Here is a 72,089-nt window from a genome sequence, read left to right on the forward strand (position 1 = left end):
AAGTTCGCCTAACTGGCCTCAGCTCAGGTACCCTGACTGAGATAGAAAACAGAAAATAATTGTAAACCATCCAATGCCCTTACTTATGGTCATAAGTCCAATCATTGTCCTTTCTTCTCCAAACTGAGAAAACATGTTATGAAGTGACTAAATCACTTTTCGTATCTCCAGATATGACAGACCAACCTCAGGCCAGTTCGCCAGGAAATAGCATTAACTGGGGAAAGATCAAGGTGAGGACACTAACTTTTTTTGGAAACCTATCATGTATCAGTCATTCATTAGGTGTCTTCTTTCGGTTATCTCTCTTAATCTCCACAGGCACCTAGTGAGCAAGGGTTAAAAGCTGCACTTTATAGATGACGAAGAGGGGTTGGAGAAGTTAACTAAAAAGTCCACAGTTACCCAGTCTGGAAATTTCCTGAGAGAGATTTCAAGTGTTCTCACGACACACACATAAAATGGTAACTATGTGAGGAGATGGGTATGTTAATTAGCTTGATTGTAGTAATCATTTCATTACAAGTTCGTATATAAACACATCATTTTGTACACCTTAAATATATACAATTTTTATTTAAAAAATAATAGAGGCCAGCAGGATGGTTAAGTTCCTGCGTTCTGCTTTAGTGGCTGGGGGTTCATGGGTTTGGATCCAGAGAGCGGACCTAGAGCTGCTCGTCAAGCCACGCTGTGGTGGCATCCCACATAAAGTGGAGGAGGATTGGCACAGACGTTACCTCAGCAACAATCTTCCTCAGCAAAAGAGGAAAATGGCAAAAGATGTTAGCTCAGGGCCAATCTTTCTCACAAAAAAATAAATAAATAAAAAATAATAAACTGAAAAAAAGTTACCCAGCCAAAGAGTTAGAAATCATGCCCAGCTTGGCCTGAAGTGCACAGTCATTCCATTCCAACACACATATGGGGCACACACACACATACACACACACACACTAGCATTGTAGTCTTTTCAGAGTGAGAGTTCATGAATTCATTCAACACATATTAAGCACTTATATGTGCCAAGCACTCTACAAGCCCTGGGGCATATAACTCTAACAGAATCGCTCTTTTCATGGAGCCTCCATTCCAGTGGGGGAGGCCAACATTGAAACAAATATCATAGAATCAAAGTCTTCTCGTTTCTGGTCTGACATGTAAGGAACTTGGAAGTCTTAACTCCTGTCCTCATAACAACAGAAAAGTCCAACCCAACTGAAAATCAACAACTTTTCTTTGATCCATCAGACAATCGAGCTAGCCAGGCAAACCAGCACCTCAGAAATGGTAGCAACAGGCGAGTACAGAGAATTCCAGCTCCCCAGGAGCAGAAGCTGCTGCTATAGCCTGGTAAGAGCCCTTTAAACTCCAATTGAGGAATTGCTGGAGATAGAGCATGCACCAGCTTGAGAGACAACATCCTTAGGAGGTCAGACAGTGCCGGGTCAGGTCCAGGGGCTGCAAATTACACACTGTGGATGAGGACAATTTACTTAACCTTCCATGATCATTACTTTTTTGTGCCTAAAATGCAGATAATAATGGTATTAACCACACGTGATTCTTGTGAGAATTAAATGAGATACTGTATATAAAGTGCTTAGGATAGTTCCTGGGTGTGTGTGGAGCACTGAGTAGGTTGATTATTACTTCTGGGGCTCTGAGTCAGGAGGAACCACTAGCTAGAATGGCAGGGGAGAACTGGTAAGGCCTGCCTGCGTGATGAACAGTAGCCAGTGCCGTCAGAGCCTCACTGATTCCTTTGACACTCACTTTTCCTACATGCTGATGGCTTCCTACTGCAAATGCCTGTGATGCCTTTTCTCTGGCCATGGGAAAGCACTCAGCCCACGCATCAGCTGGGTGGAGGTACCAGTGAGTTGGTGCCTCTGGAAGTACCCTATACCAACTACTGACAGGAGTTCGTGGACAAGCACCCCAGCTGCCTCGTCCATCCAGTAGAGTAATGCTGAGGAATGTTCCCTGCTCTTGCTCAGAGGCCCTCGGTGGGATGGAGCCCAGTCCCACAGGGTGTCCTACTCATTGATGCACTTGGACTCATTTCCTTTCTCTCACCACCTCACTTCCCAGCTCCCCTACTGGGCTTCCTGGATCACCTTCCAAAGGAATTACTTGAACTCAAGTCTTTGTCTCAGGATGAGCTTCAGAGCAACTCAACCCAAAATATGAGTGTTCAACAATGGCAAAATTTTTAAAATACTGAGAAGGACACCCTAGCTGGGAAAAATTTGAGGCAGAGAAACATAAAAGTGAGTGACGGGGACGATACATTATTCAGTTATCAATTTGTGTTTTGCTCTCCTGTTATGAACTAAATGTTTGTTTCCCCTCCCAAACTTCATATGTTGAAATCCTAACCCCCAATGTGATGGTATTAGTGGGTGGGTGGGGCCTTTGGAGGTGATCAGGTTATGAGGGTAGAGCCCTCATGACAGGGCTTGGTATGTTGACAATAGAGACCTGAGAGAGCCCCCTTGTCCCTTCTGCTGTGTGAGGACACTGACAAAATGGGCATCTAGGAACCAGGAAGTAGGCTCTCATCAGACACTCAATCAGCCCTTGCCTTGATCTTGGACTTCTCAGCTTCCAGAACTATGAGAAATAAATGTTTGCTGTTTAACAACACCTGGTACTTTCATTATAGCTGCCAGACCAAATTAAGACATCTCCCTATGCTTGCCTACTCTGGCATTCTGAGGAGACAGTCAGATCTTGTTCCCGTTAACTTACAAAAGGATGTGTAGCAAGACACAGGCAGAAGTTGATTCAAACAACCTCTCATCTTGTTGCATCTTTTCCAGAGGGCTGGTTAAGTTCTTGAGAGGGGAAAAAAGTTGACTGAAGTTTCCTTTAAGGCTGAGAAGGTGGCAGTTATTGGCAGATGGTAGATATGCCAGATCTGTGAAGTCAGAGGGTCTCAGGAAATGACGAGACTTTCAAGAGGAAATGGCTGTGGGATGCACCAGGGGCATCTGGACCTGAAACCAACAAGGATTTCTATGCCCCACTGGGCCAGACACCCTTTGGTCTCCTTGCTTTAAGGATCGTGTAGGCTAGGCCCCCCAGAAAGTCAGCAGCCATCACAATTAGAACATTTTCTGGCCACCAAGTAAACCTCCAGAATTCTTTTGAAACTTTGAAAAGAGAACGACTACTACTCCTAAAAAAAAAAAATGCCACCAGTCTAATAAATGAATAGAGGCTTAGAATCAAGATTTAGTATGATTTAAAGGAAAAATAAGTAAACATGATATTATTGTAGACCTGAAATTGTGTGGTAAGATACTTATCAGTCACATGTGCAAACGCTGTTCAAGTTGGACCAATGTGTAGATTGTTTTGGCTGAAGCAGAAGTTGCAAAGAGGGATGGGGAAAAGAAGGGAGGGAATACATCTCAATAGATAGATTGGAATGCTGGTGTGTCAAAGCCCATTGTCAGCATTTAATCAGCCCCAGGGAGATGTTCTGTAATCAGCTCCACTTTATAGCTGCTTTCTTGGCTCTCTCCCCAGACCTGATGTGCACAATCTGGACTTCACATTTAATACTCGGTCCAGCCTGGAGGGGACATGGAGGAAGCCATTCTACAGACTGGATGGGGCATCTGGATTAAATCCAGTTTCTGCTGATGGGCATGGTTCTCCTTCTGAAGACTGGTGCAGGGTCTGCAGACTCTCAAGGAGCAAGGCTGAGATGGGGGAGGGAAAGGAAGCCGCATCCCCCTGGGACATGAGAAACACCAAGTGCAGCTCGTGTATGTTGAATAATAAGCCAGCAGTATTTGACTTTGACAATCAGAAATCAAACTGTCAAAATGTGGTACATGAAGCAGCTCATAATATGGAGCTGCCTTCTTTATAAGCACTCCCATAATCCTCAAATCCAGGGTGTGTCAGGTTGACGACTGCTCCGATATTTTTCCATTTATTCAAGAATAGTGTCAGAGGTAGGGTGGGATTAGTGGTGGGAAAAAGCTCAGAAGCTAGAGCTACAGCCCTGAGTTTGAGTTCTGCCCTAGTCTCTTCGTTGCCTTAGTAGTTAACAATATGCATAGCCGGGAAGGTGGTTATGAGAATTGAATGACATATGGCAGGTGCAGACAATTTGTCAAGTGTAAAGGATAGATATCGGATGATGTACCTTTCATAAAAGGCATTATTGATGATCATTTAACTTCTTAAAACAATGTAAATAAAATAATAGCCATATTCACACAGCACTTACCATATGTTTTACACATTTTAATTTATCTTATCTCCACATGAACTCTATAGGGTAGGTGCTGTTATCCTCATTTTTCAGAAGAGGAAACTGAGGCACAAGGGAGGTAGATAACTCACCCAAGGTCACATAGCTCCTAAGTGGTGGAACTAGAATTTAAATCGGTTTGTCTGATTCTAGAGTTCTTAGTTTTACCACTGGGCTATGCTGCTTGTCTGAGTTCTCGTCTGTAAGTGTTCTCCCATCTGACTGTGCTTTTCATTCCTCATTCATGTGTGAAGTTCGTTTGCCCAGGCATTCTTCTGAAAACCGTTTATTTCAAGTCTTACGGATGACAGCACAGGCCTAGGCCCAGTGTGCTCAGCGTGGTAGTGATGATGAGGCATGCACGTTTTCTTGAATATTTTCCAAATCCCTCAGAGGTGTGAAAGGATTTGATGTAAGTGAACACAATTTTACACATGTGTGATGGTTAATTTTATGTGTCAACTTTCCTGGGCCTTGACGCCCAGATGTTTGGTCAAATATTATTTCAGATATGTCTGTGAAGGTGTTTTTTAGATGACATTAACATTTAAATCTGTAGAGTCTGAGTAAAGCAAATTACCCTCCATAATGTGAATGGACCTCATCCAATCAGCTGAAGGCCTTAAGAAACCAAAGGATTGACCTTGCCTGAACATGAAGGAATCCTGTCAGCAGATGACCTTTGGACTCAAGCCATACCTCTTCCCTGGGTCTGCATCCTGCTCACCTGCTCTGCAGGTTTTAGACTTACCAAGCCTCCACAAGCAGGTGAACCAATTCCTTCAGATCTCTCTCAATAGACAGATGGATGGATAGATGGGTGGATGGATGGATGGATAGATAGATAGATAGATAGATAGATAGATAGGTAGATCTCTCTCTCTCTGTCTGCATCCTATTGTTTCTATTTCTCTGGAGAGCACTGACTAATACAATATGGCATTCCTGTTATTAAAGGCCAACAGAGAGTTTTCTTTGATTCTGGTGCAGTAAACAAAATGAGCAGAGACATGACATTTCCAGATTTTTGCTCTCTCAGAACATTCATCCAAATGGTTCCCCATCTCAGGCACAGTTACAAAATGCGGGTGCTCATTAAGCTGCCCCCTTATCTGCTGCTGCAGTACAGAGAATGGCAGAATGGGAGGTGGGGATGACTTGACTTGGAGGAGATGCCAGAACTTTAACATGTACAGTATCAGTATCAGTGACGGGAAAGGTAGTGGCCCTCCCTCCTGCCAGCGTCAGCATCCTGAAGATGCCTAGAAGCTCAGTCTCCATGTCTGTCAATTCTGCCTCCTGTTGGACTTCTGGTATGAGCTAAGGAGGCCATGTGAAGGATGCTGCAGCCAGTCATGTGCCAACCGTGAAACGGGTCATTTCCAGTAAGCCAAGAAACATGCACTGAGCACTCTCCTTCTTCCTGTCTGTGCTCCTCAAGTTCTGCTCAGCCCTGAGGTTCATCCTGGACACAGAGCAGAATGATGACAGAACAGGGGAATGTGGTGTCAGGGAAACAAGGCACAGGATAACTTCATGAAGAGGGAAGAGACAGTAAACACATGTCATCTGCGGCAGTTCACAGGCAACTTCTCAAATTTAGCAATAGGTGACCTTAAAACAGGCAAAGCAAGTCACCAAGAGGTTGGAACAACCTTGATTGTAGGATGTTGGAAAAGAAACAGAAGGTGAGAAAGCACAGAAACTATGGATTGGTCTCTTCATAAACTCAGCAAGAGAAGAATGTAGAGTTAAAGGTTTCTGTCTCTGTCTCTGCCCTTCTTCCTTCCCTCCCTCCCTACTTCCTTTCCTCCTTTCTTTCTTTTCTTTAGTTTTAGACATGTAGGGCCTCCTTGAGTATATTTATATTCTGAGAAGACAAAAGCGGCAGAGATGGGAAAGTTATAGTAAAGGGATAATTAATGGAATAGTCTTTGGGAAGGTTGGAGGTGATAACACGTAGAGAGGAAGTGGAAAAATCATGCACTAAGTCCTCTGCTTGGCACTGGGGGTCCTGACCAGTGGCATGGCACCTGGCTCCTCTTGCCAGTCAGTTGTCAAATGTCAGGAATGAACACAGGAGCCTGTAGCAGACAGTGTTGATGCTCCACCGAGATCCTCTCGAATTCTTTTTATATTTATATATTTGTTTGTTTGTTAATCGGCTTGTTTGCTTATTTATTTAGTGCACCCAACAAGTCCCTCAAGTCTTCTTTGGCTTCTCACACAGTACCTGTGGCTTTTCTTGGGAGGACTGCCCTCAAGCTGCCTGCAGTCACAGGTAACAGGAAGTGCCTGTTACCTGTAACAGGATGTAACAGGGATGTTCCTCTCTCGTGACCTTTGACCAATAACAGACAGATGCAGGGTGCATGTGGGCCCAATTCCCTTGCTTTGGTTAGAACAACTCAGAGGCACACATTACAATGAAGAGTTCCCCTCAGGGACAGGGTTGAAGCCAATCCTCTGGGAGGTTCGACCTGACTTCTTGCTGTTGTTTGACTTCTTCTTCCTTTTCCTGCTTCCTCCACTCCCTACAGTTCTCTGCCTGGAGACCCTCACTAATAAATCATTTGAAAAAACTCCTCACTTCAGGGTCAGCTTCTGGAGACCATGACCTAAAACAGATGTTTCTGAGCAGAGTCAAACTGCATGACCAACTCAATAAGAGGAGTTGGGAAAGAAGATTCTGGGCAGAGTAATCAGCAGGATCAAGGGTCTAGAGATGGGAAAGTGCCTGGAAAGAAATAAGGGTCTAGAGATGGGACCTCTGCGGCCAGGCGTGAGGGTGGAGATGCTGTGAGCATCCTTGAGAGGTGTCCACCCTGTTGGAGAAGACAGACCCGGCAGTGGGAGAATCAAAGTTCCCAAATTTCTCTTGTCTTTTCCTTTTGAGATCAGAATGTGGGAAGTAGGATTGAATTTGGGTCAGCAGCTTGCAGAAGTTCTTCTGTCTATCTGTGTACTCCAGCACCACCGGGTTAGTCTGGGTCTGTTATCACAGAGCTGTTTACTGAGCACCTGCTTGGTGCCCACAGCATGCTGTGGTCTGTGTCTAGAGCAGATATATGGCTTGTGTTCTCCAGGTGCTCACACACTAGTGAAGGGCAAGTTACAGTAGAAGATGGTAAGACATCTATTGGCCATAGGACCCCAGGGCTGTGGGTTTCAGAGGGGGAGTGGCCACTGCCTAAGGACTTGAAGAAACTTCTCCCTTCCCTGGGGAGGTGGCATGAGTGCTGAAGCTCCAGTGGACGTTTGAGATGCAGAATAAAGGAGTTGGGGAGGGGCAGGTGAGACGGCTTCCAGGCTACAGCAAACAGCTCAAGACTAGGCAAGAGCATGTCCCTTCAGAGAAAAAATAGTGAGTCCAGAAGTGAATTTCAAATACTCTGAGCGTGGGCCAATGGCGGTCAAAGACGCACCGAGTTGTAAATTTGTCTGTGTGAATAGTTTAAATTTTAATTATTAGGCTACAGTGAGTCAACGGATCTTCATAACAGGAATGTTGGGATCAGTTCTTCACTTTAAGCAGGTGATTGACAACAATGGTGACAAAGAGAGTAGCTGTCAGCCCTGCTGCCACCAGCACAAGATGAGCTTCCTCCTTGCCTTCTGTTAACTGGGCTGGGAACCCATAGAAGTTGCCTATTTCTAATCAAAGAAACTCTGTATTTCTGTATGCTTGCATTTCTAGGCAATGGTGCCAACTATGTCCCCGGAAGGTATTCAAGCACAGTTTGTTTTTACATCTTTTAATTTGGTAAATTGCCCTATGAGACTGACACATAGCCTCGTGCGGTGTCTTTCTTTCTTGCTGTTGCTTTGCTATTTCTTTGGGTGATGGTCCTGTAGAGCTAATAATTAGCGTACAATTAAATACAAAAGCAATCAACCCAGGGAGATGCCCCCTATAATTTACTGCAATCTTGCCTGGGCCCCACGTCCCTTTTACTGTCTGATAACTCAAGCCTGGGTAGACAAACATGCAAGTATGAGCAGTCTCAATATTGACGGAATATCTGGATGCAATGCAAAATCAAACAAATTAGGGCCGTCTCGTTGCTTTTGAAAGCCTACAGAGATGGGGCCTCAGCAGGTGGCAAAATACGCACATTGACCTGAGGTCCGATGGAGTCACTAATGAAGGCAACGTGGCCAAGCCACCTTGGAAATAATAGATGGAAGCTTTTTGTCAGGGCTCTCTTTGCTTTGCTGTTAAAACATTTGCTTAGGAGAGAAATGCCATAGTTCTAGACCAGGTTAGTGCACCAAATAGAGTTCCAAAGGCAACACTAATGATCTGGTGAAAGAGGCAGCCAGGAGCCGTTGGTTGAAGCTCGTTCTGTGCCAAGCGCTTTATGAACAGTGCTAATTCTCACAATAGTCCTGCCGGTGAGTCTATTATTCTTATTATAGACTTGAAAACAAAGACTCAGGAAGTTTAGTAGATACTTATTGTGGTGGATGGGTCAGGAAGGAAAGCCATATTTTAGAATTTCAGGGGAAGGATATATAGAGTAGGGGAAGACACATTCATTAGTACAACGTGATATGATGCTTCTCAAACTAAAAAAGAAAATATTGTTTCAACATAAACAGAAGAAAGTAAAACTGGGCCCAATCTGCCCGTCCCATGGGGCTAGCAAAAGATAGCTCCTGTATTTGTCGGTCAGAGTTTCTTGAGGTGTGAAGGGCAACTCTGCATGACTCCAGTCTCAGGAGGGGTTTAAGCAGAATCTCTTGAGGTCCCCGTGATGTTCTAGTTTATCAAAAGAGTTCATGGCTTAACTAACTGGGAAAAAATATTTGCAAGTCATATATCTGACAAAGGCTTAATATCCATAATATATAAAGAACTCTCACAACTCAACAACAAAACATCAAACAACCCAATCAAAAAATGGGCTGGAGACATGAACAGACATTTCTCCAAAGAAGATATACTGATGGCCAATAGGCACATGAAAAGATGCTCATCATCGCTGATCATCAGGGAAATGCAAATCAAAACTACACTAAGATATCACCTTACACCCGTTAGAATGACAAAAATATCTAAAACTAATAGCAACAAATGTTGGAGAGGTTGCGGAGAAAAAGGAACCCTCATACACTGCTGGTGGGAATGCAAACTGGTGCAGCCACTATGGAAAACAGTATGGAGATTCCTCAAAAAATTAAAAATAGAACTACCATACGATCCAGCCATCCCACTACTGGGTATTTATCCCAAGAGCTTGAAGTCAGCATCCCAAAAGTCCTATGCACCCCAATGTTTATTGCAGCACTGTTTACAATAGCCAAGACGTGGAAGCAACCTAAGTGTCCAGCAACAGACGAATGGATAAAGAAGATGTGGTACATATATACAATGGAATACTACTCAGCTGCAAAACAGAACAAAATCATTCCATTTGCAATAACATGGATGGACCTTGAGAGAATTATGTTAAGTGAAATAAGCCAGCGAGAGAAGGATAATCTGTGTATGACTCCACTCATATGAAGAATTTAAAATTATGGACTAAGAACAGTTTAGTGGATACCAGGGGAAAGGTGGGGTGGGGGGTGGGCACAAAGGGTGAAGGGGTGCACCTACAACATGACTGACAAACATTAACGTACAACTGAAATTTCACAAGATTGTAACCTATCAATAACTCAATAAAAAAAATTTAAAAAATTTAAAAAAAAGAGTTCATGGCTTAGAACAGACTGAGAAACACTGCGTTATATCACATATTTTTGCACAAGTTTATAATGGCAGGAATATACGTTGATTAATTTAATAATTATCAATTAAACATAAATCACTTCATCTTTATTGAGCAACTACTGTGTGCTTGGTATTGTGCTAGATGCTGAGGCATAATAGCACACGAAACAGAGGCCTTGGCTCATTTACATTCTATTGTGAAAGAGATATAAGTAATAAACAATAGTGTCGGGAAATAAATGCTATGAAGAAAAATATAAAGCAGGGAAGGAAGATAAAAATGAGCGTGGAGATGAAGGCAGGGGGTTCCATAGGTTAAGACAGGGTAGATTGACATTGGATGAGCATGGTGGATGCTTAAAGAAGTCATATTTGAGCCATGACCCACAAGAAGCAATAGACAATCTCTGCAGAGAAAGGCTTTGCGAGGGAGATGGGCCAGCATGGTCCAGGAACAGCAAGGAGGCTGGTGTTGCAGCTAGTTACTAAGGAAGGCAGCAGGAACCAGATAAGGTCCTGTAGCTCTCGGGAAGGACTTTGAAAATAAACATATGGATGAATAATAGTAATAACAAACACTTAATGTGCCACACAATGTTCTAAGCACTTTCTGAGGAAAGCCTCATTGAATTCTTCCAACAGCCCTGTGTCACAGATGAGAAATCAGAATTGGCGCAAGGTCTTATAGGTGGTGAACAAAGAACTTGAACTTGAATGTAGGCAGTGGAGCTCCCCTGCCTGTCCGTAATCACTGCACTACAATGTCATTGTGACAATTCTTATGACTATAAAACAGGATCCCAGGAAAGCGAGTGACTGAGAAGCTACTTTATTTTGCAAGGAGTAAGGCTTTGTAGTTTGGCTGTATGTGTACCTTGTCCACCTGCATGCTCCTCAGGCTACTAAGAGATTAATTTACTAATTACCGCACTGGTGCAAATCAATAATGGCATTTTACAGAAGTGCAATGTTTAAAGTCTAGGCTATTGAGTCATATAAATTCAACAAGTCCTTAACAGATGGAGCGGGGATCAATCGTGAATCAGACATAATTTCCCAGCAGGGCTTGGTACTGATCACGATGAGACCCAATCACTGTTATTAGAAATAGTGACACAGTATTGGCACGAATATCCTTGCCAACCACTTCCTCTACGGCCAGAAAGAAATAAGCACCGCAAATACGGTAGAGAAAAAAGCACATCCAGAATCATTGCTTAAAGTGACCTGGGTTTTAGTCCTGCCTCCATCACCAACTTGCTGTGACTGGCCCAGGAGCTGAAAAGTGATGTTCTCACCATTCCCAGGGGCTGGATGAGGTAAGACTGACCCATGACTGGGGACTGATTCTAAGGACCTGGAACTGAGAATTATCCATTACGACAGGAAGGGCAAGAGACCCACAAAAGATCAAGAATGGGGTCAGGAACCAGCATGGGAGCATCCAGGAGAACCAAGAGTATGGATGAGAGCAGGGCAGAAACAGAGACCAGAACACAAGGGGATTCACAAAATCCCCGGTTCGTTTGATCACTGGAGGGCATGAACGGGGAGTGAGCTGGGCTGTCTTATAGCTTTTGGGTGTCTGTGAGCAATGCACTGTCGTTCATTTGTTCATTTGTTTTCTACTTTCTCATTTTCTCTTTCTCATTTATTCAGCAAAAGTTGTTGAGTGTTTATGATGAGCCAGTGTTTCACCTAGAGCAAAGTACAGAGAGGAACAGTCCTGGCCCCTACTCTCACTCACCTTGCATGATCTCAAAGGAAGAGACAAATAAGCATACACATACGGAAATAAAGAAATGTTGCTGCAATACGTACCATGAAAATAAAATGGGAAAAGTATTCAGCGACCGACTGGGAGTTACTTTAGATAGTGTGGTCAGAGAAGGCCTCCTTTCTTCCCAGACATTACTTTGAAAATTTCAAAACTGCAGAGAGATTGAAAGAATGGAACACATGTATACCATTCATATAGATTCACAAACTGGTCACATTTTTGTCACACTTGCTTTTTATTTGCTGAACCATTTAAAATTAAATTGCAGACGTCATGACACTTTATCCCTAAATACTTTAGCATTTAGCCTGTAAGAGCAAAGTGTTCTTCTGTATACTACAATATCATGATCACAAGCAGGAAATTTAACATTTATTCAATAATATCAGATAATAATAGATTTTAGTCTTTGCAGGTCTTAGGCTTTGTGAGTCAAGAATTTTCAATCAATGTTATTATTAGGTTCTGATACAACAAAAGGAAAAACAAATTACCAAAAATTTTGTGTTGATGAAATTCAAAATACAATCATAATTGAGTACAAGTTTTTTTATACTTCAAGGCTACTGATAAGAATAATAAAATTTGGGGGGGAGGTGGGGTAACATTCCTTTCAGTTGGGATTCAAAGTTTGTGTTCCCTGTCATCAACTCAATTGCAAATGTTCATCTGTTAATGCTGATCTGTAATAAGGCTTTACATACATCATCTTTTAAAATGTTTTGTACAGTTGGGTACTGCCAAATATTGATATCAATCTACAAGCGTATGATTGAGCATATTCATCATTTGGAAGGCACTTACGGAATTTTATTAGTTTCTTTTCTACACTCGCCTTTTAACATGTCATTACAGATGAATCACTTTCAATTGAAGGTTAGAAGGAAGCTCCTCAATTGCACATTTAAGTAGGTTTTTAAATACAGAAATTTCCTTTACACGTGCATCGAGGTCTGAAAAACACCACTGGAACTATAGTTAGAGCTCAGAAAATCTGTTGCAAATTTGTGTGGGAACAGAGATCTTGCTTCTTGCTTCAATTTCCCATAACAGTGGAAGCTATAAGGCAGGTTAGCATTACTTGTGATCCAGACAACATTAGTTGTCATTGAAATGACTTTACGACAGTGTAAGTTTTGCAAATCTCTCTTTCACCTAGTAATTTTGTGTTGAATTCATTACAAAATGTTATCAAGGCTTCTGCAAAATCTAATTTCTAAATCCATTCAATGTTCTATAATAGTGGTTGAGGGTGGATTTTCTCGTTCAGAAAAAATTCAATCTTGGCCGTGAGCTCAAACAGTTGTGGTACAACTTTAAGTCATTGAACTGCTGTGTGGTAGGGAAATTCAAGATATTCAGCCTCCAAAGAATGGCACAACTGACAATGGTTAAGTCCATCAGAGCCAATGAAGTACACTGTTGACATTATTAGTTCAATAACACACAATAGGTTCAAATATTTTCCACAAAGTATCTCTTGCTGAATAATACAGTGAATAACCCTAGGCTTCTAACAGCTTACATTTTCACAAGCTTTGTAAATTTGTTCAAGTAAAAGTTTTTCTGTCTCACACATACTTTTCCCACCATCAAGCATAACAAATCTTAGCAGATTCCACTTCAGGTTGTATTGAATTAGTGTTTTCTCTACTTCTTTGAAAATATTCTCATCTATAGGTTTTCCATACAGACTAATGATAGAGGCCAATTCTTCAGCACTTAGAACTCAGCGTTGACTCCTCAAATAAACAACTAATGAGTAGTATTAGTAACATCTGTAGACTCATCAAGCTCCAAGGAAACAACCTGAAAGCATTTAACTGACTACTGATGTTGCTCCCAACATTCTCAATTCTTCCACCAGCTATTGTCACGAAAAACCAATAGCCTGAAGTCTATTTTCTCTGGATCCATGTCTTCAGCAGCTGTATTCAAACACAGTTTCATTAATTCATGATTGGTAAATGTTTTTTGTTGCCTGGATAACAAATAAGCCACTCCAAAATTTACCTTTTGTTGAAAACTCTTTTTCATTTATTACATTTGTGAAAAAATTTTGCTTTGATGAGATAATCAGATTCAAATGTTCTAATTTTTCTGACCGTTGCTTTCCTGTGAGTTGGGAATATTATAATGAGTACTTGGCCAGATAATGTCAATGTATAAGGAATTCTTTTAGCACAAGTATAGTGTCGTTACATAAGAAACACAATGTTTTAGAATCTAATTTGAAAACAAAATAATCTACACTCCATTATGCTTTAAAATGGCAATATTTAGAGTCTACCTTTCTCTTTTTTTCTTATTTTGACAAGATATATGCACTGAGAATTAGTAACATAAAATAATTTGGTGATACATATGGAACTCAAAACCCTGCTGAGGTATAACTGTATCATTGCAATTAATTGTGTGCTGAGCTGGAGTGTGAAACAATGAGAGCGCCACACACAGTGTCTGTCACAACTGCTCAACTCTGTCCTGGAGCATGAAAGCAGTCAAAGATATTATGTAAATAAGTGAACATGGCTGTGTTCAAAAACTGTTTATTTATGGACACTGGAATTTGAATTTCATGTAATTTACATGCATCACAAAATAGTACTATTCTTTTGATTTTTTCCAACTATTTGAAAACGTGAAAATCATTCTTAGCTCATGGGCCATTTAACAAAAAAGGTGGCAGTCTGGATTTGGCTCATGGATTTGCCAAACCCTAATCCAGAGCTGTCCTCTGCCTGTTTTGACTTGCTTCCTTCCTCTCTCCTTCCTTCCCTCTCTCCTTTCCCTTTTTCTTTCCTTCCTCATTCCTTCCTTCTGTCCTTCCCTCCTTCTTTTCTCCTTTCTCTCTTTTGCCTTGTTTGGAGGAAGTATCTTTATTTTTTTTTTCCTTCGGAAACAAGCACAAAGTAACACAAAATTTGTAAGTACAGTCTAAATAATGTTTTTCCCTAGAACTATTTGATAGAGAGTTGTTGGCATGGTGCTCCATCACCACTGAATATTTTATCCTATCAAGAAGGACATTCTCCAAACAGCCACAACACAAACATTCAAATCAAGAAATTAACATTGGGGGCCAGCCCCGAGGCGCAGCGGTGAAGTTCCCACGTTCTGCTTCAGCGGCCTGGGGTTCGCCAGTTCGGATCCTGGGAGCAGACAAGGCACCACTTGACAGGCCATGCTGTGGTAGGCGTCCCACATATAAAGTAAAGGAAGATGGGCATGGATGTTAGCTCAGGGCCAGTCTTCCTCTGCAAAAGGAGGAGGACTGGTGGCAGATGTTAGCTAAGTGCTGGTCTTCCTCAAAAAAACAAACAAAACAAAAAACAAAAACAAGAAATTAACATTGATACACAACCACCATCTAATGGCCATACACTATTCAAATATTCCCAATTGTCCTTTATAAGCAAAAAGATCCAGTTCTTAATCAGGAGTCACATACAGTTGTCACTTCTCATTAGTTTCTGTCAATCCATAAGAGTTTCTTGGTCTTTGCTAGACTTTCATAACTTTGACATTTTTGAAGGTTACAGGCCAACCATTTTGTAGAATGTCCTTCAGTTTGGCTTTGTTGATGTTTATTCATGATTTAGATTATGCATTATTTGGCAGAATATCATAGAATAGATATTATGTTCTTCTCATTGCATCCTATCAGTTTACATACAGTTTTAATTTTTCTCGTAACTCGTAATGTTCATTTTGATTTCTTGATTAAGTCAGACTCTGCCATGCTTCTCCACTGTAAAACCACTCTTTTCCTTTGAAATTAATAAATAATATTGTTGGGAGTTATCTTGAGACTGTTCCATTTTTCATTCAACTTTTGTTTTTTTCATTTATGTATCATGTATAGATATTTTTCAGTAGATACTCATGATTTCCCAGTTTATCCAATGAGTTATAATCCTTTACCATCATTGTTATTTTGATGCTCAAGTTTTTCCATATCTGGCCAATGGGATCCCCATCAACCTGGTCTCTATGTCCTTTCACATGACCCTATCATTCTCTGAGCACATTCTTACTTTCTCATATAAAAGAATGTTTCAGATTTGTATTGTACTTTCTTTGGTCCAGCCTTGGACTCAAATATTTTCCAGCAAGCACTGGTTCATTCTTTGGATAATGGTATTTAGAAGCCAAGATCTGGGTGCTAGATATGCTCTGTTGTAGATCTTCCCAGGGACAGAGCTAAGAATCCCATGCCCTCTCAGCAGATGGAGCTGAGGAATATGTATACGTATACTCACACACACCTTGACATCTGTTTTTTCTGTATATCTATCTATATTTAAAACCGTGCGTTCAATACAAAATCTCTAATCCCAATACAACATCACAGGGTTCAATTTAGTTTTCTTCCTCTCCTTGTTTACAGTTCCCTTCTCCCCTGGGAGGAAATTGTCTCCTATTTTCCTTAAGTTATTTAGTCACTCAATCAATCCTCCTGTATCTGGCTGATACAGTAGCCACTACCTTTACCTGGCACAGGGCTCGCCCCATTGTCAATGCTGTATAGAGTATCTATTATGTCCCATTGAATGTGCCAGGCATTTGGGAAGCAATGGCAAATAAAAGCAGCATAGGCTACTGTGAAAGCCTGGTAAAAATAATCCCACAAATAAACATGTAGTTGAACTAGAAAATGCTTGTAAGTTGTAAGGCTTGTGGTGCCACCAGAGCTTGTAATAATGGCATCTGACCTGGGCTCTGAGGCCAGATGTCCTGAAGAAGTGAGGTTTCTAGTGAGAGCTAAAGAAATCTGGCTAGATCTCAGTGAGCAGGGGCAGATAGAGTGAGAGAAACCTGTAAGAAAAGCAGCAACCAGAGAGTAGAGGGCTTTTTGGTCAGGTGGGGGTTGGTGGGAAGGTGCCAGGTGGTAGGGTCATAACCAAATTTGCATTTTCAAAAGATCACGCTGGTTATAAGCCAGGAGTAGGCTTGTATGAAGGGACACCAGTTTGGGAGCAGCTGCCATAACCCAGCTAAAAGATCAAGATAGCTTGGACTAGGGGGATAATTAAGATGCTCAATAAATATTTATTGCATGCATACGTGCGTGCTGAGTAGACTCATAACGCCCTCCCCGAACACATTCATTTCCTTCCAGAGCATCCAACATCTTTCATGGCGACATAGGTGTCATGTCTTCTTTGATCCCCCAGGGCCCAGCCCACATTAACCTGTGCAGCAGAATGAACCACTGCAGCCCTCAGTGCCACTTCCATTGCGATATTTTGTAAGAACACTGACCGTACTGTGTAGAAACTGTGTATTTCCTGTCTTTGTCCACCACTGGACTTTGTTCTCTTCAAGGTCAGAGACCACATACTCAGATCTGGCTCAGGCAGAGACATGTTTATTTTCTGGATGAAGGATTCTTTTGTGAAGCTCATAAGACCAAAGGATATTTCAGTCTGTGAATGAAGTGTCACAGACATAGCGGAGAGCAGTTTAAAGAGAAATTATTTGGAAACCTATTTCTCAGCCTAGGTTCATCCTCTAGCTTGTACTGCGACCTTGGGGGAAAAAATCTTGCCCTTGCTGGACTTCATTTTTCTCACATGCAGTATAATAAATAACTGTTAACATGTACTGAGTGATTCCTTTGAAGCAGGCACTGTTATGCTGAAAGTGCATATCTTGTTAAATCCTCACAATAACATTTTGAAGTAAATACAATTTGCTTTTCATATTACAAATGATGAAACGGAGGCAAAGAAAGATTTAATAACTTGCTCATTGTCACATAGCCAGTAAGTGGTGGCAGTTAAGGTAAACCCAGGCAGTCTGGAACCAGAGCTGGTGTTGTGACCATGATTCTGTTTGAGAATTGCAGTAACAATCTCTGAAGATCACCTTCCTATCTGGCACTCAGTGATGTACTGATGCTCGAGATGGGAAGGCGGCTCATGGGGAGATGGAGGTTATCAGGCTGAGGCTATATGCATATATATATATATGTATACATATAAGTATATATAAGTGTATATATACATATATATACTCATGGATCACTGTTTACACAGATAATCATGTTAGGCATAGATAAAGGATTGTTCACATACTGTCATATTACTGAGGCTGAGAGTTGAGGGATCCACTGAAATAATACAAATATGTCCAAAATGTGTACTTTAATTTCAGATACTGGAATCCAGCACATCTGAAATTGACTTAGTGGAGAAGCATCATAAATATCAGTATGAGACTAACATACCCATGGAGGAGAGGCGTTTTCATAATGACGGATACAATAATTAAACTGAGTAGTAAAATGAAACAAAACACACACACAAGCTAAAGTCCATTTGGTGCTCATGTTGGCAATGTATAGAAAGGCTGAGGAGTCTGTCAGACACTCAAGCTGGCCCTGAAGATGACATCCTTGCTGTCAGCCTACAACTTGATAAAATGGAAAAATTCCAGGTTTATTAGAGTCAAGACGCATTTAGGTCTCCCATGAGAGACAGGTAAAAAGCTCAATGGGGCAGGGCAGTTTTAAAGGCCGCCGGATGCTAATTGCGGGTGTGGGGAGATCTGAACAGGGATCTCCTGACCGGGAGAAGTGGGTGGGAGGAGCAGGAGCAGTGATGCTGGCCAGTGTCCATCTTGAAGCCACCAGATTTCTAAAAGCCAACTCATGCACTCCTGTCACATAAAGCTATTCCCAAACTCAGAGGGTTGATTTACTCTGTGGGGGCTGCATTCTTGGAACTTTTGTGCACAAAGTAAAATGGCTTGTGTCTGAGGGAGCACCTTTGTCTTGAAATGTGTTGCTTTTATGAGGAAATGGAAAAACAGGTATACTCACACTCAGAGGCAGAATCAAGGAAACAAACACTGAGGGAAGGAAGGAAAGACACCACATTTAAAAGCAGCTACTATGTTTATGTGCTTACATTATTTCACTGAAATCTCCCGTGGACCTCAAGGGTTGAGTGCATTATTCTTTTCTTCCAAAGGAAGACTAGAGATTTAGAGAATTTAAATAAATGACCGAGTCAACGCAACAGGAAGTCAAAATCAACTCCATTTTATCTGACCCCAAAGCCCACACTTGTTTTGCAACATGTGCTATTTCCCACTGAGATGTGGCAAAGACAAGCCTGCTCTTTCTTCTTATGCAGATCTCCATTGTCTGTATTCAAACATTAATTAGCACTTAACTTGGGTTTACACTCCAGCTCTCATTCCCAGGCAGGGCCTCAGGGATTACTACTTCATTCATTCAGAATGCATTCTGTAGTTGTTAAAGACCCAAGAATGTGAGAGACCAACAAGCAAGGACTGGAGTGAGGGAATTCCAGTGAGAGTACAGAAAAATAATTCAGAAAAGGATATCAAACACGTGGGTGGGTTGTTTCACAGGATTTCTCAACCTCATCCATCTTTGCTTCCCTTTAGCAGATAAAGGATGTCTGAAAAAATGTCCCATCAGGTGAGGAACTGAACTGGGTAACCACAGAGTCCTCCCAAGATTGTGCACACAGAAACCAGAACTGTCCCAGGAAACACATGGAGACTGTTTCCTGACAAAGAAAATTCCTTGCCAGCCTCTCCACTAACACGACCACACCTCCATGTCTTTGTGGACCCGTGCATATACAGACCTCAGGCTAAGTGGCTTATTATCCAGAGGAAGTGGATTAAGCCAAGAACTTCATTTTCCTGGCAGTGACATGATAATATTTATATTAGTTATAGATCAAGGGACTGACGGCCTGGCACTGGTCCATCTCCTTCCTCTGAGGAAGCAGGTTCAGTGCTGGCTGCAGGCAGGGAGGTTACCTTGGACAGGTTCCTTTGTCCTAACACACTGCAGTGTTTTAGACAAAGGGACTTTGATGCACACTGAGTGCCACTGATTTGTCCTGGAATTCACCTTTCCTCATTTACAGTCCTTTGGGGGAAAGATTCATGCAGGAAGGGACTTTGAAGGTCTCTAGTCTCCCACCACCCAGACACTTAAGGCACTTGCATCTCCTTCAGTTGATGCATGACTGAGTGTCACATGTGGTCCCCATGAGGGCAGGTCTGGCTCCACCTGCAAGTCACTATATCCCAGTGCCTAGCCAGGTGCCACAAACAGTGCAGGTGCTTAAAAATACCTGTTGAGTGAATCATGTAAGCATTAATATACTTTCAGTGGTTGTATTCCTGCCCAGTCTTTTCTTTTAAAAAAGCAGAAAGGAGGCTATAAAATATATTGAACACCCACTATATGATGAACGCTATGCTAAGGGCTTAACATACATTATTTCATGGGGATGAGTGTGATCATTTTCATGAGGAACAAGAAGCTCAGTGTAGTCAACCAACTTTTTCAAGGTCACACAGTTAGGAAATGACAGAGCTGGGATTCAAATCCACCTATACCTGATACTGATAGTCAAGGGTCGTTTCTGTTTAGTTTTATTTTTCCATTGTCCCTTTTCATATCCCTAAAATTTTTGAGGACCCCAAAGTAGGAACGTATGAGCCAGGAAAATGTGGAAAAAGGAATAAATAACTCAATTTAGATGGATATGAGGGCATAGGAACGTGTCTACTGGTATATTCAAATAAAAAGAATTCAGAACTGCAGAGGCTAGAAGTTTCCATTAGTAAAGATGTACACTTGCTAGAAAGCCAGATAAGACAATTTAAAGGTGTCCCTAAGCTTGGCTAGACTATCGCTTCAAGGCCAAACAGGTCACCACACCATCCTGCTGAGAGTAGACACAATCTTTTGACCGACATCATGGTGTTCATATCATAGTCCCAATCATTTTTTTCTTTGTAACAGAGAAACATAGAGACAGTCGTTCTTTCATTCATTCGACATTTCTTGGGCACTCAGTAGGTGCAGGACTGTACTAGAGTCTGAAGATGCAGAGATACCCAAGCCATGGTCCCTCCCTCTAAGACTCTCATAGGAAAGTGATGATGAGACAAAATCATAATAAATGATCAGGAATCCAGCTTTTGTAGTTAGACCATCCAAATATTTCAGGGTACTCTTGGAGATGCGCTCTGCTAGGCTGGATAGAAATTCAATACCAAAAAATAAAGGAACAAGGTCGGATTCCTGGACCAAGCTGACCAATCAACAATGTAAACAAGAAAAAGCTGGATTCGCTACTTTCCTGGGATACAAAGGGCTGTTTTAGGCCAAATGTGGCCCCTTAACTCCTGGGACCCACAGTTCTTAATCTTTCTCATGCAGCAGCTGGGGATACTCTGTGTTCTCAAGAGGACAGTGTGTCTGGAGCAGCGCTGGGAATGAGAGCCAGGACTCAGAGCAACAGGACGACTGACTCTTACGGGTATGCTGTTATTAGCATCAATTCATCAGTAAAGATGAGTGGAAAAATCTTGACAAATGTTAGCCAGGTGAGTGTGTAGGATGCAGGCAGGTCAAATGGGGTGCCGGAGTCAGAGAGCAGTGATAGAGAACCCTAGCCAGGAACCCGAGAGAGCCTCCCCGCAGAGACAAGACTGGCTTTTCAATCATTTCCCACATTAACCATGAGACTTGGTGATTTACATAGATGCAGAATACATAGCTCTCCAGTCACTGTTGTCCGACAGGTAGCTCAACATGGCCATTCCTTCCCAATTTTCTTTGAAGGCAAATGCCAGTCAGTCAGGTCTGTTTAGGCCAAAATAAAACCACCTGAAAACAGATGAAAGTCTTGCTGTCTGGTCACTGCTTATCAGAGAGGCAGGTGGGCTGGCTGTGTCTGGAGGACTAGCACAGCATTCACCTTCAGCCAGTGGTCTTCAAGGGGAAACTGTGGCTAAGGCATGATAAACTTTGCCTAAACCAGCCATTGACCGTTGCTATGGAAATTCGTGTTGTTTTCAGGGACTTGAAGGCTGACCATGGCATGATGCAAATGGCTTCTGTCTTATAAAAGCTTTTGCAACCAGTAGGATTCTTGTTCAATGACTCCAGAGTCTCCCGTTTAGTGACTTCATCCAAAGAAATCCCCAAGGAATATAGCGTTAAGATCTTCTACAGGCTCGTGATGATTTCCCTGTCCCCTTTTGTCTCCCTTTACGTCCCAACGCAAAGCCCTGGTGCAGTCAGTTGAACTGTCTGACTCCCTGGAGCTTCCTTTCCGAGTCAGTCAGACCCAGCTAGCTTCAAATGTCAGCTCTGCTCTGTACTAACAGTTCAAACCGGGAAAAATAGCTTTATTTCTCTGGGTCTCAGTTTCCCTGTTGTCAAAACTGAAATGGGTATGAAACCCATCTCAAAGGGCTATGATGAGGATTAAAGGAGATTATGCCTGGAAATGTTCATACAGCGCAGATGTAAGTCAACCTGGACCTTAACCTGCCCTCACTGTCTAGTTCCAAGATGTTCACGTTTATAAGGAACATTATAAAGAGATTCTACAATACGATTGTCATCTCATTAACACATATTCATTCTTCTAGATTCAGCTTAAAAGTTTCATTATTTCCCTCCCTTCCCCTTAGAAGTGAATTGTTGTCTCTTCTATGCTTTGATTGCACTTGATATCTGTTATAATGCTCCTGATACTGTTTAATAGTCACTCATTCATATGCTCACTTACTTAACAAAGGTTTATTCTTCATCCCTTATATCCCAGGACCTAGAATACCTAGGTGCTAAGGTGCTACTATGGGAACAAGATGTGTTCGCTCTCACCCTAATGTAGCTGGTGGTCTGCTTCTCCCTCTGGACTTGACCAAGAACCATGAATTTTTGTTGTGATCATGCAACACAGTGTCTGAATGGAATTCCATCTGAAGACTTACAGGTAATAGTTGATCACCTAGATATATACTACCATGGAGCCCCAGGGAGTGTGGATGAAAATCAAGGCATGCATCTGTCCCCCATTCAGTAGAATCTGTGAGTGTCCCAGAGTCCTCTCCTCTATGTGGAGGCAGAGAGTAGAGTGCAGGAAGACGGAATCAGGAGCCTCAAAGAGGTGTGCAGGGGAGGAAATACTTTCCCTCTACCCTCCTAGGTTCTACACCTACAGGTCTATGAAATAAACTGACAACAGGCAGATTAACAGAGAAAAGGGTGTATAATTTATTAATCTTTAATATTACATGCATGGAAGCATCATAGGAAAAAAAGTAAGGACCCAATAAAGTGGTAAGATTTGAGAGCTTGTAAACCACCTTAATAGGGAAAGGGAGGGGATGTAGGCCACTTAGGGGAAAGGAAATGATTTTTAGGAAAGATGAATGGGCCCTTCGAAGAAAAGATGGGACATATGACAGTTTGTGACAAAGTTTGTCTGCATGTGGTGTTGACTTTTTGTCTCCTCTCCTGTGACAAGGGTCCATCTTCCCTGGTTGATGAGCCTCCCAGGGAGGGGATTGATGACAACTGAGTTCCCGGTGGAGGATCTGTCCGTAGACGGATACACAAAGTCCAGAGAAAGCCTCTCCCTGCATTTGTTGGTTTTTAAGTGCTTTCAGCCCCAAATAATCAATATATCAAAGCAGCATGTTTTGGGGTGGGATGTCCCTAGCTACTTCAGGTGCAAGGCAGTGTGACCTCTGTTCCCCAGATGGGAAGCACAGATAACCAACTGTCAGAAAGATGCTATAACTGTCACAAAACAAAACAGAACAAAAAGCTTTAAACAAACAATGCAAACTAAGAAACATAAGATTGCCTGGGTGTGGGTCCTTACTGTTATGGACTGAATATTTGTGTCCACGCACACTGACACATTGAAATTCTAACCCCCAATCTGACAGTGTTAGGATGTGGGGCCTTTGGGAGCTAATTAGGTCATGAGAGTGGAGCCTCCTGAATGAAATCAGTGCCTTTAAAAGGGAACGAGGACACCAGAGGGCTTGAGTGTGCTCTCTCTGTCTCCCTACCTCTCTCTCTCAATCTCTCTTCCTTTGTGAGAATACAATGAGAAGATGCTGTCTGCAAACCAGAAAGCAGGCTCTCATCAGACAACAGATTAGCAGGCACCTTGGTCTTCCGACTTCTCAGGATTCAGAGCTGTGAGAAATAAATGTTTGTTGTTTGAGCCACTCCATCTCTGGCATTCTATTAGAGCAACTCCAATTGATTAAGATACCAGGTCTACCACTTGTAGCTGGTGACCTAGGGCTTGTGACCCTGGATGCATTATTTAATTTCCCCGAATCTCTTCCTTCATCTATAATCAGAGACTAATAACATCACCTCCCTCAAAAGGAGGTATGTTCCTTAAAGCAATGTCTGGCACAGAGCAAGAGCTCAAAAATATTACTATTATTAAAATTTGCAATTTTCTTTTCAATATAGAATCAAACCTCTCATTCCCAAGTCCAAATAATCTGTTTGATCCTCCTCCTCGCCCCCTCAAAATATTTACATACAGTATTTTGTTCTTTCTCTCTGAATATGAACAAATACAGATTCCCTCTGCTCTAAAGAGCAGATTTCTTGCGACCTTATCGTGGACACCATGACAGCCCAGAAGCAGGCCCTCAGTTCTAGCTGCAATGGGAGGTGGGAAACCTCTGTTCGCCTTGGCTACCCCCCAACCCTGTGCAGTTGTGTAAATACTCTGCCTTTCAAGGCCTTCACGTGTTCCACTGTAAAAGCCGGACCTTGGGCAGGTGTGGCAGGGTCCAGAGGGCCATTGCTTTCCCTCCACTGGGAGGTGAGTCAATTTCTCGTGCTCGTCAATCTTGGCTGTCCCCAGGGACTTGCCGGGCAGCGCAGTAAAAGTGCCTTCTGAGTCTTGATTACAAAAGGCCTTGCAGCTTCAGCCTCTTCGAACCCAACCATCCTGCTGGTGGTAAGTCCAAGCAGCCCCATGAAGGGGCCTGCATGGAGAGGAGCAGAGACCCCAGCAGGGCTCCCAGCCAAGGGGGTGAGCCATCGTGGAAGTGGGTCCTCTAGTACGAATGGAACCTCTCCAGCCAACGCCATGTGGCACGGAGATGGTCATTTCCCACTCACCCCTGTCCTGCCCAAAAGGCATGGTGCAGGATACTGTTGTTTAAGCCACTGCATTTTGGGGGCCGTATGTTATGTAGGAGTAGTGGACTGAAGCAAGAGGATAATTTCCATGTTCTTCCCTCCACAGCTTCATCTTCTGCTCATTCCTGAGTTCTCCATAATCTGGGTTTATGATCCAACCATTCAAATGGGCCATCAAGGATTGCCTCATAGTCAGATCCTTTCTCTCAGCTCTCATCCTTTTCTAAAATGCTGTATCTTCTGCCATTGTTGATAATTCCCTTCCTTATACGGCCCATCAACAAATATGCTTTGAGCATCTACTCTTTGTCAAACATAAGTGCATATTCCTAGTGCTTACAATATAGGAAAAACAGACAAACTGCTGACCTCAAGGAATCCAGAGTTTAGTAAGGGGGATGGATAAGCATACAGATGAATGCAGTAGAGAGAGCTGAGCCCTGTTTGACGTGGACCCAGGATGCTGTGGGGCATCGGGAAGGGACCCTCAGCTCCGTAGAGTTAGAGCAGGAGCTGGCAGGCCTCCTGGTGAGAAGGTGATGCCTCTGTGCAGCTGCGCAGTGCCGAGGGATGGGCAGGGCCTAGCTGGGGGGTGTGGGAGGAGGAGCTCTTCATGCAGAGGTGCAGCTCTTCCTCCAGCTTCCTCTGCACTGGCCTTTCCTATTTTCCCATCTAACTCCCTGATGGACACTTTGTTTTTTGTTTCTCCTGCCACTTACCAGCTTGTCCATGGTGCTGTCTTTGGGTCCATCGGATCCGTCCTCTCCCCTTCCGATTGTACCAGAGCAGCTGGCTTCTCTAGCCATGTCTCCAGCATCCACCTCTCCCTGAAAACCAGCTGTCAATTCCAGTTTGTTGAGCATTTAAAACAAGATTTCTATAATCCTTTAAGATATACCAATTGCATGATATATCTTTTCTCTGGCTCAGCAACTTTTAATTTCCTGTTTTGTTTATGGAGCTGTCATCGCCATCAGCCACGCAGACATGCAGCCGTAATTCTCTAACTCCACTCTGCCTGTCCTACTGCTTGCGACCCTCCCCGCACAAGCCATGTCTCCCTGCTCCCAAACAGTCAGCAAGTCTCGTGGTCTCTTCCCCTCCTATGCCGTCTGTATCCTGCATCAGGGCCCACCACAACAGCCTTTCCAATCCTTCACTATTCGGGGTCACTATCAGGACCACCACAGTCACCTCTGAATGTATCCTCCTGTGTCTGCCCTCTAGCATTCCCAATCCATCATCACCAAACCTCTTCTGCAGACCTACAGTCTCCCAGTGCCTGCTTAGTGTGACATTCGAGACCTTCTGTAGCCCTCCACTCTCATCTCTTTCTCCTCTTTAGTAGGTACCTTGTTTTCCCATCACAGAACTGGTGAAGATCCTAGAAGAGAAGGTTGGTGCAGTGGATTCGTTATACACCGGGAAGAAAGAAACTTTATTTTAGTATCACCTTTGGCAGTAATTACTGTATGACCATGGGCTAGTTGCTTAGACTCACTGAGCTGTGGTGCTTTTTATATCAAAAGCACAGGTCAGCAAACTACGGCCCATGGGCCAAATCCTGCCCACTGCCTAGTTCGGTAAATAGTGTTATTGGCACGCAGCCATGTCCACTCATTTACATATTGTCTATGGCTGCTTTTGCCCTTCAACAGCAGAGCTGAGCAGTTGTGACAGACTGTCTGTTCCACAAAGGCTAAAATATTTACTATCTGATCCTTTACAGAAAAAGTTTCTCAACTCCTGATCTATAGAATGATCTCTGATGTTTCTGTGAGCGCTAAGATTTTATGATTATATGCAACTATATTTATAATATATTTTTTAAAAATCCGTGTATATATAAACACCAGTGAAAGATTAAGCTGTTTAGTCTTTGTATATTGCCATTTACATGCTAAGGGAGTTCAGACTGGTCACTTCATCTCTTTGAGTCTCAGTTTCCTTAGTTATTAAATGATGCTAGGACCTGTCTTTTAAGGTTATTGTGAGATTTAAAGGTAAAAATACTTGTAGAACTATTCGTCCTCCTCCCTGGCATGTGGCAGGCATTCAACACGTGTTACTTTTCCTTCCCTGCATCTTCTCAGTCAATCCATCATAATCTGTAAGTAGAGAAGAGACAGAACGTCTTTCTTACTTAACAGGTCTTGAGATGAACTCCCACCTCTTCAACATCAATATTCCACGGCCAAACTTGGCTTCGACATCTACATGAATACATTTAACACATTTGCATTGGCCCACCCCCTCCTCCCCTTCCATTACTCTGTCTTTCCATGCATGAAGAAGGCAAATACAATCTGCTCGCATAATTAAAGTCTCTGTGAAGGGTCAAGGCACATGGGGCAGGTGCTGCTCTGGAGTGTGTAGGACGATAATCATCTTGAGATGCATCAGTAGGTCTGGAGATCTGTTGTGAAAGGAAATAGCAGCTTAGCATCTAGTCATGTTTGTTTGCTTCCTATGCAATTCCGGAAAAAGAATCTTCCCACCATGTTTTAGGAGTCACTGGTGTGTTTAAGATCGAATGGCCAACCCAAAGAATAGAGGAGGCATCCATGAAAATGTTTTGCTCAGGTCATTTCCTTTGGGAATAAATAGTTGAATGACAGCCCCAGCTGGTGCACCTCTGGATCCACCACCATGTTTGTGCTGAGGCCATGCTTCTCCAGGGCTACTCACAACCAATGGCTGAGCATGGTGGGGGCATTAATGCTGCTTGTGGAATGTGCGATGCCTCCAATGGGCAACATTGGCTGGGCTCCCCATTGGCCCAAGTGAAACTTACACAGACTGCTGCTACAGTATGAGACTCCTCCTACCCAATCTCCATCCTTTTCCCTCTCTCTTCATAGATGTCAGACCTGTACCACAGTCTGAAGGCTGTCCCTGCCTCCTCCTGCTTTCTCTCCTTTATCTTTCCTTTATGAGTGTTTCCACCAATAAATCCATTGGTCCTGTCTTGGTGTCTGGTTCTCAGAGGACCTGAACTGACACAAGCAGACCAGGAATGGTCTGAGAAAGGAGGTGATAAGATGGGTATAGGTGAGTGCCTAAGTTACTGGCTGCTTGGCTAAGAGCATACCATTCTTAGTGGTACGTGGGCACAAGTAGTCCCTGGTACAATGTGGCACCCAGTTTCTGAATATGTCACTGGTGGTGACTTGGAACAATGTTCTGGTAGAGGGGACCTCACTTGCAAATGTTGGAACGATACAAGGGGCACAACGCTTATAAGGACAGTGGACTTGGCTAGTTATGACTAAAGTTGTATTGATGCTCTGCAGAGGGATAATGAAAAACTATTAACAAACAGTTAAAGGCTAAGTATAGAGCCAGAGGAGCTCTTTGGTAGCTTATAAAGAGTCTCTTATTTCCTGCAATGGGAGAGTGGACAGAGCTGAGGAGTAGATGAAGTCACAGATTAACATAGACAGTTAAATGTTCAGCCAAGGCAGGTCTGTTATGCTAAGGTCAGGGCCCTGGATGCAAAAATCTTGGCCCCTGAAACGTGGAAAGAGCACATGTAGGTGGACCCTCCAAGGATGATGGCTCTGTAGATTCCCCTGAACCTTCACAGCTTAGGAGTAGCCAACTGGTTTCTAATATGAGCTAGCACTTCTGCTGGACTGGATGATGCTGAAGAAACATCTTCCCCACAAAGCAGGTCGCCTCCCATCTTGATAGATGCCCCCACCTCCTTCCCCTGCAATAGATCAATAACTAGGGTTAAATCCTGGTATAACTCAACTAGGGATATGCTCAGTCTGATACAGGAGGAAGGAGATTATATGTCAAAGGGGGTATAAGAAGTAGCCAGTGTGAACCAGCAGGGGACAAGTGGATACCACTGGGACTGGATTTGGAAAATGCCTCACCAAGGAGCCAGAACATAAGCCTAGATAGGCGAGAAATTTTGAATTGGGGGTACTTTTTCAGGACGTGGAATTTAACATCTAGGCAAGGACTCCAGAGAAATAATGCAAATTCACTACTAAGTTGGACCAAGTTGACAAAGTAGAAATGTCTGAGTTACCCTGGCAGATGGTGGAGGAAGACATAAAGGGACTGAGGGAAGCGGGCACACTGAATCAATATAATATGTAAGGCCACAAGACCCACCAAAGAACTACATTCCACAGAGGGGGTTACAGGACACCAAGCCCTGCATCAGGGATGCAGCACTGAGAGCTTCACCAAGATGTTCAGTGGTGGCTCTCCTTTGTAGGCCAGGACTGAGAGTAGGAGAGGTGATCTCAGAGCTGTGATTTTTAATATCATGGGGATGAAGAAAGCTTGGAGTAAAACAGGTAGGTGGTAGCGTTTACCTGCCAGAAGCAAGGAAGATGCAATTGCCATTATGACTGTGAAGGCCAAAATGGCAACTGAGGGGAGCTTGGTCTGACATCGTGGGAACAGTTAATAGAACACGGCATCTCTGGGGGAGGGGTGATCAATAATACTGCTATTGACATCCAAAGGAAATAACGACAACAACAAAGCTAAAATGGAGGAGCAGGAGAGGGAGGCGGTCACTCCACTAAAGAGGCATGATCTCTTGCTCGGCTCCAGGCCTTGAGCCCAAGTTTGGTCCCAAAGTCCATAGAAGGAAGAGGTGGCTAAATCCCTAGCAGGAAGGACTCTGCAACACTGCAGCAAGTATATCCTGCAATAATTTCTCCAGTCCTTCCCCCGAGGGACCTATGACTATTTATAGAGAGATTGTATACTGGGCAAAGAATATCCAGACGTTCCAAGGTCTATTGGACACAGAGTCTGCATGGTCCCTTGTTAAGGTAGGGGCAGTGGCACTGGGGATGAACTTTGATGGCCATGGAAGTCCTCTGCTCAGATCTCCCTCCAGGAGAACCAGCTGCAGAAAGTGCAGTTGACTGACAGGCCACCCAGCTGCAGGTGCCGTGAATGCCGAGATCATGCTTCCCTCAGGCGGACCCCAGCCAATGACTGAACCTGATAGAGACACTGGTTCGGGCCCATTTCTCCTGATGCGGGACTCCTCTCAGGGGTGCTATCCACTCAGAAAGTCCCATCAGTCTAGAGAGCTTTCTCAGACCACTGTCCTGAGTCCTGAGGCTCTTCCTAGTCAGTCCTTCCTTCCTCTCTCCTTTCACAGCTAAACACCACCATTGTGGCCTGATGGCTTTCCCTACTGACTCCCGATGCCTCACTTTTATTATGCACAAGTTCCACTAATAAATCCCCTGCATATGCAATTTTGTCTTGTCATCTGCCTCTCCATGGACTCAAACGAATGCCCAGAGCAATCAGAAAAACGGAGCTAGCAATCATTTAGTCAGTCATTAATTCATTCAGAAAACATTCATCAATCTTCTTTATGTACTGGGCGTTATGCTAATGATAATAAGTCAAGTAAACTAGCATCTCTGTCCTTTCAGGAAAAGCAGACAAGAAAATGTTCTCTGATATATTGTGAGTGAGGTGCATACATAGTCACAGTAGCTGAGGTTTAATGGAAGAATAGACTCCACACTCTCCAAAGAAGTGAGGGAGTACATGGAGATGTAGAAACAAGAGCTGGACACTTCTTGTGGGAGCTCTTTAGAAGACAAGCCACAAAATCAGGAGCTTGACAATATTCTAAATGTGAAGCTTCAAAGTAAATTTAACCATATTAAGAAGTGGTTAGGATTAAAGAGGATTTGTTTGGTCAAATTGCCTCAGGTCTCTTTAGAAATTTTCTTCATGATGAGCAAGGATTTTAATTCTGGAAAAATCTGTTTACCAAGCCTGTTAAAGATTTGCGTTCATCACCTGAATAAACAAAAATAAATATGGAGCTATCAAGCCAAGGTGTGAAGAGAAGCGGGGGTTGGTGGCGAATTTGCCAAACAGAAAATTGTTGAAAATCCCCAGGATGTAAAATAAAACTTAAAATGAACCCATAGATGTATTGAATCTGTTATACACTTTATGGAAGTAAGCCCATTTCGTGATGCCTGTGTGGCCATTTATGGTGCTAAAGACCATAAGGTAAATCTCCTGGGGAGAGATGTATCACAACAAAAGTCTACAGTTGCAAAGCAGGTTATCTGCTTTGTCACTCATTTCAAATTGAAGTACTGAGCTGCCATCTAGGATAATCTCGGTAATAGTACATGTGAGGCGCTAACACGCTTTTAGGCATCTCACGTCTTTTCCCGTGTTTGGATCTCATGACTACCTGTGGGAGAAATTACACAGATCTCATCCCTGACTTACACAAAGAGAGACGCTGAGGTGAGGAAAACTGCATGGTGGAACAGATATGGGACCGAGGTATCCGGTGCCATGTCCTAGGCTGTGTTACCATGATATTTCTATGCTGTTGTTTCACCATATACATACATATGCATATGGTTTTCACAATAACAAATGTGTTAATTATCCCTTGGAAATGTCTAAATAATTCACATTTAACGATTACTGTTATTGTTACCACACAAAGGGCGCGATCTGCTTGCCACAAGACAAAAGCCAATCATCAAGAGGCAAGATAGTGGCAGAGAAAGGGCATTTATTAAACGATAAGCTAGCAAAAAGGAAGATGGGGGGAGTAGCATCCTAAAGAACCATCTTAAGAGGGGCACAGAACCTTGAGGCAGTTATATAGGCCAGTGGGTTGTAGGGGAGAGGATTGGGAAAGTTGGCCCTCTGGTGTCACAGACTAGGAGTCACTACACCAGATAGACTGTCAGGAAGTCATCATATTCCTAATGCACTTGAGAGAACCAAGTTATCATCTTATCACAGCTGGAAGGTATATGTACAAGCAAGGGTCATAAAATCTGCAGAGCAGGTGGATCTCCTGGAGGGCGCAGATCCAGCTGGGTTAGTTAGTCAGAGGTCATTCAAAGTTACAATATGGTTTCTTTTCTACCATACGGCTTCCATCTTGTCAACCTTGTGTTGAGCTGGTATCATTATGTTTAATTTAGTCATCATTCTCTATAAAAACAAAGAATAAAAAAGTTTTTTTCTGTATTTTCTGGTTATAGGTATATAGATCCATTTTCATTACATGATAACTTTCACTTAGAAATGTCCACTGTGTAACTTGATGCTTCTTATTCAAGTGTCACACTCTCTTCTAGCAAGAAAAAATGTAATTCTTGTTAGGAGATTACCTCCGAAAGACCTACAGAAATCTGACCAAAGCCCTTGAAGTTCCCGAGGGTTCTGTTCAGGACTCTGCTGTTTACCTTGAGCTGTGCATTCTGCCAGCTGCCAGCACGCAGGCAGGCAGAGGAAGCAGCCTTCTTCACGGAACCCCAGCTGCCCTCAGCTCAGGCTGCCTCCTTCCCCCTCAGGACGCTGTGGGGTTTCCATTCTGAATTCCTCGTGGAGGGCTGTAGATCTCCAGTTTCCATATCAGCCCCTCTCTAAGGCTCTTCCTGAGTGATATGCAGGCATTGTTCTCAACCCCTGGAAGCTGGCAAGGGCTACTTACCCCATGTGGGAAGGAGACAGCCTGAGCTTTGGGACCTTGAAAAGAAATCCATCAATCTTCCCGGGGGCGACAGGGTATAGCTCCTCTGGCTCCCCGCTCCTGCCGTTTTCCCAACCCCTGGTGGGGAGGGACACACTGAACACAGTGGGAACCAGCCAGCCACTCCTGTCTCACCAATGGAATCTCATGGAAATGGGACTCCAAGTCGTCTGTTTTCCTGAATCTCTGAGGCTGATGATGTCTGGGGATGCCACCCAATGGCCACCTCCCTTCGGGAAAGCAAGTTTCTCCAGTATGAAACCAGAGTAAAAGTTCTTAACGTGTGTGAAATGCTTTCAAAGAGCAAAAGCAGTTTGTAGTTGTTAAGAATGCATGCCTCAATTTATAGGGGTGTTTGGGGGGGTGGCGGGGTACAGGGAGAAGCAGACAGGATTCATGACTGATAACAGTAGCAACACCAATAATAATTATAATGACAGAAGTTAACTTATTGAGCACTAACATTTGTTAGACACTGTTCTAAGGACTCGTGTAACTGACCCAATGTCCCCACTGCACCTTCACAATTGCCCTGGAAGATGGGAACCAAGAGCGCCTCCACTGGACAGAGCTGAAGCTAGTGCGCAGGGAGGTTAGGCTGACTGGGGTCACACAGCTGGGATGCAGCCAAGCCAGATGGCATCCAGGTCACTGGTCTTCAGAACCCCTTCTTTTATCACCACTCCACGATGTGAAAGACACTAGCACTAGGAATCGCCCTTCCAATGAACTTATTGTATCCTCTCAGATAGACAGAATGTTATTCTTTTTCCATTATCCTCCCAGACAGGCACAATTTTCAGATGTAAAAATGTTTCCATTTCTGCCCCTGTTCACAGCAGAGGAAATAGAGGCTCACAAAGTTTCAACACTCACCCAGAGTTTCAGAGATATTGTGACAGGGCTGGAAATTGAAGGCTGGCTCAGGGATCATGCTGTTTCTCCTACATCACGTCTCCTCCAAGAACAGGAACTTTCCATTCTGTGAGGTCCTGTCCATAACACAAAGTTTTTCTAAACTAATCTCATGTTGGGAAGAGACTATTTTTCATGGGGATCTATGAAATTCCAAAAAAACAGCACAATGAGGAAATGGGCAAAAAGCAATTGGCGTGGCTTGAATAGCCAAGGATTTATGTGACAACATTTAATTTTTGTTTTTGTCCTTCCAAGAATATAAGTCACACTCCAGGGATCTCACACACAGTTTAAATTTCTGAAAGTCTATGTTTTCTCATGTTAAGAATCACCCTTTGGAAGAATCCTTTCCAGGATTAATTGGCTACACTCTGCATGTACAGTCTTGATCATTTTGAATTGAGAGCTTTATATACTCCATATGTATAAATAGGAGAAACACTCATAAAACACAGAGTTCTCATTTCTACCATCTGCCATTATTGACAAAAAAGTGTCAATACTTTGCCTATCAAGTTACTTTCAAACACTGGCAGGTGTGGGGTGGGGTGCACAAACATTCTTCTCACCCAGAGAACAAACCTTGATAACTCAGTCTTGGCAAACTGATTATAATAGGAAATATCAACATTTACTGAGCATTTTCTTTGTACCCGACAATGATCTCAGCTATTTACATGTATTAATTCTTTGAATTCTCATATCAACTCTGTCAGATAAATGTTATAATTGTAAAATCGTACCCATGGTCCTCACCAGGGGCAATTTTGCTCCCCAGGAGACATTTGACAATGTCTGGAGACGTTTTTAGTTGTCACAACTAGAATTAAGGATAGGGAGGTGCTACTGGCATCTAGTGGGTAGAGCCCAGAGATGCTGCTAAACATCCTACAAAGCACAGGACAGTCCTCAACAGCAAAGAGTTATCTAGCCCAAAATGTCAATAGTGCCAAGGTTGAAAAATCTTGCAACAGATTAAAAAAGAAATAGAAAATTCGAGTAACCCAATCAAAAGTCTGTAAATTGAATCTATAACCAAAATCCTCCCCTGTCTCTCTCATTCCCTGAATGAAAAGATAGCAAAGTGTTACCGACAAGTCTCACCAGAAATCCCCAACTCACTCTGTTAGGCTGGTACACTCTTGATCCCTAAACCACATAGGGATATTTCCAAAAAGAAAATTATAGACTGATCTACCTAACGAATTTCAACATGAAAATCTTAGAAAATATGGCACATCAAACCTAGCAAATACAAGCTAATACAACGTGACCAAGTAGATTTTGTCTCAGAAATTCAAGGATGCTTCCACATCAGAAAATTCGTTCATGTGATATATTAAATCAATAGATTATAAGAGAAAAACTATAATCTAAATAGATGCAGAGAAATATTTGAAAAATGTTCAGTCTTCATATTTGAAAAATGAAATCTTTAAATATTAAAATGTAGGGGAATTCCTTAAATTGATGTCTATTAAAAACTTCTAACAAAGATTGTGCATAATAACGACATTAGAAGCATGTAAATTAATGGAACAAGAATGCTGGAAGTCGTCACTTACGTTGAGCACTGGAACTCTTATCTAAAGTAGAAAAAGGAAAAAAAAATGAATAATAAAAATTAGAAATGACAGGATAGTATACAAAGAAAATGCAGGCAAAGCCACAAACTATTAAAACTATTAAGATGGTACATCTAGGTTGCTGTAAATGAGATTAGCATATGAAAGTCAATGGCATTTCTATACCTCAATAATTAATTAGAGACTCTAATGAAAATAATTAATTCACTGTAACAATAAATTATAAGATCATGAGTAATGAAAAATATACAATAACTTTATAGAGAAAATTACAAAACATTACTGAATGACTTTAAAGAATATTTTACTAAGTAGAGAGATCTAAAATGTTCTTGGATACAAGATTCAATATCACAAAAATGTCAATTCTCCCAAATTAATTATTAATCCAAAATAATTTCCACAAACTTTTTGATGGAAGTTATCAAGCCATTACTACTATGTATATGTAAGATATAGGGCCAAAAAAGCCTAGAATAAATTTGAAGCAAAGAACAAGATGGGAAGAAATGCCATATGAGATATAAGATTTTTAAAATCACAGTATTTAAAACAAATTGGTATTTTTAGATGAGTGAATGAAAAGAGACTCCTCAGATAGCCTGCTACATGTCCGGTAATGTGATGGCTGATGAGGATGGTGCGGTCAATAGATCGTGCTGGCAATGCGGGGAGATAATTAAATCCCTGTCTCACACCACCAGTAAAATTTAACACCAGGCATATTTTTAAAGGGCCAATACTTGAGTACTTTTAGAAGAAAATACAGGAGAAAATCTTTAAGACCTTGGGATAGGATAAGATTTATTTTAAAAGACCCCAAAAATGTAAGCAATGAAGGAATTTATCTACTTCAGAATCAAAATTTTCAGCTTAATTTGAAAGACTGAGAGAATAAATTGGCAACACATATACCTATCAAATAATTAGTTCCTTGCTTTTAAAAAGAGCTCTTACAAATCCATAAGAAAATGAGTAAAAAAAAAAAAACAATGGAAAATGGGCACAGGATACAAATAGACAATATATGAGAGACACCTGAAGGGTCAGTAAGTAAACAAATGAAAAAGAGGTTCAATTTTCTGCTAATGGGGAAAATGAAAATCAAAACCACATGAAGAAGGCTATTTCACGCACATACCAGATTGGCAGAAATTTACAAAATTCTGATAATATCCGTTATTGTCAAGAATGTTGGGGGATGGGAAGAGTCACTCACCGCTCAAAGGACAGTGGATCCATGCAGCTGCCTTTGAAAGCATTGTGGTAACATCTGGTGAAGTTGAAAATGTGGATACGATTGACCCAAGAAGCGTCTATATAGATATGAATCCTGAAGTATTTTGAAACTGTGCACAAGGTGACACACTCAAGAAGTTCACGTCGAGGACCTGAGGCAGAAAAGGCTGATTCTGCAGGTGGGAAAGATTTACAAGCCAGGAGGTGGACAGACGTCTCTGGTCCCTTGCGAATCAGGACCTTGAGGGAAGTAGGGACTTCAGAGGGCACTGGGGACCATTCTCAGGAGGGAGGCTGGGCACTGAGCGGCAGGTTCCAAGCCTCAGGAAAGACTCCCTGTATCCAGGATTGGCACAGAAGCAGCAGGGACACAACTTTGAAAAGAAGTTCAGACCTTGGACAACATGCATGTCTGTGGTGACCTGCGTAGACCAAAGACTCATGAGCACACACCTAGTTCCCTCTCAGACCAGCTAGGCATTTCATGCTGCCCAGGGAGATGTCGACCAGAACAACTACCATTGAACTTTCCAGGACCAGTCTGGCAAGGAAGATATTTAGTATCAGATTTAATCTGATTTTAGAAAAAGAAAGTAATGGGCCAATTTTTGCAAACCTGAGTTCAGAGAATAATATTAATTCCAACAGTAGACATGGCTACCATCGGAAACTTATCCATTGAACCCCTGATGAATTTTTAGCCTGGAACCTTGGGCTAAAAATTCAGGTTTTAGGCATTCCTTCCTCTACACTGCCTGTTAGAGCAATTATCACATTATGCTTAATTGTTGAGATTATTTTTATCTCCTCAGTCCCAGGGTCTAGCATGCCTGGCATGTGATAGCCACTTTGGAAATATCAATGCCTCCCTTCTGGCAGATCTGAAGTCACGCCATTCACATGTCTCCCACCAACAGGCAAGCCTGGGTCCCATGCAGGACAATGATATTTAGAAATATTGTTTTTATGTTTTTCCCCCAAAGCTCCAAACATCTTTCATCCAACTCAGAAGCGTACTGAAATCACTCGTCCCTCTGTCATATTTCTTCTGGGCCTAGTGCTAAAAACGGCGCCAATCAAAACAAAATAGAACCCTCTTCCACTTACAATGGCCTAATTTTGAAATTAAAATCCCAGGGATTCTGTCAGAGCATTTAGCGTCAGACCTTTTTCTCCCGCTGTTCCTCACAGGCTATTACGCTAATAAGCTTTATTATCTGTTCTGTAGCCACCGGCAGTTACACAGCTCAGTGCCCATTGCAGAAGAAAAACATAATGATGGGAGAACAAGGTAAGCTTAATAAAGCATTCTTTGTTCTCTTGGTATGTGTAGGATAACGGGCAATTTCTTCTTGTTTATTGACCACATAGAGAGTTTGATGCGATCTGCGTCCTCTCTGAGGCCAAGAGCTCCATCCTGGAGAACTCGTTCCCACCTGAGAGGCAGGTAGGAAGGGGTACTGGGAGGCAGAGGCTGGACACCCCGGGCCTTTTTACATATGCTATGTCATTGACACCTGCCAGCAGCTCCCCACACAACCCTGTGAGAGCAAGTGGTGTTACCCCTCAGAAGTGTGAAAGAGACTTGCCCAAGGATGTGAAAAGGGCCGGGCTGAGTGTCAGCCAGAGCTGTCTGATGCGTACCCAGCATCTCTTAAATGTTAAAAGTCATAGCCCTCTCTATCTCTATTCCAAATCCTCTTCAGCTTTCTTCATGTATCATATACGCCACCTCCTCCAAGAAGCCTTCTGTGATTGTCTTAGCCCAGAGTGATTTCCATGTACACCAAATAGGTCAGCTCTGAAAGGGGATGTTCCTTTACCCAGTCACCCTCCTCCTGGGGGAATTCGTCCTTGATTCTTCCGGTTTGAAATAAGTCTCTCTTCTTTGGGAGATCCACGGTACTTTGCACACAAACAGCCCTGCGAAGCCTGTTTTGTTGTGCATTGAGTTATAATGAGGTGTAGACTTGCCCTTCTTGTTTTCTAGGTAGCCAGGTGGGTCATTTTGGTTTTGAACATGAATTCTTTTGAAGACGTGTGCTTTTAAAGCATGTCCTGCCTAGGCAATACAGAGCCCTGAGGGTTCACCTGTATGCTTGGTTCTCAGTTTCTAAACAGAAAAGAACACCTGGTAATGAAGAAGTGTCGCACTTGGGAGGATGAGGTAAACATTTGCTTTGTCAATGAGGTATTGATGCTTCTTATTTAAATTGCAAACATATTTATTTAACAAACACTTATATACGGCCTACTCTGAGCCAGTCTCCATTCGAAGAATTTTATAAATATTAAATCATTTAATCCTCCTAACGTCCGTATGAAGTGAGTACTCATTATCCCCATTCTACAGCTGAGAAAATGGAGGCGCAGGGAGGTTAAGTAGCTTGCCCAGGGTCACACACCATAATTTGCCCAGGTGTTGGAACTGAGATTCAAACCCAGGCCGTCTGACTCTTAACCAACACATTGAAATTATGGGTCACAGATACTGTTGATAAAAATGTGCATTTCTGTAGAGTTAACCAAATGACCCACAAGAAATCCAAATTGATAACTATAATGCCACACTCACAGAATTTCTAATGGAAAATAAAGGAAGGAATAAATGTTTCTTGAACATCTACTTTATACCTACAAACTAAAACATGTTATCTCATGCACCGTCCTTCATTAAAAAGAAATTATTATCCTCATATTACAGATAAGGGAACAAGGACTATAGAGATGGAAAGATGAACCATGGCCTCGCAGTTAACAGCTGACTTGAATTCGTGACTGTCTGAATTAAGAGTTTTATGCCCAGCATCTTCATGAGAAACGCACTCTATCGCACACCACGGAATTGATGCCAGAGTTTTCATTATTCTCCTGAAGAACAGTCACTGTGGCAATTGGTTGCTTGCAACTAGGTGCTATCATTACAAAAGTCACTGGATCAATCTAAAAGCATGTTTTTGGCACAGAATATTTTTTCCACTTTTATCACAATTCACCAATTTACTATGGTTCACATTATTGTGTGGTGCTTTGCAACGCTCTGAAGACAATTTTTGACTCCCTGTTAAATTTTCTTGGCCTTCTCTCCTATTTTTCATTTTGCTGAGAGACAGGCTTGGTTTGCAACAAAGGCACTGTGTAATTTTTTCCCTTCATAAGTTGCTCAAAGGCCCACATTCATGACATTCTCTGCCTCCTCCTTTGTGATGAGTCTTTTCACCCTGCTCTGTTAATAATTAGAAAGACGGCGTCCCTCTCTTCCCTTTGCTAAGAATAATCAGAGAAGTATCTCTTCATCTTTTTCCCACTTTCCTTCCTAGCCAGCCAAGTATTCTGAGCTGATCAAAAGTAGTTTATTCAAGTGTCAAATGTGTTTCCAGGAGTGCTAAAGTGAAGAAAATTCAATGTCGTGCAGGTACAATACATGTATAATTTATAGATAAACAGAATGAGGTTGGCAGGCGCTTCTGATGAACACTGTGCGAGTCGTAAATGCTCCCAGTGCAGGTATCCATGGGTTTATTCAAAGACCAGATTCTAGCCACCAAGTGCCTTCAAAGGGTGGTGTTGCTGCTCCTTCTAGTCTGGGCATGAAATCACAACAATGGCAACGTTATTACAGGAACAGCACCAAGAAAAAGCCAAAGCAGAAACATTCTTGTGAAATACACTCCCATTGACTTGGAAGTTCATTTTCTTTTTGTTTTTTAGGTTTTTTTCCGAAAGCAATTTCTTTGCACCTGTCACATCTCAGGTCTTTACATAAAATGCTCTGTAGGAGAAATCTGCAGATCGATAGTTCTGTGCCGTAAATGAATATAAAAGAAATGCACTTCAACCCAGTGTTTCCTTTAGTCCAAATAAAACCATTTAAAAGCTTTATGAAAATTATATTCCACATTAAGATCATAAGCCTGAACAACCTCGTACTCCATATATACACAGTTGAATCTAGACACATCTGAATAGCTAGCAAATATCTACAGCAAAATAGTGTCATGCCCCAATATCTGGACATTGAATACATTTTTTTAGCTTTCTCCCTGAGAAAGTATAATACTGATAGCTGACGATTTTAAACCTGATGAAATTAGGGCAATCCTTTGTATGAATAAGTAGCCAATTCTTAAAAACTACCAAAGACCTAATCCTTCAGTCCACCATGAAGAATCCCTTAAAATAAATGTAGTTAAATCTCTCTGAGGTGCTTGAATCACTCCTATCATTTATCCATCACGTAGTCATACCTATGTGCGTGGTCAAGTCAGCTCTAAGATAGAGACACACTACGTTTTTAAGGCCGCCTTGTTAAGTTATCTTTCTTATTCTGAGTCAATTTTATTACATCCACAATCCATCCGTGCAAGCTTATTCCCTTGAGACCCTGAAAAATGGGTCAAACCCCACCTGTGCATGAAAGGCTTTTTCATATTGAAGACAGAGCATGTATGCTACCTGAGTCCTCGCTTTTCCAGTGTAAACATTCTTATTTCTACGACTATTCTCATATTTTCTTTCAAGATCTGAATCAGAAGCCTTTCCTGAGTTCCCCAGGCAGAGCTCCAGAGGATTCTGTCTGTGCCTCTAGCGTCATTCTTATTCCAATATCCATTATGTGCCTAGCAGTCTCAGTTTGTATCAGTTAGGAATACTTTCAGCTACAAGTAACAGAAAGTCCAAAGAACATTCCTTTAAACTGTGTGGCTATTTATTTACTTAAAAAAAAAAAAGACAACCATAGAGATAGGCAGTCTCAGGGTTAGTGTGACCACACACCCACGCCATCGAGAACCCGAGGTCCTTCTAACTTTCTTCTCTTCCCTTCACGACTTGTGAATTTTGTCTTAGTTCTCTTCATTTCGCTATTGTAAGATGTTTCTAGTGAGTTCAGGTATCGTCTCCACAGTCAAGGCAAAAAGCAGAGGAAAAGAGGGATGCTAGATTTTTATCTCTTTGATCCCTTTTATAAGGAATCAAAGCCCACCTGAAAATTTAGCAAATTGAAACCAAAAAAATATAAGAAGGATAATACATGAAGACCAAGTGGAATTTATCCTGGGAACGCAAAGTTGGCTTAACATTTGAAAACCAATCAACGTAATTCAGTATATTAACAGACAAAAAGAAAGACGATCTTAATAAATGTGGAATGAGCATTTGACAAAATCCAACATCCATTAATGATAAAAATTCTTAGTTAAATTGGAATGAAAGAAACTTTCTCAATCTGATAAGAGCATCTGTAAAAAAACCTAATAACATACTTAATGGTGAAAGATTAAATGTTTCTCCCCCAAGATCAGGGATGTAGCAAGAATGTCTTCTCTCCTCACTTTTATTCTTTGTTCCAGAGATTTTAGTCATAGATTTAAGTCAAGAAAAAGAAATAAAAGGCATCCAGATTATGAAGGTTTATGTAAAATTGTCTTTATTAGCAGACGATCTATGCAGAAAATACACTGGAACCTACACAAAAGCTACTAGAACAAACAAGTAAGTCTAGCAAGATTGTAAAATGAAAAAAGAAAAAAAGCCCCTCTGAAGACTTTCTAATTGTCCCATGGCCACCCCTAGCTGAGGAGAAGGAAGGAAATGTGGTTATCTAGCTTGGACTGGGAATATTGTTGACCAAGAAAACTAGTTAAGAAGAAAGAAGGTGGGATTAGGTGCCAAGGAGGCAATAAGCTGTGCTTGCCACACACTGGGTTGCAAATATTTTGTCAGTAGGAACAATCTTATTCCCTTTTCTATCCAGTTCATAGAAAGGACTCAATACTTGTTAATGAATGGGTAAATAAAGGAATACATTTAAATGAATAACTAAATGAAGGAATGAATTCATCTTGGCTTTAGTCCCTTGACCATCCATTATACTCTCCTTGTCCATATTTCTTTTGGAAAGTGACAGAAGAAGAGAATAAGCCCTACAGATGAGGCCTTACAAGCACAGAGCAAAGTAAGATTGCCACCTGCTTGAGCCCAATGCCATTCTTCTGTGAGTACAACCAAGAAATGTGCTAATTTGGGGGCCATTAACTTCACTTTTGCATCATCAGGTGCTTATTTACACAACAAACATATATATATATATATATATATTTTTTTTTTTCTTTTGTTGGCTTTGTCTTGACTCAATTTCATCTTGTCAGTTCCACCCAGCTTCACCAGTTACCAAAGAGGAAAAGCATGTATTCTGTATTTTCATTTAACTCATTCACAGCAACATGGATGAGGAAAGAGCTTGAAGACCCAGTAGACTGTTCTGTATTCATTTCCCAGGGCTACCCTAACAAAGTACCACAACCTGTGTGGCTTAAAGTAACAGAAATTTACTTTCTCTCAATTCTGGAGGCCAAAATTCTGAGATCAAAGCGTCAGCAGGGTTGGTTCCTTCTGAGGCTGTGAGAGAGAATCTGTTCCATCCTCTCTCCTAGCTTCTGGTGTTTTGCTGCCAATCTTTGGCATTTCTTGGCTTCTAGAAGCATCACCTTTGATTTCTGTCTTCATCTTCACATGGCATTCTCCTTGTATGTGTGTCTGTCTCCAAGTTTGACCTTTTTATGAGGACACCAGTCATACTGGATTAGAGCTCACCCTAGTGATCTCACTTTAAGCTGATTGCCTCTGTAAAGAGTCTATCTCCAAATAATGTCATATTCTGAGGTACTGAGGGTTAAGACTTTGGGGGGGACACAGTTCAACTCATAGCACCTTCCTCGGTGCAACATGGCCCATTAAACAGCTCCCTGGAAACTATTTGAGAGGCAGTAGGTGTGGTGAAGACCTACATAGGTCGTGGAGTTGGATGACCTGAGTTTACACACTGGTTCTGGTCCTTGTCAGCAGCATTCCCTGGGCAAATAACTGATCTGCTGTGTATCTCATATTCATCTCATGTAAAATGGGATCATATTGGTACCTACCTCGCTTGACTATAGTGAGAATTAACTGAGATAATTCTTAAGATTCTTAAAATAGTGACTGGCACCAAGTACATCTAATATTGAATTTGCCTTTTCCCCCTTTTACTATTGTTGACCAAATGCACAACTTCTATTTATTTTTCTATTTACTATATGTAATTGATTTTGTCTGAAAATATACTATGCAAAATCTTTCCAAATGCCTTGTTGAATTCAAAAATACTTTTGCTCTTCACACATCCCTGATCTCTCTCACCATTAGCTCTGCCAAAGACATAAATTATTTTATTAGAAATAACTAATTCTTCAAGAATCCATATAGAATGATCATCTCTATACATTCACAAACAATTTCTATATTTATTTGGCCTAAAAATCTTTTCTTTCAGTGAGTTACCCTTCATTTGTTTAATCTGTGACCCTCATCACGTTAATCTGTAGTTCTGGAAATCCATCCGTTTTCTCTCCCTCCCTCTCATTCCCAGTGCCTGATATGCACACACTTGCACACATCCACACGCACACACTTCTTTTATAACCAGCGTTTATTTTCTGATTTCAGTGTCTTAAGTCATTCTCCATTCTCCGTGTTCTCACATAATACCACATAGACTCAACAATCTCATGTTCAAAGTTAATGCTGTTCACAAAGGAAGGAAGAAAACCAATGACTACAAAGCATATTCTAGAGAGTGGGGTTTTTAGAGGAAATATTTTCTGATGTTGTGGTTTTCCTAAGTGACACAACCAGTAAGGGTCAGGAATAGACTTTGACCCCACAGCAGATTTTAAATTACATATAGTATTCCCACTACTGTATGGAATTGAATAAAATAAATACTGTTCAGACCTACTATATTCAAGGCAAATGTAGCATATTGTTTCCTTGTGTTGCTGGATCATCTTTCCCCTGTGTTTCACAATCCTCCTAGGGGTACTAGATGTGTGTGTGTCGGGGGGGTGATATTGTAGCTTCTGATGACCACCTAGGCCTCAGGATAAGACCAGTTCCATCTGGGAGAGGCAAGACCTATTTAATTTATTTATAAACAATTTATTTGTATGATTCAAGAATATGATTTGGCCAGCATTAATCTTAATCTGATTTTTAAGCAGGTTGACAAAGAGAAGAAAAAGCAACACATTAGGCAGCTTCTGTAAGCTTCCAGTTTCACAGCGACATTAAGTCACAGCTGACTGCTCGGCCCACGCATTGCAGGGATTTCAGGGTGTGACAGTAAAGTGGCTTTTTGAGAAATGAGATGCTGCATATTCCATTTTTTTTAAATGTTGCCATCCTGCCAGGAATGGCTATAAAAATGTCCTGAGTCCCGAAATGGGGAGGGTGGATTTTCCAAATAGCCGTCAAACGCTGTGGGAGCCTCCGAGTTTGTGTGTCGCCCATTTGGGCTGTTGGCACAGGCGCAACAGCATCAACCAAAGTATTTATTAAGGGCCCAGCTGTCCTGGCTGCCATGCAAGATGCTGTGCAAACAACCAGCAACTGGAGCAGCCCTGCTCTCAAGGCTCAGATGAACAGGAGCTGACAGTATTAGGCTGAGAATCCAGGAATCTCATGGATTCTCAGGCGGGGGCAACACAGCGTGGCTTACAAAGTGTGTTCTCCTCCTTTTAATCCAAAATATACCGTGTGTGGCAGGCAGGATGGGAGATGTTCTCCAGCTTTTACATGAGGGTTCATGTGGTCTCCTCCAGGTTCCATAACCTGTGAACAGCAGAGTCACAATTCAAACCCAGATCTTTGGAGTGTTCCTTCTCTGTTATTTCTATTCTACCTGGCTGCCTTAGCCATAAACTTTGAACTTAAACTTTTACATAAACATGAATTTAAGATGCAAATATTAAAATGGAAGGATCTCAAATCTGAAAGGCACCCAGGAGCCTGAATACAACACCCTTATTTTATTTATGAGGGACCTGAGCTTCCTTGAAATGTCCGCTGAGTCTTCAGTACAGTACATTCTTGGCAGATCTATGCTTGGAACCCAAGGGGCGCTGTTGGTTCCCACGCACATTATTTGCATTTAAGTTGAGACTACCTCGGGGCTAGATCTCTCAGGTAGCTTTCTTTTTTCTTGATCAAATTTCTCATTAGGCCATCTCGCTTCTCCTGAGGCAGCCTGAAGTATTGACTGCCCTCTGAAATAGGAAAATGCCCTGAATGAGATGGGAGAATGGATTTGTTGAGACAATGGAAACAGAAAGGGAGAGGCAATGAGTCCAGCTAAGGTCCCCTTAAGGACTTGGCTTCATTCTTTCTAATCATGGAATATTAGTCCAGGATAAAAAGAATGGTCTGAACACAGTCAGTCCCTCACACAACAGAGCCATGAATGAATCTGAACCAGAAACGCAACTTTGCAAGTTCTAACTGAAGAGAGGGAGAATCTTAAGGGAACAGGAATGTTGGGAAACTAGAATTCTTAGTTTTGGGTGCAAAAGTGTAAAACTCTGAAAGGACTAAAATTAGGTCTGCAGAGCATTGATACATGCTGAATTGAAATTGACTTTTTGTCATCCTCCATGGAAATGAACTGAACTGAAATAAAGTGTTCTAGAAACTTCTCTTTCCAGCTCCTTTACTTACAAAATGAAACAAAAATTCACGCACATGCACACATACACACAGGCACAAGCATTTTTCTTTTAAAACAGGTCAAGATAAAATAATATTTATTTTCAATCAACAAATCAATATTTATTTATTGTGAGTCACAAGGATAACTGAACAAAATTAATAAGACACAGTTACCTGCCTTCAAGGAACTCTGGTCTAGGTAGCAAAATGGACAGGGAGATAGTAATCAAAACACAGTATAGAAAGAGATGTAAAAGATTTATTTGAAGATTTTCCTGGGGGCTGAGGAGTAAATCCTGCAATAGTTGGTAAGGGGAAGCTGATTCTGGAAGACTTGATAGAGGAGGTGACATTAAACAAGCAGAAAGACGGAAAACGACATTCCAGAAAGAAGAAACAGTGGAGTAACAACACAGTCAGGTGGAAGCATGAGATAGACAAAGACCTAGCAGAAATCGAGATATAACAAAAGACACGTGTTCAAGCCAAAAAAAGAGTTGCTGGAAAACAAAGGAGAGAAAAAGCACATAGAAAGATTGGTATTTCTTGTAAGTTACTTGGAATCTCCCTGCTGTGGACCAAATGTTTGTGTCCCCCAAACTTCATACACTGAAGCCGAATCCCCAGCCTGATGTTGGAGGCGGGGCCTTTGGGAGGTGATTAGGTCATGAGGGTGGAGACCTCCTGAATGGGATTAGCGCCCTTATAAGAAGAGACAGGAGAAAAATGATCCCTCTTTCCCTCAGCCCATGAGGATACAGCAAGAAGATGGACATCTGCTAAACAGGAAGAGGGCCCTCATCAAGAACCCTGCCTTTTGGCACCCCAATCTTCGATTTCCAGCCTCCAGAACTGTGAAAAATAAATATTCCTTGTTTGAGTCACCCAGCCGGTGGTATTTCTTTTGTAGCCATCTGAGCCTACTAAGATTCGCACTGAGGAGGACAGGAACTCTTGCAGGGGAGGGAATTTGTCTCTTTTTCTGCAATCTCTAAAGCTAAATGTGACAAACAAATGTATTTTATAGAAAATAAATTCCAAGAGAAACATAGGTCTGAATGATGATGATGATGATGATGATGATGACGATGACGATGTGGTTCTTTGAGCAGTATTACTCAATTTTCCAGGTTGAAAGTAGCATACTATTTATTATGAAATTTCTAAATTTAGCAAAAAATTAAAATGCTGATGATAGGCAATGTGTCAAAGTTTTGCTGAAATCAATATACTCAGATATTGCTGATAACGTAAATTGTCAAAGCTGTTTTGGAAAGAAATATGGAAGTACATTAATAGAAAAATATATGCAGTCATATCCCTTGAACTAGCAGTCCCACTTCTGAGAATTTAAATGAAGAAAATTATCCCAAAGCCAAAAGTGCTGCATATTTAAAGACGTTTATTGGAACATCATTTATAATGGCCAGAAAAAATGCAGAAGCATCCAACAATAATACAAATATGAGTACAGCGTAGCATAATGACCAAATGGGGTATAAAGCATTGATTAAAACATCTATTGAAACATGAAAAGTTTAGTTAATATGATATTTAAAAATACAAACATATGTGTACATTATTATTCCTGCTACGTAAAATTTAGGTGTCTCTAGCAATAAAAATTGCAGGAGAACAAAGACAAATGAACAGTATTCGATGTGTTTGGAAGGTGGAATTTTTCTCATTATATTTAGAGTTGCATTAATGTTTTTATAATGATGCTTATGTACAAAATAGCATTTAAAATGGCTGTCATTTATTAAATGCCTATATTATGCGAAGCACTGTACGTGCTTTATCTTATTTAATTCTCACAACATCGTGTAAGGATGATACTGTTATGATGTATTTTTTAACTGAGTTTTAATTATTTTTTCAAATTGATACACATGCATGCTTTAAAGAGATAAAGCATTGTGACTAATTTTATTAACAACAAAAACAGTCTCCTGCCCCTTCAACACCAATTCCTTTTAATATTTTTAGCAGTTTTTTTTCTTATGACTCAGCCATGTTTCAAAATTACATGCTATCACCATTTTTAAATTTTGGCTTTAGTTATTATTTTCTTATTAGAATTCAGTTATTCTTTCAAAACGTGTCTCTGAAGAGATTGATAAAATTGATAACGCCTGAGCAAGACTCATCAAAAAAAAAAAAAAGAAAGCACAAATTACCCATACCAGGAATGAAAAGGGGGGTATCATACATATTCCACAGATATTAAAATTAAAACAATACTCTGAGCAAACATATGGCAATGTACTTGAATATTTAGAGAAATGGGACACATTCATTGAAAAACAGAATTTACTTAAAACTGGTGGAAAAAGATATAGAAAATACCAATTGCTTTACATCTATTAAAGAATTGAGTTCTTAATTAAGTAAACTCTAGACCTGGATGATTTTGCCAGCGGATCCTATCAAACATTTGTGGAAGACATAATACCAAGATTTCTCACCTTTCTAGTGTGAAGACATAATACCAAGATTTCTCACCTTTCTAGTGTGTTTTTTTTCTCTTTCCCTAATAAACTTCCTACATGCTGATCTCCATCTCAGCATTTGCTGCTGGAGCAAAACTAAAACCTGAAACATACACCAAAATATATACACAAAGATTTTTATAGGAGCTTTATTCATGAATAGCTAAAAACAAAGATCAATCCAAATTTCTATCAAAAGGACAATAAACACATTGTGTTATATTATACAATGAAACATTACACAGCTATTGATACATGTAATAACAGAAAAATTTAAAAACCTGTATATTGAACCAAAGACACCAAACAAAAGAGTGTATATTATTTGTTACCATTTATGGGATATGCAAGAACAAGTAAAATGAATCTCCAGAAACAGAATTCAGAAAAGTGCTGACCTCTGGGTGGGTTTTAGACTGGGGACTAGCATGAGGGACCTTCTGGGATAAAGGAAATGTTCCACACCTTGATCTGGGTAGTGGTTGCCGAGATGTATACACATGTGAAATTTATCAACCTGGACATGCAATGTGTCTGCATTTTACTAAATGCACATCATACCTCAATTTAAACAAAAACGTTCTTTAAGAAGAACGATAGAGTTCCTGTAAGACTAGCCACAAAATGGAGACTGGGTGCCTACTCTGGGTCTCCTTTCTCTCCAATCCACTCCTTGTCCTTCTTCACTACGGCACAGGGGAAGCTCACCTGACTTCCACATGTATAGGCTTCCAACTGAGTTTAACCAGGGAGCTCAGTGTCAGCAGACTGAAGGGTGGGACAAAGGGAGAGGCCCGAGTGTTCTTGCCTCCCACCTTCCTGCTCTGCCTTAGTTGGCACATCTGGCAGCTCCCAATGGACAGCTTCACCATGGGATATCTTCCATTAGGTGACTCCAGCCCTGTGTCCCTCCCACGCCATAGGTGCTAATCTCTGGGCTGTCATACCACCCTCTGTTGGATTCCTTACCTCTTTAATGATTTGTGTAACTAGTTCACTGCAGTTAGTTCTCTCTGTAAATACTTATATCCGATTCTCTTTTCCTGTTTAGACCACCAGACTGAAGTAGATAACCATCCTAATATTTTGATAAGATTGAGTGATCTTGATTTTTATGAATTTTCTAGAAATTCAACAAAGGGTATTACTCAATTAACAAGGGAGAAATATATTGTAAAGATTAATATTAATCAGAAAATTACCTCATTTAAGTCACAGCATCTTCAAAAACGTACAAATTTTTCTTGTTGAAAAAAATATAGGAAATATAAAAAATTGGTATATTTGCTCTATTAAGGATAAAACATATTGGGAAACATGCCTTACCAATTGGAAGAACAAGGAAGATCCCTTGACTTTTTCCTGCGTTCATTGCACAAACATGTGTTGAACACCTCTCAGGAAAGAAAGTCCTTGTTCCAGGAGTGAGGAAGGAATAAAGAGTAAAGCAGAGCTCTAGTGGGGAAAATAGATATGGCCATAGCAACCCAACTACTTATAATGATAAAGCATTCAAAATGCAAAGTGGGTAAGAGGGATGAAAATGCTGCCCACAGATAAGGGAAGATCTTCAACAGTGTTGTCATGTTTGAACTAAGCCTTGGAGTTCATCAGAGAGAAAACAGTGAAGGTGTTCCAGATATAGAAATCACCATAAAAACAGAGAGAGCTGAGAGTATATCTTGGTTACCGTAAAAAAAAAAAAAAAGTCGAAATAATATTTCTGGTGAATAAAGAATGCAAGAGAAAAATTTATGAAGGATGATGTTGGAAATGTAGCTAAGGGGAAAGCTGTAGAGAGTCTTGGATAATGTGCCCCCAAAGTGGCTTCACCCACAGGTAATGGGGATGTTGTGGTTGTAAGAAGCATGGGGTCATACCCATCTTTCCATGCTAGAAGAATTTCTCTGGCATAAGCAGAGTGAAAAATTGGGGAAGGAGACAGCAGAAGTAGAGACCCACTAGAAAACTTTAAGAAATTTCCAGGTAGGGTGGGATGTGGCCTGACTTGACTAGAGGCTATGGAGATGGAGGAAAACATGGTAGAGAGAGATGCTGCCCATGCTGAACTGTTGGATTGTGGCTACTGGCCAGAGAGCACCATCCTCAGAAGTGAGGTGGGAGAGCTCAGCTCTACTAAATCAATAGACGACCACATGGGAAATTTTTCGTGGGATCTGTCCTCAGATGTCCTTCCAGGACAGGTGAGTGAGCTAGTCTGCCTTACTTGCCCATCCTGTAGTAATAGGCTGGGTAATTTGAGCCAACATTCTCAGTGAAAACAATGAAAAATGCTTGAAATTAGAATTTAAAACCTCATTCAAGAGCAAATAACTTAGTGAAGAATGAATGCCCAAGCCAAGTTCAAGCGAAAGCCTGGAACTCAGACAGGTAAGCCTAGCCCTTGAGTTACCTTTGTGCTTGTCCTGGTTGCTACCTTGGGAGAGGCAACTAAAAAGCTCATTGGCAATTTTAGTGACCTTGAGGGGGTAGGGAGACTACAAAAGTCAGGTGCCTGATAGGTCATCACCTGCACTGTGTGGACCCAGATGGGCTTTAACCCAGCTATTGCCACAATGATGCCGCAAACAGATCACCACAAAATTCAGTGCCTTAGGACATTAACACTTTTGTTGCTCTCAGTTCTGCAGGTCAGCGGGGGCTGCTCTGCTTCTGTCTGAGGTCACTGGGCTTGTTTCCAGGATGCAGATGAATTGTAGGCGTGCTTCATATGTCTATAATCCTTCTTTGATCAGCTGTTACCCTGGGCACGTTCTCATAGTGGAGAAAGGCTGGGGATGAGCAGCACCATGCTAGCATATCCACAGCTCTGCTCGTGTCACCTCCACTTGCATTCTGCTGGCCAAAGTAAGTCACAGACCAGGCCCGGGGGTACACCCTGGGGGGGCGGGGACAGGGAGGTAAAACTTTTCTGAACAATATTCCAGTCTATTAGAAAACCAAATTGTGAAAGGCATAAAAAATTTACAAAATATATTTGTGGAAGATTATCTTGGAGAATATCGCCATAGATTCAGGGCAGAGAATAATCTGTTGAAAATGACACAAAAAAAGATGGATAAGACTAACCACATTAAAATTATGAATTTATATTATTAAAAGATAGCACAAAATGAGTGAAAAAAGTAAGCCACAGAAATGGAGAAAATTGTTGCAATACATATAATTGATGAAGGGCTTGTTTCCAGAAGCCATGAAGGTTTCTGACAAGTTAACAAGAAACAGAGGGGCCAGCCCGTGGCCCAGTGGTGAAGTTTGCACACTCTGCTTTGGCTGCCCAGGGTTTCGCCATTTCGGATCCTGGGCGCAGACATGGCAGCACTCATCAGGCTGTGCTGAGGCGGCATCCCACACAGCATAACCAGAAGCACTCACAACTACAATATACAACTACTTACCGGGGGGCTCTGGGGAGAAGAAGAAGGAAAAAGAAGAAGATTGACAATAGTTGTTAGCTCAGGTGTCAATCTTTGAAAAGAAAGAAAGAAAGAAATAGAAAACACAATAGAAAAATTGAGAAACAAAAGGGAATAGATATTTGATATGAGGAAGTTCAAATGGCCAAAACAATATGAAAGTGTGTTCAATCTCATTATTACTGAAGGAAATGCAAATTAAAACCAGAAAGAAATATCGTTACATGCCCACCAAAATGGCTACCAAAGGACACTATCAAGTGTTGGTGAGGAACTTGTCATTCACTGAAGGAGAGGGCGCGTATTGAGACAGCCTCTTTGGACCACGCTGGGCCTTCTCTGGTGAAGATGAAGATACGCCCACCCTCCCATCTTGCAATCCTCTTCTAGGCACGTACCGCAGAGAATCGAGAGCATTTTTGCCCCAGAACACACACATGGGAATATTTACAGCCACTTCATTATCAGCAGCACAAGCCAGAAACAACTCAAGTGTCCCGGAACAGTTGAATGAATAAGGAAACACACTATATTCACGAAATGGAATTCTATACAGCAACAAAATGAATAAGGCACAGGCCCGTGCAGCAAGGCTGACAAAACTTGCAAACGTAATGAAAGAAGTCAGATTCAAAACTAATGCATGTTCATAAGTCCTTTCATAGACAGTTAACAAAACAGGAAGAAAAGGCAAAAATAAATGGCGTTGTTGACTTGAAGGGGATGAAGGAATCACCTGAAAGGTGAGTGTACGTGCTTTTGCTTTACTGTCCTCAGGAAGGTCTGTATTTCTGTACGTACTTTACTGTGTGAGTTTATTTTTCTCAACGAAAGCAAAAACATAAAACCTACGCTATGAAACTTGGTGCCTGTGTTAGTTTGCTGGGGCCACCGGAACAAAATACCACAGGCGGGTGGCTTTAAGATGAGAAATTTATCCTCTCCCAGTTCTGGAGGCTGGAAGCCCGAGATCAAAGCAGGACTGGTTTCCTCTCTCCTTGGCTTGCAGGTGGTGGCCTCCTCCCTGTGTCCTCACACTGTCGTGTCTCTGTGCGTGCATGCATCTCCTGTCTCTCTCTGTCCCTGTCTTAATATCTTCTTCTTATAAGGATTCAAGTCGTGTCAGGTTAGGGCCAGCCTCATGGGCCCACTGTAATCTAATCCCCTCTTTAAAGGCCCTCTTCCAAATCTAGTCCCATTCTGTGGTAATGGGGTTAGGGCTTTCACACACAAATTTTGAAGGACACAAGTCAGCCCATTAACAGTGCCTAAAATCTTCCCATAAGAAGACTCATCACTCCTCTGAACTTCCAACAACGCCTCTGCTCTTGATGACCCTTCCTTCAGCAGCATCACGGTGGCCCGCTGTTATTATGTGTTTACTCCATGCCTGCACTGTTCCATGAGTTCACCTGCATGAAATCATTCATGCTCACAACCAGTGAAAGAGGAACTTTTATTATTCCCATTTCGCAGATAGCATCACTGAGGCACAGAGATTTTAATTACCGCATGGAAGATCACACAGATAAGAACTGTGTAGCTGGGGCTTGAATGCAAGTGGTGAGATTTCAAAATATTTTTCCATATCTTTTACACTGTCCTGAATCTCCCGGTAAAACCCCAGGTGGCAGGTGGAGTTTTGAAGGAGAGAGAGAGAGTGTGTGTGTGTGTGTGTGTTTGATGAGAGAGGCTCAGTGAGGTTCAGAGGTTCAGAGGCTGGAATGAGTGCTTGGGCAGAGAGAGGAGTGATTAGAAAGTTGTAGAAGCAATGCGATCCTTTGGAGGAAATTTTGCTATAGTTTATTTCTGGTAATCCCCTCCTGTCTTTGTGGGACTTGAGTAAAGACATACTTTCCTTTTCAAACTTTTCCAATGGCGATTTGTGTTTCTCTTGGTTGGTTTCTCTGCCGAGACTAGGAAGGGCTGCTCCATCCAGGTAAAATGCACAAAACGCTGCACATAGTTTCAGCCCATCTCAGTGTCTCCAGGGCCACATTTCAGAACACTTCATGTTGTTAATATAATTCTAATAACAAAGGAGAAATAGAAGGAAAGCAAAATGAGTCTTCCTGGAAGAATGGTTCCTCGTAGCGTTGTTAACCTGGGAGACAGACGCATACTGTTTCTCACCACTGTGCTCCCTTCACGCCGCGGGCTTTGACTGCTCTGACGGGGCACCTGGGAACACTTTGGAGATAATCACACGTGTTTCTGTATTAGACGGAATAAGCTGTATGTTCTTGGGCCGGCACCACACAACAGTAAGACACGGGACACGGGAATGTATAGACACTAAAGTGGCTACAATCATACTAGTTTTGGAACAAAACTTTACCCTCCCCTTAAAGCAAGGACAAAACCAAAATTAGTAATCAGCAGTTTGACTTAGATTTCATTTGTTCTTGACAATTTCTAGCAAAAAATAAGTGCATTTTGACCAAAATGAATGCCATTTAGATATTTGAGAACAGGCTAAAACAGATGGTTCTTCCAACAGGCTTCACATGAAGCATCCTAGAATAATGATAGCAATAATAATCGTTACAACAGGTCAGCTGGCCGGCCAGAGACTTAGAGCTTCTCTTGGAGGTTTGTTTACTTGTGCAGCAAATTATTTGCCACCCAGAAATGTGATAAGTATTGTGATCACAAAGAAAAACAAAACACATTTTTTTCTGAAGAATCTTATAAATCATCAACAGATAATTATCATCCAATGTGCTAAGTACAATAACAGACTCACGTGCAGGAAGACGGGCACTAACCCACTCTGAGGGTGCCTAGGAAACCCCTGGGCAGGCCACTTCAGAGCAGGATCTGAAAGGCTGGCAGAAATAAGGTGAGGGATGACGAAAGAGGGAGGAAAGAATAAGAGAGACGAGGAAAAATATAAAGTGTGCAAGAGAAAATTGGCTTATGGCCAGAGAACTCAAGCTACTCAGGTTCCTGAAAGTTCAAGTGCAGTGTATAAGGGCTCCCAAAGGAAGCTGTCCAAGTAGATTGAAGCCAGATCTTAATGGATCTTCAAGGGTCTCCTCAGACACTTAGATCCTACCCAGAGTGCAATGGGAGGACTTAAATGATTTTAAGACACCAAATCATAAGACTGATTACTGTTGTTTAATAAACTTATTTTTAGGTTTCTTATTCATAGTTTCCTCCAATTTCCAATGTTTTCAAATGATCACATCTTTTTGATTAAAAAGGTTTAAAACAGCACTGCTTCCTCAAAAGAATTTTGTTCACTTCCTACCTGCAAAATGAGACAATTTCCATATTTTTTCCTCCCTCTCTTCCTTCTTTCTGTTTTACTTATTGGTGAAATCTTGTCTTGGGTTTTAGACTGATATCCTTTCAAATGATCCTTGCTATTTTATATTACATAGTTCATCTTTCTAGAAGCAATGATGTTTGCCTTTGTTCCGTGATTGTCTCTATAACAATCATTTAGGTATCATTATAGGTAGAGGTGCCGTGTTGCATAACTTCTTGAGGTGCCATTTGGCCATGCACCTAACCTTTTGTGATGGCTGCCCTGGGGCTTGTGCAATGCAGGAGATGGAACAGCTCCGATTAAACAGTGTTGATGTTTTTCCACACCCTCATGTATAGTTCTGTGTGCATTCTCAACGTCCTTATTTTTATTCTTCTCCAAGATTATTAGGTATATCTTTGAGTAGATACTGTGGGCTCCCTAGCAAGGATGGTATGATTTCTCAGCTGTTGCCTATCTTAAATGATTTTTTTTCTTAATTTTACACATACAAATGAAAATTTGTATAAGAAGTAAAGTCTTAGGTAACATTTATCATTCTTTGAACTCAAACATTTTTCAAATTTTTTGGCATTCCCTTTTTAGAGAAGTAAAAAAATCTTTGGATTATCTTTTTTTTTTTTGTTTTGGTTAGGTAACATTTATTTATTTTTACCCTTTTGGGGGAGATTTTCCTTTGAATTAAAGTTCAAAACTTTCTCCAGATTTGGATATTTCAATATTTATTTCTATTTATGTAGTACAATACTGTACTATATACATTTTCTAATCTGAAAATTCATTGCTCTTCAGCTCAGGGAATTTTTCTTCTATTATCTTTTTTGAATCTTGCTCCTATTTTATTTGTTCTGGTGTATTCTTCAGGAATACAGAGGAAGGAGCCACCCCTCATTCAGGAATAAAAGTTGATGGCCTTGCTCACTAAGCAAGGGAGAGCTATTCTTGAAAAACACAGTCTCTCTGAACAAAGCAGAGCTGAAACCTTATATATGGTTTTGGGAAACATGGCATTAAGGATATGAGAACACTCTAAGAAGTGGAAATCAGGGATAGGCTCATACTTCAGCTGTGGAAGCTGGCTGGATTTCAGAAGTGTGGTTTATGGAAGAGAGTTGTTCAAAGTTTTTCACTTTCCACAGGGTCCTCTTGACTGACAATCCCAGGTAGTCAATGTCCTTTTTATTGTATCATCCTCCACGTGAGTTCAGGTTCCATCATGTCTGACAATGCAGGCCGTGAGGGGACCACCTGGACACTCTCCTTCTCTGTGTGTAGTCCGGATATGGACTCTGCATTGTAATCCCACAGCATGTTTTTTCCTCTCTGCCTGTGAATGCATTTTTGGCTAGGTTTGACCTCATGGCAGACAGAGATTGTGTAATCTAGTAAATTACCAGATTGTTGATATCTAGCGAAATCTCAGTCTAGAGTGTGAGACATACAGTTCTAATAGTGAATCTCTAATGGTGGAATCTTAGATATCACTTGGAGTCACTTTGGGGAGGCAGTTTGCATAAGGAATTCCTTCTTCCTGAGGTTTCTCAAGTGACATCAAGTAGACATCAGGGTAACCTCCACTATTAAAATGTTTACTGGATGAGTGCTCACGATCATGAAGGCAAACACAGCCACAAAAGAAAGACCAATTCAAGTCTTTCAGACGTTGGCCTCTGACCTCATTTGTGTGTGCTCATCATAAAGTTCAGTTTGGGGACTTTCCTTAATTTTTCAGATTATGTGTTATAATGGATCATTGTTACTTTTTTTGTAGTTTCTGCTAAAAAGTTAGTATTTGTATTTTTCTTCTATAGTATACGTTTTATTCAATAAAGAGTCATCTTGGATAAAGTTCTTGCAAAAATATAATTTTTAAATTAACTTAAAAATTCAATTAAAGTTTTAAATTAAATTATAATTATAATGTCAAGTGAAATTAAAATATAAAATTACTTGTTGAGTGTTCATCAATTGAGTGTATAAAATCTGCTTCTGAAAAAGTACAAGAGTAAAAGTTACCAACATTTGCGATTGAGTGTTAATTTAATAAAAATTCAATTTCTTCAATTATGAAGTCTATATTTTATTTATGTATTTGGAAGGGCCTAGAGAAGAATTCACAGAAAACCAGTAACATTTTAACAAATCTGAAGGCTGAATGAGAATTTGCCATTGGTTGAATGACATCAAATAAATGAATGAATTGGAGTTATGTAAATCTTGGAGGGAAGCTAGTTCTGAGGTCACTGCTAGACAAATAGATCAAGCAGCTCATATTTTCATGAAAATATGCCAGAAATAGGAGAAAAAAAGAACTTTGGATCTCATCCCCAATTTGTGGCTTACACCACGTGACCTTGGCTAAATCCTCAGCTGGAAGCCAGCACTGGTTTCACCGGCACATCCCTGGGGAATAGATTCTAAACTGCCACAGATGAATCTGCATTGACTTCCTGATGACATTTCCAGGAGGTTTGTATCATGGTGCTTGAAAATAGTCTCTGCCCACTCCTGGTGCCAGCTTGATTGGGAGGAGTCCAGAGCTTGCAAGGGGACCAGGGCTCTAAAATTAGGATGACCCACCGTCCTGGTTCACCCAGGATTGAGGGGCTTCCCACATGCAGGACTTGCAGTGTTAAAACTGGGATTGTCAAATTTGGTCACCAAAATGAATTGCTCCCTCTCCTAAAATATGGTCCAGATTTGTTTAAGGAAACTTCCTTTCTTTCTTTCTTCATTCCTTCCTTCCTTTCTTCTTTCCTTCTTTTATCCCTGTTCATGCTGAATTTTCAGAGGCTTCCAAGTTCTTTTTAGCAATTGCTAAAAACAGTCTCCAATGCAATAAAAAGAAAATCAGGCTCCATCCAGTCATTCCACCCCTTGCATTTTGCCAATTAGCCTTTGTTCTTCCGGTGCTTAAAATTCATTCAGATGTTATCACTGTGAGTGATAAGGAAGATTTTAACCACTGGGTGGTTATGAGCGTGAATAAGCAGCCCAATTGCCCAGAGGCGATGACTGTGAACCAGAGGGAGCATCAGGATCCCAAGTCCTCAGATGAATTGTTTCCCTGATGATTTTTGGTTGTTCAAACCAAAGAATATATTAGTGAAATATTTAATAGTAGACAAGGCTAAGCTGTAATATTTTAGAACCAGTAGGACATTTGGAGATCAACTAGAAGATAATATTTCCCTTATCCTGGAAGACAAAGACTTGGCTAGAAGGCCCAGCATTGAGGGTGAGAATTTAACAGAGTGACAGTGGGGTCTCTGAGGCCCCCATTTGCATTTTGCTTGGAATAACCTTGATTTAATCAGGCAAACGTAATCAAATTCTGTGCTAGGTAGTGTCTCCCTGTGGTTGTGGTTTGCATTCCTCTGATTACTGGTGGTGGTGAGCACCTTTTTCTATATGGATTGGCCATTTATATGTCTTCTTTACAGAAATCTCTATTCAGAGCCTTTGCGTATTTTTTAATTGGGTTATTTGGGTTTTGTTGCTATTGCGTTGTGTTCTTTTTATTCTAGTGAAATAAGCCAGACACAGAAAGACACATACTGCATGATCTCATTTACATGTGGAATCTAAAAATGTCCAACCCATAAAGGCAGAGAGTAGATGGTGGTTGCCTGGGCCTGGGGGCTGGGGGAAATGGGGAGATGTTGGTCAAAGGCATAAAGTTTCAGTTATTCCGGGATGAATAAGTTCTGGAGATCTAATGTACAGTATGGTGACTGTAGTTAATAACATTGTACTGTATACTCATAATTTGCCAAGAGAGCAGATATTAAATGTTCTCACTACACACACAAAAAAGGGAACTATGTGAGGTGATGGATGTGTTAATTAGCTTGATTGTGGTAATCATTTCACAGTGTATATGTATATCAAAGCATCACATTGTACACCTTAAATATATATAATTTGTATTTGTCAAGTAGACCTCAATAAAGCTGGAAAAAAAGTTCTGCGCGATGTTTTATTACTTTTGCAAATGTGTTTAACATCCAAAAAAGGTGGAAGAAAAGAAAATAATGAATTTTCCCAACCCCCTCACTTTATAGAGACAAGAAGTGGGGCTGCAGAAGGCAGTAGGGTTTGGGAGTGGCAGGGGAGGGATGCTATGCTGCCTTGAGTGGTTTGGGCACATCGTTGGAACTCAGCAAATCTCTCTCTCCCTTCCCCCATCTCCATCCCCCTGGGATGAAAGAGAAAGAGAAAGGGTAAAGTTCCTGCTCTGCAATTCTTACAAGGATCCCTATGATATATGTGCAAGTACCTTGGAAAGCGCAAGGAATTAATTAGAGTTAGCTCTCTGCATAAACTCCCATGCATTTGATGTGATCGGTCAGTCACTCTAATGTCTTGCCAGGAGCTTTGCTTTTTGCTAGGCCTTGTACTCCCTTGGAGTTTAAGGGGTGAGAAATAAGCCTGCATCAGGGTGTCAGCTCCCCAGCCCTCCTCTGAGGAAGGATCTATCACTTTCTCCCTCATTGATCAAATGTCACCACAATTATCCTGCTGCTGGAAATAGCTCTGGTATTTTTTGACGGTGCATAGCTCTGAAGCTCCTGTCAAGCGAATTTCTGCTTCACGCCTTCAGCCTCCTTCTCTCTGGGGCCTTTGGTTAATTGACTCTGGGCTGAGGTAACAGTCATATTTGCAGCTCCTTGTCCTGTTTCCAGCTCCTCCCGACAAATCTTTCTTTTTCTCTGTTGATCCTGTAGTGAGTTCCAATAGGGAGAAGTAGTAATAAGCTGCTTCTCTGTTTCTCTCAACAACTGGTGTCACACAACCTGGTCTTTCCATCCCAACTAGTGTCTGCAGCATCTTCCAGTTTTGTGCCACCCATAGATTTCATTAAAGGGCTATTTCCTCCCCTTTCTGGGCCATTAATGAAGAGATGAACCAGTTGGAATAGTGCTACATTTTGAAGTCTCCGCCCAGCTGCACCCTTGGCTGTCTATCTCTCTTCTTTGTCTATATTTCTCAGGCACTTTCAATCTGTGGGTTCAGAAACAATTTCTAAAAGGATCAGAGAGAGACTAGTGCTTGAATTCCTGCAGATATGCTAGGGATAGTGGAAAGGGCAGGGGCTTTGGGTCCCTTCGAATGAACCCTAGATCTGCCCCAAACTCACTGTGATTGTGTCCAGGGACATTAAGAGCTCTAGGACTCTGAAAATGAAACTGGGAATACTGATAACATCTTCCAAGAATTATTGAGAAGATTAAATTGCGTGAGGCAGCATATAAAGTACCTGACATAAGATCTGTTTTATATTAGGGATTCAATCAAAGTTGATTCTTTCCTCCCAATAATTTATATTGAGGATTTACGGCCCATGTGGCTTGAGGCCAGCCTATATCCCTGGCCTTGACTGTTTCAGTGCACACCAGCCCAGCTTCCAAGGCCAGCACCTGCAGTTTCTTGCCCAAGTGCTTTCCCTCACAATGAGAGCTTATTTTGCTGCCCAAAAGGCAGGCAGGTGGACCAGGGAAGGAATGCTCACAAGGCTACCTTTAACCCATGAACAAAGCATAAAGACTCCAGCTCCTTCATCCTTGCTTTGGATAACTCTGAGGTCCTGTTCCACATGAGCTCCAGAGTTCCTCCAACAGGTTTAAGCTCCAAGTGCCCACAGTGGTAAATGGCTTGATAACACAGCCCTTATTATCTGCCTCTCCCTCCCTGACCTAAGACAGCCTAAGGTCACACAGACTAAGAATTATATCTAGTGCAGTGTGAAGTGCTTGATTAAAAAATATTTCCTTCTCTACTTTTATTCTGTCCCTGGAAGTGTTCAGATTCTGACAGGGCAGCTACTTAGTGGGTTTACCCCTACAGTAGGATTTTGCATCAATTGAAAGATTGGAAATAATTTTTAAAGTGTCTGTTGATACATGAGAAAATATGATTGGCGTCTATGCAGTGCACTTTGAAAAATATTCAAAGTTCCTTTCTCATTATTAAAGTTGCAATCTGTACAAAGATTGATTACCTATTGATTATCTGTCTTAATTCCTGCCCAGTAGGGAATTGTCCCCAAGGATAGTCTAGTACGTGCAGAACCAGGATGGTAGATAGTGGGTGAGGGGTGGGGGATGTGGCATAATCCAAGACAGAGATGACAAGAGGAAACTGAAAGTCAGTGGAAGGGGTCCGTGATCCAAGAATTTAAGAATGGGGTCATCATGGAAATATGGGGCCTACAGTCAAGAACCTGATCAGGACAGAAAAACGTTGGAGATGAATGAAGTGGTTCCAGGAGAATTGCAAGTCCTCACAGCTTACCTTTCAGCACCACCAAGGTTTACAACTTTAGAAGAGCCACCAACACTGAGCACTAACTCTGAGCTGGGCAGCTGAGTGCAGGTTGGGCTACAGGAGGAAAGTCAAGACAGACGTCCTCATTGGGATTCAGAAAACAGGGCAAAGGTATTACAACCCGCCCACTGCTCAGTGTGTGAGCGCCTCTACCTTTGAATTCCATCAGTTTCACATGGCTCCCTTTTCTTTTTGTCATAATGGCTTCACTGATGACTTTACTCCCTTCTCGACATGGGTATCACCCTTGTTTCTGTGCCAACTCATCCATTGTTGGCTGACCTGGAGCAGAAAATAGGTTGCTTAATAAATAGTGCCAGCATTGGTACAATACAGCCTCTTTCTAGGTCACCGTACCTGGTGGGGAGGGAACAATGGTCTCGCGGTTGAAAGGAAATGTACTGCCCTATTAGGAACGCTGTCCCTTAGATGGTTAATTAACCAGAGACTTGGGAGCCGGACTCAGAGAGCTCTCTCTGAGGATGAGAGGGAAGTGGTGGCACTGTAGGCAAGCTGTAGGGGATAACCTTGGATGTCCTATAAAGAGCTGGTCACACAAAATGCTGCACAGAGAATGTCTGATTTAGCATTTATACAGTACGCAGCCTTGTTCCTTCTCACTGCTGTGGACCTTTTTGGCAGGGGCTCTGTAATCCACTAGGACGTTCAATCAAGCCCTTTTGAAAGTTTCTGGCCCTACATGCTTCCTTTATCCAAGCAGGCCACCTTTGCCCAGTCCCTGCCCAGGCAGCCAGTGCCACATAATGACAGCCTTGGTGCCCTTTCCTGCGTCAGCAACTCCCCTTGACCTGCCCGCCTTGACCCTTCACACTTTCTACTTCCTGACTATTTCCTGGTCTTGACACCTTCCAACTGTACCATTTATAAAATCTGCCATTTATCCAACATCTTCTGTGAAATATGAAGTACAATAAGAGGGGAGAAGGTGAGCTCTGAGTAAACAGATGTGAATTTCAATCCCAATGTTGTTGATCTTTTCCAGCAGTGTGATCTTGAGCAAGTTATTCAACCTTCTTAAGCCTCAGCTGATCCGTCACTAAATGGAGATACTAACACATAGGTGCTCAGTAAATACTAGCTGTTATTTCTGTTATTAACAGTCACTTTTATTCTATTAATATTATAATAATATTAGATATATAAAGATGATATATTACTACAATTATGTATTTATATAAATAGATATAAAATTACATAAAACAAATAATTATACATTATTACTTATTATTAACTGCTATCACTGTTAATAATTACTACTATTATTACTTAACATTGTCATCATATTTATATCCATATTATTTTCTGTAAATTCTCAATTCTGTGAGGCATATATAATCATTCTCACTTTAAATATGGAGAAACTGAGGTTTAGGAAGTTTCAATAATTTTCCCACAGTGACACTTCTCCTAGTAACTGGTGGGACAAGAATTAGAACTCCTGGTTCCCAAATCCACTTTCTATCTCATTCTCTTCTGTTTTTCTTTCTTTCCTCTTCTTTATTTTGTTAAATCTAACTCCCTTCCTTTCCATAGTCCTTCTCTCGCTTTCTCTCTCTCTCTTCATCCTAGGAAACCAGAGTTTGGAGACAGTTGACTGACACCTGACATTTGCAGACAGAACTTTGAAGAGTGAATGTTTTCTTCATTGGATTAAGTCATAAAACACTACACTTGAAATCAAAGCTTGGATCTGGGATTTCTCTGAGGAATGAACAGTGACTGAGAATCCAGGCTATGGAAGGTGGTCAACAATCCTGTAACACCCACCTGTCAGATGAGAAAGCCCCAGCTCCAAAGACCAAGATGTGCAGTGCGCGCTCATTCATCTAGGTCCGGGGTTGGCAACGTTGGCACTATTGACGTTTGCAGCTAGCCGATTCGTTGCCGTGGGGGCTGTCTTGTGCATTGTAGAGTGTTAAGCAGCGGCACTGGCCTTTGCCCACTAGAGGACAGTAACATTTCCCCGAGTTGTGACAAGTAAAAATGTCTCCAGACATTGCCAAATGTCCCCGTGGGGAAAAATCACCCCCAGTTGAGGATGACTGATCTGAGTTGGTTGTTGGAAGATCAGGAAGAAATAGTAAGAAAATGCTTTTGAATAAAATAATCTTTGGAAGGAGGGATATGGAGAGCCTGCTTCCTTGGAATGATTGTAGAAGTCAGGGTTGGAAGGATTGGGTGGGTTCCAGCTTTGCCCTCGTCTGGCTGCACTCAATCAATGCCACCTGGACAAGCCAGTTTCTGTCTCAGCCTGAGTATCTTCAGTGGGGAGATGGGGGGTTATGTTTGTATGCCTCCAAAATTCATAGGCTGAAGCTCTAACCTCTAATGTCCCAGTGTGATGGTATTTGTGGATGGGGCCTTTGGGAAGTAATTAAGATTGGATGAGGTCATGAGGGCGGACCCTCATGATGGGATTAGTGTCCTGATAAGGAGAGCATCAGAGAGCTTTTTTTCTCTCTCTCTCTGATGTGTGAAGACACAGCTAGAAGGAAGCTGTCTGCAAGCCAGGAAGATTGCTCTCACCAGAACCCAGCCATTCCAACACGCTGATCTTGGACTTCCAGCCTCCAAAACTGTGAGAAAATAAATTTCTTTTATTTACACCACACAGTCTATGGTATTTTGTTATGGCAGCCAGAGTAGACACACATGTAGAAGTAATAATATTGCTCGTGACTCAGGATTGTTAAGGGAATTAGTTGCAGTAAATCTGAAACTGTAAAGTGGCAGTAATATTTAGTTTTTATTGATAGTTACTAGTTTCAAAGACATTGAGCAATTAACTGCTTATGAAGATTGGCAAGCACTGGTCCTACCAGACCCTCTTTGCTGAATAGGTGACCTACTTGTAATTGGCTCTTTACTGGTATGCCATGGAAGGCTGCTAAAAATTTGAAACTAGTGTACGCTTAATTAGTTGATTTACTCATTTCACAATGAGTGAACTAGTCAGACTCAGAACTTGCCCTCATGGAGCTGATATTAAGGTGAATATATAAACTCGACTTGCAAGATTGAATCAAGACGGATACTGGACAGAATAAAGTCATAAATCATTTCATTAAATAATTTTTAAGAACTCTGTTGAAGAAGTCCAGAGTTCTATGACAGCACACACCAGTGGAAACCTCTTTCTGGAGTAGCATCAACAGGCTTGCTGATATCCACTGCAAACGACTGCACTGCTAAGAAACCCTTCTTTGTAAATGGTATTCAAACGAAACTTAGGTTAGGGCAACGAATCATGATTCATTTAGTGTGTTCCTGGAAATCGTTAGAGATAAACTCCTCTTTTTTACATATACAATGCAAGAAACTAAAAGCAGAATGAGCAAGTACTTGCCTTTTGCTGCTGCCAGAATCACGTAGCGCTGGCCCAGGAAGGGCTGGGAATGCTCAGTGGGAGGACGTGGAGCCAAACAGAATACACGTTGCAAAGAATGTTTATTCACAGACATTTATGAAACTTCCAGCATGTGTCAGGCACAGTGCTAGTTGGCGGCACACCTTACTCCTACAACTGCAAGAGTTTCTGGTTTATAAAGCTCTGGTTTACAAAACCCTGTCTCTTTTGTTTATCAAATAAGATGAACAAAAAGGCAAGTATGAATTATTATTGTCATTTAATAAGTAAGAAAACCTAGGCATAGAGAGAATCAATGACATGTTCACCATCAGCATCTGGTAAGTTAAAGAGCAAAGGTTCCCATCCAGGTTAGTCTTCGACACCTGTCATTGTGCCACATAGTACCGCATTCCATCAAAACACACTTTCCTCAAGCCTACTTGTAAGCACGCAACAAAGTAGCTCAGTTTGTTGTCATTAACTAGATCAGTGCCTTTGGTTACCACTCAAATCCATTTCCTAAATTGTCCGGTTCAAGCTCCCTTTAAACCATAAAATTAAAATTATCCCATGCTTCATCTCAACTCAATTTACTTTCAATTAATATAACAGAGTTTCATGGAGTATCTACTTCATATGTGAGAAAAAGTGAGTAAGGTGGAATATACTGGGCTTTTTGAACATCAACAGACGATTCTCTTTGGCAGAGTACGAGGTGTCTTAGGAGATGAGATTATAAGAATAGAAGGATGGATTGAGGCCATTGAAGGCTTGGTGTTTCACGGTGTCTTAGTCTGCTTGGTCTGACATAACAGAATACCACAGGCTGGGCAGCTCAAACAACAGAAGGGTATGTCTCACGGTACTGGAGGCTGGAAGCTCCAGATCAAGGTTTGTTAGGGTCGGTTACTGGTGAGGGCTCTCTTTCTGGTTTGCAGATGGCCATGTTCTCACTATATCCTCACAAGGCCTTTCTTGTACACGCACTCAGAGAGAGAGTGAGGTCTCTAGTGTCTCTTCTTATGAGGACACTAATCTTATGGTATCAGGGCCCCATGCTTATGACCTCATTTAACCTTATCCTTGGAGGCCCCATCTCCAAATACAGCCACACTGGGGATTAGGGCTCCAATACATGAATTTGGGGGGAGAAACAAACATTCAGTCCACAACAGTCCACCCCTGGACACCCCACCCCCCATAATCATGTCCTTTTCACATGCAAACTACATTCATTCTATCCCAATAGCCCACAGTCTTAACTCATTCCAGTAGCAACTCTAAATTCTAAAGTCCAGAGTCTCATCTACATATCACTTATATTAGATATGAGTGAGTCTCGAGGTACAATTCATCCTGAGGCAAATTTCTCTTCAGCTGCGAACCTATAAAACCAGACAAGTTATGTGCTTCCAAACTATAATGATGGGACAGGCATAGGATAGACTTCTCTTTTCCAAAAGGCAGAGATGAGAAAGAAGGAAGAGGTGACAGGTCCCAAGAGAGTCCAAAACCTATCAAGGCAAACAACGTTATATCTTAAGGCTTGATGCTTTGCACTCCAGACCCGCTGGGGTGGCAACACTCATGGGACACAAACATTCAGTCCACGACACATAGTAGTTCCTCAGACAATGCAAAGTCATTGAAAGTGTTTATACCTAAAGATAACATGTGCAAGATATTATTCCAAAAATATCAATTTGGTTTGAGAGAAAAAGATAATTTGAGTTGAGGAAAAAATAAAGTAAGGTAAAATAGAAAGTTATTGTACTGATGCATTCATTTTTTTTCCCCCCATCCATTCATTATATATTTACAGTGCAATGGTTGTTTGTTATGTGGCACACTGATTGTTGAAGGTGCAATAACAAATGGGATTGACCAACCCCTGCTCTCAGGGAACTTATTTTCTAGCATGCAGAATGACCTGGTTGAAGCATGGTAATGGGGTGGAATGGAGGGGTAAATGTGAAACGTGATTCAGAAGTAGGATCAGCAAAGCGTGAATCCGCAAGGCTGTGAGTTGAGCAGCTGAATGAAACATTGGAGATGTCCAATAAAGCACATTTAAAGTATGGATATTCTTTTTGTAATCCTTTAGGATGAATATAGGAGGGGAGCAACAGTCATACCTTATTGGGGGCTGCTGTACGGTTAACAGAATCTGGTATTACCGTGCCAGGTGCTTCCAGGATGGTAAAATAGCCTAAGGCAGGTTAAGATCCTCATTTAGTCATTCCTTCAGTAAACATTTGCTGAATGCCACCCCATGTGTCAGATACTATTTTAGGTTCTAATAATACAGAGGTGAACAAAATATATCAAGTCTCTGCTTTTCTGGAATTAACATCGTATTGAGAGACACAGGCATCCAACAAGTAAATAGGTACATGATACAGTTTCAGATTGGGATTGTGTGATATGAAGAAAACTCAAATGGGGTAAAGGATCCAAAAGTGAGGGAGAAAGCACTACTGTAGAAAGCCGGTCGGGGAAGGTCTCTCTAGAGAGGGAACATTTGAGAAGAGGCCTGAACAAAGCTTTGAGTTAAATCGCTTCAATCCTTATTGAACCCCAACAGTGCACAGAGCCTAGTGGTAGATCCTAGTAATAAGAGTAATAAGTCAGGAAACACGAGAATCACAGCAGCCCACATAAAAGAGCCCACAGAGAGCCCACAGAACTCTTTTTCGTGAATCATCTCATACTGAACTCTCTCTCTCTCTTTCGCGTGCTCTTTCCTCCACCCGCAGAGATCATTTATCTCAGAATCAGAGAATGTGCAATTGCAGACAAACAGGATATAAGAAATAGAAGGAACTTTTTGAGACAGGAGCTATCCCCTACCACTCACAAATAGTAATGACCTCCATATGCGAAGTCTCCACCTTGTGATTGTCCAACCCATATTTGATCTCGTTGCCCAGTGGAAATCTCACCATCCTGAAAACAGGCCATGTGCTGCTTAACTTCTCTCCACAACTCATACGTATGGCCTCTGGCACCAAACTGGACAAATATATTCTCTCTTCTTCCACATGTTAGTCCTATGGATATTCATGTCCAGGTGAACGACACTTCAACCGTTCCTCAGATGTGTTGATATAGAGTTGTCTCCTATTCTGTCTTCCTTCCCAACCCCTTGACTGCTCTCCTTTATATTGAGGGTACTACTGTGGGCCAGGGGCTTCACTGTGCACTAAAATATCAAGATCAATAAGACATAATCCCTGATCTTTAAGACTTACCGTCTATTAGGAAAGAAAAGTTTGAGGACAAATTATCACAATGTGACAGGGTTACTTTAGTAGAGAGAGGACAATGAGCTCCAACACTTCAGAAAAAGCCATGGCAAGGGTGGTCAGGGCTAACCAGCATGTGGCCACGGCAGATGGTTCTGAGCTGAGAGAATGAACCGGGTAAGCATAGGTAGGCTCATGTGAAAATGCAAGCATGCTGAAGGAACTCCTCCTCAGACCCGAAGCTTTGCGTTCCTGAAGATGGTCCTGCAAATCATTTTGGAAAACCAGGTATGGAGATGTTTCATTATGTCAAAGACCCTTTGCTCATCCCAAGACATCCGGATGAGTGTGACCATACAAAAGAAGACTGTCACCCCCTTTGTTTGGAGACTAGCTGTTGCAATCGTGCCCCCCGAGATGGGCTTAAATAGACTTAGATTTTGTCTCTGCATGCATCACATCACATGAATCTTTCTTTTCTCCAGTTCGAAGTATTAGCCCCTTGAAAACATGGACTAGAATATGTTTCCCTCAGCACCTCACAAAGGGAATGGCAATGTATAAGCATAATAATTATAATGATAACGTGTGTGGCTTGGTAGAATTTGCAAAGCAATGTCATACACAGCATTCACTTTGGGGGGTAGCTAATTTCCCCATTTTGCTTATTAAGGCAGATGATAGGAGTCCAGAATGTCACGTGGGCTGCCCCATGACAGATATACAATTTGTAGGGGCAGAGCTAGAATCCAGGTCTCTGGCTCCAAGCCAATGTACTTTCCTCTAACATTTAATGGCTGCATTCCTCAGAAGAAATAAACGTAGGTGGAGGAAGAAGACATAAAGAAAAACCAATTGAGCTACCAGCCGTTGCCCCTGCATTTATTACTCATCTCCGACCCTTTTACCCTGCAATCGTCTGGTTTTTGTAGAAAGGGTCTAGGGAGCCTGGGAGCAGCTGTCAGCTTTTCAGAGGTTCTCTGGTCTATTTCTGAGAACGTGCCTGCCTCTGAATCCAGGTAGCGCAGCACGCCCCAGCGAGCAGGGATAAGAGGCACAGTCTTTCACTTAGATTGCCGAAGTTCAGGGCGCACAGTTCACTTTCATGCAATGTCCTGTCAAGCAGTTTGGATAAAACACAAGCCCTAAGGTCACTGGACGTGCATGCTTTTGTCTATCTATTCTTTAAGAAAAGCACAAGATGGAGAGAGAACTGGCTTTTTATGCTACATAACCAGGTGCTATGTCATAATAGTAACCAAAACTTTTGTAATGCTTTAGAACACAATCAATACATAATTCTAATTCTTAAAATTGCCTTTTGCAATAGACATTTTTAATCCCCATTTTATGGTTGAAGAAACTGGCAGTCAGAGAAGAAGGAAGGAAAAAAATAATATTTTGAGAGTATTTGCCATATGTTAGGCACTCTCAGAGTTTTACATGTATTAATTTATTTACTTTTCACAACAACCCTATAAGATAGTTTCATTTTTTTTCTGTTTCAAAGATGAAAATCAAGGAGAGTCAGACAGACTATGTAATTTGACCAAAGTCACACAACTAGTAAATACGGTGTTGAGAGAAGAAACCTGGCAACAGCTCCAAGTCCTCCTACAAAGAATTGGGCTCAGCATTTTCATCATATGTCATCTCATTCAGTCCTGTCTGTCACCTGGGGAAACAGATATTGGGGTTCCTGTACTTTATATGCTAAGAATCAGAGAAACTAAGAGACTTGCCTGAATTCACGTAGCAGAGCTGGTATTCAAGTATTCTAACATCACATCCCATACTGCTTGGCTACACTCACATTCCTGATAAATAAGACAAATGAGGCCATGCCTTTTGCTAATACTAAAAAATAGTCATTTGTATTCTCAATTGTATATTAGAACAGTGATGAAATTCACACAATTTGCCATTATTGTACGGGCTAATTTCATTTCTATTTTCTAAATTATGATGTCATTCTTTAAAATAATTGGTGAAAAGTCAGTTGTAAGGGAGCTTGTTCTCATCTAAATAGCCAGTTTCCCAGAGGTAGAATGAGCAAATCCTCCAGGGCAGCTCCGATGGAGGCAAACGTGACAGGTGTGTGGGCTGTGGGACTTTGGGTGGAGGCCCCTGGTCCCATGAATCCAAGAGTTTCCCTTACAAACGGCAGGGCCCAATCAAATGTACCTCACTTCTCAAACCCAAAACTCCTTTGAAATCACTGGGTCCATTCCCAGAAGTCCATGGGCTTCATTGTCCATAATCTTTTCTTATTATTTTTAACAATAATTCACAGTACTTTGAGTCTTGCCATCTTGTTTTCTTTGGCTCTTAGGAGGCTAGAGGTTTCATATCCCTTCTTGATTTCAATAGAAGTACTATTCCTGAGTCACTGCTCCCAGAGTTTCCTTAGTTTTCAAATCTTGTGCCATTAAAAAAAAAAAAAAAGAATATCTCCCAGCTACACTTGCTGGCTTCAGTAATTGTACAAGAATCAACAACCAGAACTATGTTTTTCCAAACTTTAATCAGCAGCTTCTAGGTAGAGGCAGATTTGAAATAATAAAATTGTGGACTTTAATTTTCGCCTTGCAATTTATTGTTTGTATAACCATTGTTATGAGTTAAGCTTTCTGATCCTTGGCTTTCTCACCTTAAAACTTCAAATTCTATTAAGTATAAGGAAGGTTGTTCTAGAAATTAAGAGAAATCATTCCTTCACCCATTTCCTTGCTTATTTGTAAACTATTCAATAAATATGTTTTGAGGATTTACTATGTACTGAGTATTCTGCCAATCATGGGAAATGATGGAGGTTACAAAGCTTTCATTTCTGTTCTCAAGGAGTGCATAATCTATTAGGAGAGAGTTAAGTGCACGATTAGTAGTTGGTGTGCTGTCTGCTAACAGGATGTATGTACAGAAGCTACCAGAACACCAAGGGTTGTGGGGAGGTTTCAGCATCTAACTTTGGTTGTGTGTTGAGTGGTGGAAAGTGTATAAATGGATCAAGATATTTATTCTGAGGAGGAGAAAATTAATCAACAACTTAATAAATGAATAAGATTAAGCCAAATGGTGAGGGGTTTAAGGCAGGAGCATAAAAGAAGAGTACTCTTTTTGCAGACACATACCTAGGACAAAGTTTGAAATGCTAATAAGTGCTTAGTATTTTGAATCTCTTTGATTCTAAATAAAACAACGAAGAAAGCCAATTTGACCTCAAAACCTGCCTTTGGTTGCATGTAACCAAAGCTGTTACATTTCAGTGTTGAACACTGAATCTTCACAGCTTCCCAAACTTAGGAGTTGCACTTTGAAGTACACAAAAGATAAGATCCTGTGGGGACAGGACTTTCTGAACATTGAGAGATTAATTTACACCAGCACAAAATAAAATCAACCTGCTGCTAATCAAAGTTCCAATTCCTATTTTCCAGGGCATTTCACAGGAGGATTTTCCCACTATGGAAATAAGCAAAAGATAATAGAAAAATCACTCTTGTGCTACTTTGGAATGAAAACAAACGATGAAGTTGTGCTCTGATGGGAAAGTTAGAAGGCTGTCATTGATATGTCTCTGTGGAGGGGAAGAAGGTAGCATTCCAAGTAGGAAAAATGCTGCCTCAGTCAAGTAATTCGATCTATTTATGTCTCTCTTTATGTACACCTAATATGAGTACAGCATTATATTGGTTATTGGGATTTGATTCCATATAACCCACTTAGATTAAGCATGATCGTGATATAAAGAAAAGAAGATGAGTATTTTGATTTAGTTCTCACTGTGCTGCTCAAACAGAGTGACCTTGGGTGGGTCTTACTCCCTTTCCCACATAGTCAATGTTATTAATATCATCAGCATTGTCCATAACACTTTTGGTAATCAAATATAAATGGACAGATGTGAAATTACTTTAGGTGTTATAATGCAAAATGAAAGTAAAGTTAGAAAATATTCCAATGATGAATTTGAGTTAACCATTTCCTAACTCCAGACCTGCATTCACAGAGCTGAGAATATACCAAAAGATACTCAAGGATATGTGACCCCTGCTGGCTAAGTCAGCTTAGGATGCTGAAACAAAATACCGTAGACTGGATAGTTTAAACAACAGACATTTATTTCTCACAGTTCTAGAAGCTGGAATGTCTCAGACCAAGATGCTGGCAGATTTGGTGTCTGGTGAGAACCCTCTTCCTAATTTGCAGACAGCTGCCTTCTTTCTGTATCCTCACATGTCGAGAGAGAGAGACATCATCTCTCTCGTGTCTCTTCTTATAAAGGCACTAATCCCATTCGCGATGGCTCCACCATCATGACCTAACTATCTCTCAGAGGACCCACCCCCAAATACCACTACAATGAGGATTAAGGCTTTGACAGATGAACTTTGGGGAGACACAAACATTCAGCT

General features: G+C 41.4%; 1 long non-coding RNA gene across 2 annotated transcripts; it reads left to right on the forward strand.

The window, feature by feature from the left end:
• The first annotated feature begins 35,936 nt into the window (after window positions 1-35,936).
• LOC111772721 (uncharacterized) lies at window positions 35,937-40,202 on the forward strand. 2 transcript variants are annotated; one of them, XR_002806728.2, is made up of 4 exons: window positions 35,937-36,183; window positions 37,233-37,295; window positions 38,115-38,171; window positions 38,709-40,202. It is a non-coding gene; the product is annotated as an uncharacterized lncRNA (long non-coding RNA). The 2 variants fall into 2 exon arrangements; XR_011436826.1 differs by lacking the exon at window positions 38,115-38,171 and having other exon boundaries at window positions 35,944-36,183.
• The last annotated feature ends 31,887 nt before the right edge of the window (window positions 40,203-72,089 follow it).

This window comes from Equus caballus, chromosome 3, assembly GCF_041296265.1.
Source record: "Equus caballus isolate H_3958 breed thoroughbred chromosome 3, TB-T2T, whole genome shotgun sequence".
Lineage (NCBI taxonomy): Eukaryota > Metazoa > Chordata > Mammalia > Perissodactyla > Equidae > Equus > Equus caballus.